Raw genomic sequence first — 53804 nt, 5'->3', positions numbered from 1 at the left:
TACTTTAAAAATGTTATCTCACTTGATGCTCAAGAGAGGTATTGGAGATAGATGTCATTATTATTCATATTTTAGAATCGGGGGAAATAAAGCACACCGCTGTTATCAAAGGCTATATTTGAATTCAGCTTTATCCCAACTTCAATCTACCATTCAGAAGAGGAAATTTGAATACAAATATAGCTATATCTGAATATAAATATAGCTCTATTTTTTCTATAAAGCTTCATTCCCCCTCAACACTCCCTGACAATCCGTCTGACTTGGAAGAGACTCCAGAGACTACATAATCCAATTTCTACTTGAACAAGAAGCCTCTCTCCAAATTTCCAGAAAAGTGGCCATCCACTACTGTATTTGGGTAGCTATAATTGTGAGAAAGTTCTTCCTTACTAATTTGTCTCTGAATTTATTGTCCCCTTAAAGGTTTGCTCAAATGATACCATCCTATTTTCTACTATAGCATGAGTAAAATAAAAATAAGTCCAATTGTGCAGCTGAGTAAAGTGGAGGTAGGATTGCGTCGCCAACTTTCCCGTGGGAAGAGATGCGAGATTAAAACTCGGCTGCGTGAAATCGTAGACCTTTTGTTTGAATTGCATATAGACAGGCCTTAAAAACAAAGTGGCCCGTACGGGGATCGAACCCGCGACCTTGGCGTTATTAGCACCACGCTCTAACCAACTGAGCTAACCGGCCTCTTTGCCATGCTTGCTTTACGTCTTAATATGAGTAGAATCTAACGCTTAAAGTATATTAATTATTGTTTCAGATTAAGTTATTTCTGTATCTAAGAAATGCTCTGAGATTTCTAAGTCTATTCTCAGCTGTCTCCAGACACAACACTTTGCTCACAAATCACGGAGTCAGGAAGTACCAGTAAACAGAACTCTCTCACACTTCAGTGCCAACTGCCTTCTAGATTCATTCAGGGCCTCTTTCAGCTGACAGCTAACAAGTCTGAGTGCAGACAACTGACTCGGAAATGAATTATTTCTTTTTTATTAAAGATGTAGTCAATTTCACGTTTCATGATGTTTATTGCTGGCCATGTTTGGTGTCTTTTAATTCTCCTATAAAAGAAAATACTCAGGAGAGCTTTCAAGAGTAGGATTATAAGAACTGAAAGTAGTCTGGTGCAATTTTCTCAATTTATGTATGTATATATGTATGTATGCATGAATGTGCATATCTATCTGTCTATTTATCTATCTATCTCTCTATCTGTGTCTGTCTGCCTGCCTGTCTGTCTATCTACCACCCTCCCTATCTACTCATTTTTTTTTTAGTGAGGCAATTGGGGTTAAGTGACTTGCCCAGGGTCACACAGCTAGTAAGTGTTAAGTGTCTGAGGCCGGATTTGAACTCAGATACTCCTGACTCCAGGGCTGGTGCTCTATCCACTGCACCACCTAGGTGCCCTAGTCGTTTTTAAAAATAAATATTTTCCTTTTTTTTGCAAGTAACATTTGATTATCAAGCATTTTTTCCTCTCCATTTAAAACACCACCACCATCACCACCTGAAAAAGAAAAAAGAAAAAGAAAAGCATTGTAACAAAAAAGTATGGTCCAGCAAAAAAAATCCCATATTGGCCATTTCAAAACAAAACAAAACAAAAAAAAAAAATATATATATATATATATATATCACTTTGTGTGTTAGTCTATCATTTCTAAGTCATGAAGTAGGGTAGCATTTTTTCATTATTAGTTCTGTGGAATCATGATTGAAAGACTTAAGAACACTGGTCAACAAAATGATCAAAATTGTTGGTTTGTTTAAGGTGCTGCATATGAATGATGCTCCTGGGTTTTTTTACTTCTTTCTGCATCCGTTCATAGAAATCTTTCCAGATTTCTCTGAAACCATTTCTTTCATAATCTCTAGAAGTATAATACTAATAATATAACCTAATAGCACAATAATAATAATACTAGCTAGAATTTATGTGGTACCTACAATGTGCCAAGCACTTTAAAATATTACCTTTTCTTTTCTTTTCTTTTGCAGGGCAATGGGGGTTAAATGACTTGCCCAGGGTCACACAGCTAGTAAGCGTCAAGTGTCTGAGGCCACTGTGCCACGTAGCTGCCCCAAATATTATCTCTGTTGATCCTCACAAAAACAATTGAGTAAACTGAGGCTAACAGTCATATAGATGGTAAATGTCTGAGGGTGGATTTTAATTCAGATCTTCCTGATTTTGGCATAGTACTCTATCAACTAAACCATTTAGCTACTTTATCCACTATATTCATATACCAGAATTTATTCATCCATTTCCCAGTTGATAGGTGTACCACTTTAGTTGCTATAAATATTTTTGTGTTGTTAAGGGCTAAAATTCTAGCTAGTCTGTCTAAAATATCTAATGAGTGGTCGCCAATAAATTATAAGCTTTAGCAAGAGTTAGGCTTTTAAGCATTTGTTAAGGAGAATAAGAATTTGGTAAAGAGAGAAGAAAAGGCCTACATTCATCTATCTATTAAAAGGAGATCACATTTCTAGCTCTGCTCTCCACCAGAGTCCAAAGGAAAGAGAGTGAGTCAGAGCACCGGGCTCTTCCTTCTTCCTCCCACTAGGGAATGTCACTTCCTGACGCCAAAGAAAAGACTCATGTTCTTGCCCTCAAAGACCTTCCTTTCATGGTGGAACCTTTCTACGGTAAATCTCCAGCAGGTGGCGTCATTCCAATCGTTACAGTACATAGAAGACCTTTTTCTCTTTCTTTGATTTCTATGCAAGATGAGTTCAAGTGTATGCATAGTTAAACATCCTTAACTATAACTAACAAATATAGCTGTATTTGTATTCAGATATAGTGCATAGTGACAAATTGCTTTCCAGAATGCCTATTACCGGTTTATAACTTCACCTAGTTTATTAGTGTGGCTGTTTCCCCACAGCCTCTTCAACATTTATCTTTTTATTTTTTTGTCAACTTTGCCAATCACAAAGAGGTTTGAGAAGCATAATTTAATTTGCATTTTTCTAATTATTAATGATCTGGAGCATTTTTTCTTATGACCATAGCTAGCTTGGATTTCTTGCCTTGAGAACTGCCTATTCAGGGGCAGCTAGGTGGCACAGTGAATAGAGCACCAGCCCTGGAGTAAGGAGTACCTAAGTTCAAATCCGGCCTCAGACACCTAACACTTACTAGTTGTGTGACCCTGGGTGAGTCACTTAACCCCAATTGCCTCACCAAAAACAAAATTGATAATCATTTCTCTCATTATACATGCCATACATGAATTTACAAAGAAAAAAAAAACCTGCAGGACTCAATAGGATCACAAGGGAAATCTGTCAAATAATCAAAGAAAAATCAATTATAATATTACATATTTTATTTTATTATTACTTTAAAATTTTTATTCCTTCTATAACACAGATATGGTCATAATACATAAGCCATGGAGAATCAAAGTAGAAAAAGAAAATAATAGACCAATATCCCTTAGAACATATATGCACACATTTTAAATATTATCAGAGAGGATAAAAAATTATGTTAAAAAGATTATCCAAGGGCAGCTACATGGCACAGTGAATAGAGCACCAACTCTGGAGTCAGGAGGACCTGAGTTCAAATCGGACCTTAGACACTTGACAACTTACTAGCTGTGTAATTCTGGGCAAGTCACAACCCTGATTGCCTCACCAAAAAAAAAAAAAAAAAGATTATCCACTATGATTAGGTTGAATTTATACCAGGAATGTAGAATTGGCTTGATATTGTGAAAAATATAAGCTTAATTGACTGTATTCATAACAAACTCAACAAAAATCATATGATTATGTTATGGGGGAAAATGGGTACAGGGTTGGGTTAGGGGTTGGGGTTCTTAGGAATTTCTCTTTAAAGAATTACACACCCTCTTGCACAGAAAAGCAGTTAGAATAAGATGGTAGTTTATTTAGGGGCAAGGGAAGGGAATGGGGGGGAAGAGAAACCATGAAAGAAATTCTTGGACTTCTCGTGGGGAGGGAGATAAGTATGGAACAAAGCACACAGCTCTGAGGTACCAATCTCCTTGAGCAGGAGACTGGTAGGTACTTTTAGAGGGGACTGATGGGGGTGTGACCATCTGCCTGTGGAAAGTTCCTTTAGTGAGGGAGGACCATCCCCCACTGGTGGTGGCTAGAGGAGTTGGGTGAGGAGTGGAGGACCATCCCCCATTGGTAGTGACTAGAGGAATTGGGTGGCTATGGATCTCTCAAGCCATCTCTCTCTTCAGGACACAAAGGCCACAGCCACACCCAGTTATCTCCCCAGGGGTAAGGGAGATCGGAATGAAGGGTGGAGGTTCCAAAGCTAGCTCAGTCTGATTTGGTTCTGCTTATCTCTCTAGGCATATCTGTCCTCTGGTTTAGTTTCTCAAGGAGAAAACACAACAATTTTATCATATGCTTTCAGTAAAAAATAAAACATCCATTTTTGTAAAAACAAATTAGAAAGAATAAAAATAAATGGACCTTTTCTTTTTTTAGTGAGGCCATTGGGGTTAAGTGACTTGCCCAGGGTCACACAGCTAGTAAGTGTTAAGTGTCTGAGGCCGGATTTGAACCCAGGTCCTCCTGACTCCAGGGCCGGTGCTCTATCCACTGTGCCACCTAGCTGCCACCTAGCTACCCCCCCTGGACCTTTTCTTAAAATGATAAAAAGTATATATTGAAAAATCAAGAGCTAGCATTATGCTACTAGAAATATTGTCTAGAGCAATAAGAGAAGAAGAAAAAATTGAGGGACTAATCATAGGCAAAATAGAAACAAGTACACCATCATATTACCTGAAAAAGTGATGATTTTGTTTCTTCCTAAGTATATCATTTTATTATTGTTGTGGGCCCAAAGTCCCCCAGAAGTTCTCTGGGGCACATTGAGGAATCTTTTCCTTGAGAGACTAAACCAGAGGACAGATACACCTAGAGAGATAAGCAGAACCAAATGGGACTGAGCTAGCTTCAGAATCTCCACCTTTCTTTCTGATCTCCCTTACCCCTGGGGAGATAACTTTGGGTGTGGCTGTGGCCTTTGTGTCCTGAAGAGAGAGATGGCTTGAGAGATCCGCAGCCACCCCTCACCCAATTCCTCTAGCCACCACCAGTGGGGGATGGTCCTCCCTCACTAAAGGAACTTTCCACAGGCAGATGGTCACTCCCATCAGTCCCCTCTAAAAGTACCTACCAGTCTCCTGCTCGAAGAGATTGGTACCTCAGAGCCACGTGCTTTATGCCTATCTCCCCATGAGAAGTCCAAGGATTTCTTTCATGGTTTCCCTTCCCCTCCCCACCTTCCCTTCCCTTGCCCCTAAATAAACTACCATCTCATATTAACTGCTTTTGTGTGCAAGAGGGTGTAATTCTTTAAAGAGGAATTCCTAAGAACCCCTACCCCTAACCCAACCCGTACCCCATTTCCCCCAAAACATTATTTACCAAAGAATTGATGATTTTGTTTCCTTTTTGTCTACATTTGTTTCCTCCTCAGAGGGACAACTAAAACTATGAATTAGGAAATTGCTTCTGTGAGATTTGTGGCCACTCCATTGTAGTGTGAACTGAATTCAGTTTAGTTGAGAGGCCTCCTCATAGACTCTTCCTTCCCCTCAGTTCTAAACCTAGGGGGGAAGCTGATTAGCTTCCCTCACCTCCATTATCTATACATAAAGCCCCTCTCTGCTCCCTGAAATTGATGTGGGGGGGTGGGTTTAATTGATCAAATTTAATTGATCGTGAGGCCTCCCAAAGAATTACAAGACTCAATGACTCAGTTTCCCAAGTTTTATTGCAATACTGTGAGTGACCACAGGGAGACCCACCAGGAAGGTGTCTGGAATAGGGGGAAGAAGAATAGTTATATTTATAGTGAGGAAAAAGTAGATTATCTCCTCATTATCTTAATCTCCTTCTTAGGGAGGTACAGGGGAGGGTTTATCCTAATTTGCAGTTCCTGGGGGCTTAAACCAACCCTCGAGGGGGTACCTTTTCCTTGGAAGTGTGTTTTGGCAGTTTACATGTCATAAGGTGAACCTAAGGACACATTTGGTCTTTTCTGCACATGTTCATAAAGACATGCTTAAACTTGTCTGAGCCAGAGGGTCTCTGTGTTTATGATATCTCTACTTAAGATCTGGTTTCTAGGTGTGCTGTCATCTAGGAATATTAATCAATACTAATGGTTAATGAATGGTCCCTAGTTACAGTCTCTGTTGATGTTGAGGGTTAATGGGAACAATCTTTGGTTACTGTGAGAACACAAACCTTAATTTCTCTGTTAACCCTCTTAGGTACTATTAATAAGAACTCAAGCCTCAGTTTATCTGTTAACCCCTTTTTGCCTCCTCTATCAAAATGAGAAAATCACTTGCAGCCTCATTTCCTTTGTCTGTGTTTGTTCTCCAAACTCAACAACCTTGCAGAGCTGGTTGTGAGTACTTTCTAAATTGGAGACCATTGAGGATGATTTATAATCTGAATGTGAATTTTTCTTGACCAATTATTTCTTAATGTGCCAAAAGCCACAGACAAGAGTCAAAGAGAAAAGAGGCATAGGTCTGGATTCTTCTGTTCCCATCCTTCCAAGCAATGCTAGGGGAAGGTCACAGGGAAATTTTGAGGCTAATATCATGAACTGTCTCTGAATTATCTGGTACACTTTTCAAGTTTCATAACTGAGTTGGTTACTTAGCACCCCAACATAATTGCCTCCATAAAAAAACATTTCCGTTATTTCAGTCACCTAGGTTATTGGATAATGGTTTATGAGAGGAATGGTGTGTCCTCCTCAGAAGGCAGGATACATTATTCAAGTCCTGGGGGTTTCTTCCCCCCTACCCCCATCTCCATCATTCCTTCCTTTTTCCTGCTGAGTTAACCAGTAGAGCATGTTCCTCTCAGATAAGAACAAACTACATAATTCAAGCCCTAAAGGCTTATCCCCACTCCCCCAAATTTTCCTTCTTTTCCCTGCTGAGTCAATAGAGGTTTTCTGAAGTTAGATAACAAAGAATCCTAAAATCTCAGGGTCTGGTTGTCCCATGGGGTGGGGGCAGCAGTGGCACCACATTGGGGGGGGGGGTCCTGCATGTTGAGAAGTGTTATGAAGAATGTGAACCTGGATGGGTGAAAGATTCATATATGAATTAGTATAAGATTATCCAGGCATAGGCCTAGTTGAAGTAACCTCCAGTTCACCCTTATGTGACCGGAATTTCATAACCTCCACATAATCTTTAGTGTGACTCAACTGTCATCCACAGGGTATGTTCATGTTGGGAGTAGCCTGAGAAGGAGAAGGATAACAACCTTGATGGACCCTGGCCAGACCCTCAAGGCTGCACTTAGTTAAACTGCCCTTGAATTCCTGGAACTATCCATTCCTGGGAATCAGCATCAATTCTTCTGGGGTCCTTGCAGGGTTGGTCCCCTCCTGGGACTTTACTTAAGAATTGACATTATTCCAATGTTCTTGGCAGTAAGCCTTCTTTGTTCTCAAACTTTTTAAGCTTCCCCAGTGTAGTTGATTTTCACCTGTGGGTCAGACGGCATGCCCCAGGACCTTCCTGGTCAGGACTCTGGAGGGCTTCCAACCGGTACTCCCCAGCTAGAAAAAATCCAGATGCTGGTGCTCTCCTGACTTGGTGATGTTTTTATTTTCTGTTTCTTTTGGGAACCTAACCCATGGGGCATATGCATCATTGCCCAGGACCCTCCTGATTGGGACTCAAAGGCTGTGAATAAGGGGTTCCCACAGCCACTAAATTGAGAGTTGTTTCTTTCCCAATTCGGTGATGTTTTCTTTACTGAATGTTATGGACCTAGCACCCCAGAAGTTTTCTGGGGAACATCAAAAGAATCTTCTCCTTGAGAAACTAAACCAAAGGACAGACATACCTAAAGAGATAAATGGAACCAGATCAGGACTGAGCTACCTCCAAGACCACCACCCTTCATTCCAGTCTCCCTCACCCCAGGGGAGATAAGATTGGGTGTGGCTGCTGCCTTTGTGTAGGGAGGAGAGAGAGATGGCTTGAGTGATCCAAAGCCACCCCCTCACCCAATTCCCTCAGCCACCACCAGTGGGGGATGGTCCTCCCTCAATAAGGGAACTTTCCACAGTCAGATGATCACTCCCATCAGTCCCCTATAAAAGTACCCTCCTGTCTCTTGCTTGAGGAGATAGGTATCTCAAAGACACTCTCTGTGCCATACCTTCTCCCCATGAGAAGTCCAAGGATTTTTCTCTTGGTTTCCCTTCCCCAGCCCCTAAATAAACTATTATGTTATTCTACTGGATTTATGTGCAAGAGAGTGTAAGAGCCCCTATCCCAAACCCTTTCAAACCTCCAACCTATTTTTCCATAACACTTAATTTATACATACATATATTTTTATTTGCAGGATTTGCTTTATGTGTGATCATATTAAGCTGTATTGGATATTTTCTTTATAAAACTTGATATGGGGGAGAAACCGATAGGAGAAAGCATGTGGGTCCTTAGGATTCCTCTGTAAAGAATTACACTCTTGCACAAGACCTAATTAGGAATAAAAGAACAGGTTTATTGGGGTACAAGAGGACCCAGCCAGGAGGAAGGTTTTGCCTGAACAAAATGCTTTTCCTCCCTGACTAGCTCGAGGAGTGCCATTTTATAGGGTTTAGATGGGGTGGGTAAGAGTCTCTTATTGGGTGAGGGGCTGGTGGTCTTCCTGAGTTTTGCTGGAGTAGGAGGAATCCCTCATGAGTGATCTGGTTGTGGGTGTCAACTTTGTCCTGATGAGTGTAAGCAGTCTGCTGATGGGTGTTTCCAGGTGGTCTTCTAGATTACCTCATCCAGGTGCTTAGGAGGACTGGAATGTAGGGTGATGGTCCTGGAGCATGCTCAGTTCGATCTGGTGCCGCTTATCTCCATTGGTGTGTGTGTGTGTGTGTGTGTGTGTGTGTGTGTGTGTGTCCTTGATTGAGTTCAAGGAGAGGCCTACTTGATTTCAAGGGAAAAGCCCTGAGGTTTCAAGGAGAAAGTTCCTTAAACTCTCCAGAGAACTGTTGGGGTAACCGGGGCCCATAATCCTCACATGACAAACTAATCTGCTTTTACCTTTCCTTTAATTATTATATTCTATTAAAATAATTTTTATTTCTATTTGAGAGCATGTCATTTTGTAGGAGCAAATCCTTAACTAAACAATGGGGGAGGAACCTTGCCTTATAAAAAGGAAACTTTGCTGTGGCAAGGTGCACCACTCTTCTAGAGTGCCTACCCTTTCTTGAATGATCGTAATAAAATGGCCTTCCTCCTTTGCACCACCGGATTGGGAGTCATGCCTCAGTTTACCTGTTTCTAACAGTTTATGATGATTTACTTTACCATCTCTATTGACCCACTTTCCCAGCCTACTGTCTTGTATTACACTTTAATTGTCTCATTTGTGTCTTCTTTTATAAATCTTAAAATATAAAGATGAGTTTTGCTTATTACTCCTAATGAAATTAGTTATGTTAGAACCAGTACATTGGAAGTGATTGGAGATTAGAGAGATGGAGTGGACATGGGATGATAAAGGGAGAGATCTCCTGGAGGAAATGGAAGGAGATTGGATCAAGTGGTTTGCCTTTGCAAGCAAGAGAGCCAACTCTTCCTGTAAAACAAGGTGCGAAAGAGATAGTGATGGAAGATGTTAGAGTATTATGAGATGAAAAGGAAACAAGAGGGAGGTGTTAGAGAATAGACACATTTTCAAAATTGAAGTATGTATCAAGGTCCTCAGAATAAAGGGTGAGGGAAGGGGTGCCATGAAAACTTGAAGAAAGATGAAAAGGTTTGAAGTGGCTGCTGTAGTAGGTGAGACAGAAAATCAATTGGGAAGGCATGAAATTGCCTTGATGTACTAAGAACCTAGTTGAAATTATGTAACATAAATTTGTAATAGATTCAATCAGCACAGGTTCATGATTTTTTTTTTTTACAACTTCCTCCAGCAACTATTCCCAAAGGGTTATGGGGCTGTGCATACCTTTTGACCCAGTGGTGCCACTACTAGGTCTGTATCGCCACGTGTACAAATATATTTATAGCAGCTCTCTTTGTGGTGGCAATGAATTGGAAATTGAGGGAATGCCCATCAATTGGGGAATGGCTGAACAAGTTGTGGTATATGAATGTAATGGAATACTATTGTGCTGTGAGAAATGATGAGCAGGCAGATTTCAGAGAAACCTGGAAGGACTTACATGAACTGATGCTGAGTGAGATGAGCAGAGCCAGGAGAACATTGTACACAGTAACAGCAACATTGTGTGATCATCAGCTGTGATAGACTTGGCTCTTCTCAGCCCTAGCAGGCACACATTGTATCTTGACTGACCAGATGAATCGCTAGAAGGAGCCAAGTATTCTAAAACAGTTCCAGGGCACAAAGCTGTGTCATGAGAACAAGGAAACAAAGGAGAGTTCATTTTTGAAAGAGGCATTCCAAGGGCCACTAGCACTCTGCTTTGGGATAGAAAATGGGAAACTTCATTGACCGGGAATTGAACCCAGGTCTCCCTCGTGGGAGGCAAGAATTCTACCACTGAACCACCAATGCTCATTACACTTGTTTGTCTAGGTATTTCTGGACTTTCTTTTGGCAAGGGACCCGAAGAGGGTCATAGAACAATTTTAAATATGCTAGGTATCACATCTCTGATTTATATAACAGGATTGCACTAGTTAGTCCCTCTACCCCTAACAACTCAAAACCTATGAACCTTTAGTTCTATCTGCCCTTTCCTCTTCATACTTGCACGGAGCTCCATCTAATACAAGGATTGCTTTGGACCAACTTCAGAAGAATCACTTTTAGATATAATCATCTCTAGCTCAAATATTTTACACAGTAACAGCAACATTGTGTGATGATCAACTGTGATAGACTTGGCTATCCTCAGCAGTACAATGATCCAAGACAATTCCAAAGAACTCATCATGAAAAATGTTCTCCACATCCAGAAAAAAGAACTGTGGATTCTGGATTGAACCATACTGTTTCTACTTTTCTGTTGTTGTTTTTTTCTTTTTGGAGGTATTTCCCTGTGTTCTGATTCTTCTTTCACAGCATGACTTATGAAGAAATATGTTTAATGTGATTTTACACATATAACCTATATCAGATTGCTTGGGGGGGGGTGAGGAGGGAGGAAGGGAAGGAGGAAGAAAAATTTGAAACAAAATCTTATGAAAACACATGTTGAAAGCTATCTTTACATGTAACTAGAAAATAATAAAATACTTTTATGATAATAAATGAATGAACAAATTAATGAATGAATGAATAAAAAAGGAAAAAGAAAAAAAATTCCTCCAGCAGCAGGAGAAAGGAAGTTCAGTAGTTGGAAAGAGGTCCATTAAAGAAGGCAGATGGAGGAAATAATCTACAGTTAGAAGTTGGCTAGTTGTGATTGGCAATAGGGCAAGGGAGCAAGGAATTTGTCTGTAGAATTTAATAAGTGGTCAAGGTAAGGAGAGTTAGGAAAGTGTAGCCAGTAAAGTGATGATGGCCTAGGAAAGAATAGAGGGATGAAGGCACTAGAAATTACAATGAGGATGAAGAATAGGATTTACAATCATAAAGCACAGGGAAAGAGGGAATGATAAAAGATTATGATCAGATAAAAGAAATTTTAGAATTGTGAACAGACTGTAAAAATCATGGGTCAGTCAGTTAGTAGGCATTTATTAAGTGTCTATTTTGTGCCAGGTACTAGGGATACAAAGAAAGGCAAAAGACAGTTCTTTCCCTCAAGGAGTTCACTATCTAATGGGCAATGGTAAGATAAAGGTTAAGAACATATCTATTTAAGGGGGCAGCTAGGTGACCCAGTGGATAAAGCACTAGCCCCAGATTCAGGAGTACCTGAGTTCTAATCCTACCTCAGAGACTTGACACTTACTACCTGTGTGACCCTAGGCAAGTCACTTAACCCCCATTGCCCCACCAAAAAAAAAAAAAAAAAGAACATATCTATTTGTACTTGAGGTGGTGTGGTATGGAATTGAGTAAATTGAGCAACTAGGAAGTTAGGGCATCTGAGGAAGTGTATATATATATGTGTGTGTGTGTATGTGTGTGTGTGTGTGTGTGTTTGTGTGTGGTAGTCTTCTAATATGAAGGTAGGAGTTGAGGTGGAGAAGAAAGACTGTGATCCAACTGAAATGATTGAGGAAGGAGAATGTTCTAGAGGTGGATAAATAATTGTCCTTTGCAACTGGATTGAACGAGAATTCTGTACTGCATAGCATCAAATTGATGTGGGCAAGAAATTTGGGGTCTAATTGATTGTGAGTGGTCCCAAAAGAATTATAAGACTCAGTGACTCAGTTTACCAAGTTTTATTGCAATGCTGTGAGTGATCACAGGGAGAGAACCAGAAAAGTGGAAAGGTATCTCTCCAATAGTGAAAAGAAAGACAGTTATATTTATAATATAGATAAGTTGATTTATCCGTCTCATTTTAATAATCTCCACCTTGGGAAGGTACAAGGGAGGGTCTGACCTACTCATTATAATATTCTCCACCTTGTGGAGGTTACAGGGGAGGGTTTATCTTAATTTGGAGTTCCTGGGGTCCTAAGCCAACCCCTGAGGGGGGTGCCTTTTTCTGTGGAGGTGTGTTTTTGGGGTTTACATGTCATAAGGTGAATCTGGGGACAAATTTGGCCTTTTCTTCATATGTCTCTTTCTGGTTCCCATTACTAGTTTCAAAACATAATCATTTTTCTTTTATTTCTGATCTGAATTTCGATAGGCTGTCAATTCCTTTATTGTAGTCAGGTCTCCTTGGCCTAGGTCTCTCTGTTCCCATTATGGGTACTGATTTATATGGGCACAAGAACCCAGCATTCTGGCTTGTAAGTTATCCATTAACTGGGGTCTGACTCCCTTTTTGAGCTAATATCTGAGTTAAAGCTTGGGTCTTAGATTTTTCTGTTAACCCTTTTTTCACCTCCTACATCAAAATGAAAAGATGTTTTCTGAGTGATGATGGTAAAGGCAGTTCCTAGAATTGGTCATAGGAAGCAAGTATTCCAATTTCCCTATCATGACCAGTGGGTTTGGGAAAAAGGTATGGGTGAAAATCCAACCAATAGGGGAAAGTGCAGTCTGGGATGCTGTGTCATCAGGAGGGGGCAAAAATTTAAATATTAGGGTTTATTCAAGATCACTGGAATGGGGATAGTATGAAGATATGGGAAGATGTTAACCAATAAGGAATGAATCCAGTAGAGTATCCATGGTTAGAAAAAGGTCTATTGCAAATCCAGCCTCAGACACTTGACACTTACTAGCCATGTGACCCTGGAAAGTCACTTAACCCTCATTGCCCCCCCCAAAAAAGCTATAATAAAATTTGGGTGGTGTAGTGGCATTGGCCCTGGATTCAGGAGGACCTGAGTTCAAATTCTACCTCAGACACTTGACACTAGTTGTGTGACCCTGAGCAAGTCACTTAACCTTCATTGCTCCACCACCACCCCCCCAAAAAAAAAGAAAAAAGAAAAAGAAAAAGGTCTATTGAAGGAGACAGGTATTAAACCATTCAGGTTCCTCCCTTAAGGTTCAATCTTGTAGCAGGTATTGATGTTGTACCCTCTGAGGTTCCATGAGGCTCACCTCACAGCAAGTAGAGGCATTGCAAGGTTGGATGGTTGAAAAAGTCAAGGGGAGGGGAACTGGTTCAGGATATGTCTCTCTGAGCACAGGAGAAAGCCAGAAGGAGATTGCCAAGAAAAATAACTGAAGATTACCTGACTAGTTAATTTATTGGCTCAGTGGCCCTAGTTTTACATTTCTACACTGTGACTCAGAAATGATTAGAAAATCTTTCACTAGGACTCTACTGCCATTTACTTATGATGAACATTTCACATACTTTGTAGAAGATTGCAATATTAAGCTTGAGATATCACCCTCACTTCCTCTTTTAATTAACTAGTTCCCAGCTCTACCCAATATACATTATATACATACCTTCCCCTTCTGCTGTTTCCCGATTAGGACATCCTTATCTTCCCCTTCCTCCATCTCTTTTCTGATATGGAAATTCTTATCTTCCCATACTTATCTCTGTGAAATTCCATTGTGCCTGTCCTGCGGTAGCTGAAACTGGTTCTCTGGACTCATTGACTTATTGGTTAGCCTTCAGTGTAGCCTTTGTCTGTCCCCTGTGCTGGCTTGTTGGTAAGAACACAAAGTCAGTTGGTGATTGGGATATTTACCCTTTCCCTTTTCAATTAAGGGCCACCCACCACTCCTCCCCAAACCCCAACCATACTCACAAGTTGGGTTTAAAGTTATAAAGTTCTCTCTAGGGTCTTGCAATGGGTCTTGCTACCACAGAGGGCATGATATTGTTCCCCTTCTCTCACCCCCCCCACAAGAATCTCTCTCTCTCTCTCTCTCTCTCTCTCTCTCTCTCTCTCTCTCTCTCTCTCTTTTTTGGTGAGGCAATTGGAATTAAGTGACTTGCCCAGGGTTACACAGCTAGTAAGTGTTAAGTGTCTGAGGTCACATTTGAACTCAGGTCCTCCTGAATCCAGTGCTCTATCCACTGCACCACCTAGCTGCCCCAAGAATCTCTAAAACATAAAAGAAATACAACCTATGGCCTGGACAAAATCTCAAGGTGTTCCTCTCCACATAGGGCACACCAAAAATCCTCTGGGTCCTTCAAACAGCACAGAACACTTAAATTGTTTCCAGAGATCCCTGAAACCCAAAGGGAATCCTGCTGAAGGTTCAGATAGGATCTCTAAGTATTCCTTTCTACATAGGGGACACCAAAATTTCTCCAGTGATGATTATGCCTTGGAGCTCCAGGCAAATTTTCTCTTGGTCCTTAAAGTAAAAAGCACCCAAAACTTCCCCAAAGAATGCCTACCACTGCCATTGTAGTCTAAATTCAATGTCAAACTCACCCAACAATAGGGCAAATAGCCTCAGTTTTAGAAGAAATCCAGTTAAGGATTTATCAAGTAAGGATTGACCAAGCCATGGAAATCTGAGAGGTTCCCAGAAGAGATAAAGCAACTGGGCTTTACTATTCTAGACCATGAGAAAAACTTTATTCTTTGGTCACATTTTATTAATTGTATCCTCAGCATTTATCACAGTGCCTGGCACATAGTAGGTATTTAATAAATTTTTATTGGATTGGATTGTTTAGACTTCCAAAGAAACACATTGAAAACTGACTGTAAAATTGTAACTTTAGACAGGTGGGAAAATGGACAGTTTTTCTTTAAGTCATTATAAAAACTAGGGAATCTAATAATAAGAATCTCTCCAGCAGTCCAGATGTAAAATGCCTAAGGTTTCTAGCAGAGGCCCCATATAGCTAGACATAGACTCTGGTGCTCACTGTTATAACCCCACTTGCACTGGTTGATCATCTCCTGACTTTCTCCTCTAAGAGTTCTAAGAGTAACTCTGAGGGGTGCTCTGATATCATAAGTCCCCATTCTGATGTGTTTTTTTCCAGTATCAGTCACCAGTTAATCTCTAATATCATTAACCAATTTATATCAACTAACTTTTACAAAGGGATATTTGCTGAATGTATATCAAAAATAAAATGACTCTCCAAAATCCCCCTCAAACAAAGACACACTCAGTTTTCCCGTGGAGGTCCTTGAAAGAGTGGACATGATTGTAGAATGGAGATTACAAAACATTCCTCCCAAGTCCATTTCTGAGCAGCAGTGAATAAGTCCCTCAATCACTCATGTCTCAGATGACAGATAGCCTTATTGCTGGTCTATGTAAAACCGGTTTGGCTCTTCACTAGGCTCAGCTGCTGTGGCTATTTGAAGATTGTTATGTAATACAGTTGCTGGACATCTAGTGGCAATTCCAACCTTTCAAAGTTAACAAGGTCCTAATTTGATCCATTCCATCTCTGTCATTCTTTCATCTGAAATCAGGAAATAATGCACACACCAGAGACAGAAACAGAGAGGGTATTGTGCATCATAACCATACATTAGATGGATGAGTAGAAGGGACATCTGATTGCTGACAGGCAGCAATCCACTGCCACTTCCACCTTTCTCCATCATCTAGGGGGTGAGGAGGGAAGGGAAGGAGGTAATAATAATTTATTAAATTGTCTACGATGTTCCCAACACCTGTACAAAGTTTACAAACTATCTCCTTTGATCCTCACAGCAGTCCTAGGAGGTAGGTGTTTTTATGATCCACATTATTTTTTCAAGTCAATAAATATTTATTAAGTACCTACTATGCATCAGGCACCATGCTAAAATGAAGATACAAAAGAGGATAATAAATGGTCCCTACTCTCAAGGAGCTCACAGTCCAATGGTAACACTTGGATGGGTTACAATCTGTTCCAGGACGGCAGTGACTATATTGACCATATCTCCCAGAATATAGGTTGATACCTTATACATAGTAGGTACTCAACAAATGATTGTGAATTAATTAATTAGTATATAAATGATTGATCTAAGATGTAAACCCAAATCTTCAGAATGATTTCAGTATTTTTCATGAATATGATCCTCATTTTACAGTTGAGGAAACTGAGGCAAACAAGTTAAATGACTTGCCCAGGGTCACAAAACCCTCCCTCCCTCCCTCTCTCTCTCTCTCTCTGTTTGTCTCTGTCTCTGTGTCTCTTTCCGTCTCTCTGTGTCTCTGTCTCTCTCATATCACCGTGACCTGTCCTCTAAAATCCATATTCTCTCATATTTCCAGGGCTCCCTTTTGATTTCAAGAACCTTACCCTTCCCCATCCCACTTCACCCCAGCTGAGCCAGTGTAGCCTTGAGCTCTCCAGCGGAGGTGACGCTGCTGGTTTACAGTGCTCAAGAGGAAGAGAGTCGGGTGAGGGGGTGGTTCTGGGGAGAGGTCGCATCTGAGTAAGAGTGTGAATGGTCACCGGCCTGGAGATTGGTGGGTGTTTTGCTCTAGTGTGCATGGGGGGCGACACTGTTGGAAGCGCATGAGGTGGGTGCGGAGCCGGGACGACTGGTTTTTTTCGGTCAAGTCCACTGTTCCCCTAAGGCAGGGCAGGGACCGGATCTGGAAAGCAGCTGGAATCGAAGCGGGAGAGGCTTCCGTTTTCAGAGGCGCTTCTTGGAACAGCGGTGCGCCCAGTCGAGCCCTGAAGGGGATGAGTCCCATCCAAAGTGTTCCCCTAGGTGTACTCCGCTGATTCTATAGAGAACGATAACAATACATAATTACACATGTTGGGTTACAAATAAATGTGTATATCCACTTTATATTCAACTTTCAACTACGCCCTCGCGGAGGCCGGTTAGCTCAGTTGGTTAGAGCGTGGTGCTAATAACGCCAAGGTCGCGGGTTCGATCCCCGTACGGGCCAGTTCTTTTGGAGTTGGAAAGAAACTTAAGTTCTTATATTTCAATAAATCTGGATTTCCGTCTTTCTGCTCCTCATGCTCTCTGTCTTGGAGGACAGAGGAGGCAAACTGTGATCTTAACAAACATGAACAAAAATGGGCATTTCCATATAGAGAGTAAAACAGAAAACGAGGGTTGAAAAGAAAACTCTGTTAACGTCTTAAGTATCTATACACAACCTGCACCTTTCAAAGCTGTCCAGCTTTTCTGGACTTCTTTCAGACATTTTGTTCCTTTATGTGCATTTACCCTTCAGTTTAGCTACAGTTTGCTTATCTAGAAAATGGAAACAATAATCCCTGTAATATCTACCCTACGGATATAAAAAGAACCGGACCAATTTGGCAAAGCTTTTTGTAATTTCTACGGGTAGAGAGAATGGGCAAGGAAATGTGAGTGCAGAAAAAGAATGAAAAAGAATAAAAAGAAGTAAGAATAGATTTCAAACCCAGGTCTGCTCATAACTGTGAAGGTAGTAATTCCAAGAGCGACGTAATTTCCAGGGATATTAAAAAAAGGAAGTTTAATGGGGGAAGGGAGGACAAGGAATTTATGAACAACACGCTTTTAACTGTAACTTTCATTATGAACATTTTCTCCACCACTCTCGCAATTTGAGACAATCCACAAAACAATAAATCAAGCCCTCATTTGCTTGTCTCGGAAGTGGAAATATTCACCCTGAAATTTTAAACATCGCCTTGAAAGCCTGTTCTAGCTGGCTCCACAACATGCGTGGCTCATTTCCTTTCCTTCACCTTCAACATTCATTCATTGTTCATGGAGTGACTCACTCAGCGCAAAGTGTCTATACAAATACATACATAAATGCACGCATACATAATCTAGCAGAAACTGGATGCCATTGCTGTATGTTTTAATGGGAATGGAATTTGAAGAATTTACAATTTAATCTCTGAGGAGTCTGTGAAGACACTAGAAGTTTCAATGTTATTCTGTCATGAATGTAAAGGGATTATTTCTCTGGCAACAATGGAGAGGTGGAGGAAAGGAAGGAATAAACATTTATTAAGTGCTGACTATATGCCTGGCTAATCACTACGCTAAGGTAATGGGGGGAAATGGGGTACGGGGTTTGGGTTAGGGTTCTTAGGAATTCCTCTTTAAAGAATTACACCCTCTTGCCCACAAAAAGTAGTTAGAATAAGGAGGCAGTTTATTTAGGGCCAAGGGAAGGGAAGGGTGGGGGGAGGGAAACCATGAAAGAAATCCTTGGACTTCATGGGGAGATTGGCATAAAGCACATGGCTCAGAGGTACCAAATCTCCTCGAACAGGAGACTGGAAGGTACTTTTATAGAGGACTGATGGGGGTGGACCATCTGCCCGTGAAAAGTTCCTTTAGTGAGAGAGGACCATCCCCCACTGGTGGTAGCTGGGGGAATTGGGTGAGGGGTGGCTACAGATCCCTCTTCAGCCACACCCAAATTTATCTCCCCAGGGTAAAGGAGACCAGAAAGAAGAGTAGGAATCCGAAGCTAGCTCAGTCCGATTTGGTTCAGTTTATTTCTCTAGGTGTTATCTGTCCTCTGGTTTAGTTTCTCAAGGAGAAGGTTCCTTGATGTGCCCCAGAGAACTTCTGGGGTGCTCTGCACCCCATGACAAAATCCTTGGACTTCTCATGGGGAGATAGGCATAAAGCACATGGCTCAGAGGTACGAAATCTCCTTGAACAGGAGACTGGAAGGTACTTTTATAGAGGACTGATGGGGGTGGACCATCTGCCTGTGGAAAGTTCCTTTAGTGAGGGAGGACCATCCCCCACTGGTGGTAGCTGGGGGAATTGGGTGAGGAGTGGAGGACCATCCCCCACTGGTAGTGACTAGAGGAATTGGGTGAGGGGTGGCTACAGATCCCTCTTCAGAACACAAAGGCCGCAGCCACACCCAAATTTATCTCCCCCAGGTAAGGGAGACCAGAATGAAGGGTGGGAATCCCTAGCTAGCTCAGTTCGATTTGGTTCCTATCTGTCCCCTGGTTTAGTTTCTCCAGGAGAAGGTTCCTTGATGTGCCCAGAGAACTTCTGGGGTGCTCTGCTCCCCATGACATTTAGGACTCTAAAAATATTTCAGTGATCAATGAGAGATGCAAAGTGGTGTGAGTAGACTGAAACATATATCAAATAGGGAACTGTGAAGAACTGGAGTAAAGAGTGTCATAAGAAAAAAATGTGTTAGTGAAAAAGAAAGTGAGATGATCATTTGGGGAGAATGAAGGGTATCAGGTGGAAAGGCCAACTGTTCCATTGGTATGAGGAAACAAAGAAGGACTTCAGTTTCTCAATTGTTTAATGGTGTCAACTATGTTAATCTTTATAGTATTTAGTCCTTTACCACTGAGGAGATGCACTGATAATTAAAATAATATTCCACAAGAACTATGTTAGTGTTCTTTCATTGACAAAGCACTCTATTTCTTTCAGGGAAGCAGCTTTTGACTCAATGTAAATAAATATTTCCTGATATTTTAATTTATTCTCAAATAGATTTCTAAGAAACCTGATCTACTGGGGCAGCTAGATGGCGCAGTGGATAGAGTACCGGCCCTGGAGTCAGGAGTTCAAATTTGGCCTCAGACACTTAACACTTACTAGCTGTGTGACCCTGGGCAAGTCACTTAACCCCAATTGCCTCACAAAAAAAAGAAAGAAACCTGATCTATTGACATACTTCATAGCTTAATTTCTTAGAACCAATGTGAATGCATGTGAGTTAGGAATGGGGGAAATTGTCAGAAATTTATTTCCAGGTGCTTTTCATGATTGTCTCACCATCATCAGTCATCACCTGCTGCCAACTACCAGAAGATAATATTTTAAAGGAGACAAAGCTCAAAATATTTTTTATAGAGCATAGAGGATAGTGAGATATTTGTGAGGCATAAGGCTCTTATCACCTTGCTGTATAGCTACCCAGTAAGATCTCAGAGAAAATCACCTGTTATCTTTCTATTTGATATTCCCAGGGAGAAGAGCCAGATGAAGAGGGAGGACAAAGGAGGATGCAAATGAACTTGGAGGGGTTTTTGTTTTCCTTTTGTTTTTCCTGGAGGGCTTCTCAAAGACATCTGTTGGCTGAGGTTACTGTCTGTACTGGGTGCAATTAGGACATTAGCAAAGGTCTGCTAATTACTGATGGTTCAAACCTGCTAGACTAGAAAATAAGGTAAGGAAGTGTCATGAGAAGAGACCTTTAGCAGTCTTTAAAATTGGTGGCACCTGACTCCAGGGCCGAAATGAATAACCATGGCAAAATAGTATTGTAGATCATTGCTGTACAAGTGAATCTCTAGGAAATGCTCTATGTAAGAAGAAATAAAGGAAGAATTCTATGGATCAGCAGATATTTTGCTGGGTTTCTGTTTCTGCCACAGGCAAAGTAACTGTGAGCTCCTTGACAACAGGGACTGTTTTTAGCATCCCCAGAGCTTAGCAAAGGGCCTTTCACATAGTAGGTGAGTAATAAATGTTTGTCACTGAAGTGATTGAACAGCAAAACAGCACAGTTACTAGCACATAGCTTTTGTTATTTGTTCATCATTCTCAAGAAAGACCATGACATCAGGGTGACTTGCACTAAATTGGATTTAAGTGAGGGAGGCTGTGCAAAGTTACCAACTTCCCTCTCTCCTCCAGGGCCATCTGGGTAGAGTGATAAGCTATATATCTGGATGACTGGAGATGGCCCCAGATGTTTAAGGCAATTGAGGTTAAATGACTTGCCCAGGGTCACAAAGCCAGTAAGTGTCTGAGGTGAGATTTGAACTCAGGTCTCCCAACTTCAGGGCCAGTCCCTTATCCATTGTGCCACTAGCTGCCCACTGGCACATAGTAGGCAGTATATACATGATAACTATGATAATGATGCACTGTTTTAAGGGCTTTATAGATGATATAGTGGAAATTGGGTACGGGTTGGGGTTGGGGTTCTTAGGAATTCCTCTTTAAAGAATTACACCCTCTTGCACACAAAACTTAGTTAGAACAAGGTGATAGTTTATTTAGGAGCAAGGGAAGGGAAGGGTGGGGGGAGGGAAACCATGAAAGAAATCCTTAGACTTTTCATGGGGAGATTTGGCATAAAGCACATGGCTCAGAGGTACCAAATCCCCCCGAACAGGAGACCGGAAGGTACTTTTATAGAGGACTGATGGGGGTGGACCATCTGCCCATGAAAAGTTCCTTTAGTGAGAGAGGACCATCCCCCACTGGTGGTAGCTGGGGGAATTGGGTGAGCAGTGGAGGACCATCCCCCACTGGTAGTGACTAAAGGAATTGGGTGAGGGGTGGCTACGGATCCCTCTTCAGGACACAAAGGCCGAAGCCACACCCAAACTTATCTCCCCAGGATAAGGGAGACCGGAATGAAGGGTAGGAATCCCAAGCTAGCTCAGTCCGATTTGGTTCCTCTAGGCCTTATCGGTCCTCTGGTTTAGTTTCTCAAGGAGAAGATTCCTCGGTGTGCCCCAGAGAAATTCTGGGGTGCTCTGCGCCCCATGACATAAATATTACCCTATTTCATCTTAATGTCAGTTCTGGAAGGTAGATTCTATTATTTTCTCCATTTTAAAGTTTAAGAAACTGAGGTAAACAAAGGTTAAGTAACTTGCTTAGAATCACACAGCTAACAAAATCTGATCTGAGGCCAGATAGATCTATCCACTGTGGCTTCAGAAGGTACAAAGAGATCAAAGAAAATTATGAAAAATTATAAAATTTTTAAAATAAAAAAAGTCACTGGATTTAGCTGTTAAGTGATCATTGGTGATTTATATTTGGGAAATTTCAGTAGAATGGTCAGCACAGACACCAGACTAGAGGCTTGGGAAATGAACATGCTTTAGAAGAGTTTTACAGGTAGGGTTTATTTAGGGGAAATTGTGAAGGTTTGGCCAAGAAAACAGTATACAAGGGCTGGTTTGTCTTGGCCAATTTAACAAGTAAGCTCTTTCCTGTGGATATTTTGTCTCTTGAATACTAAGCATTTGTTTGGCAACTGGCATTTCATGACTACATACGACTGATACAACAGGTTAAGGGAAAGGCAATGGTAAGAAGCAATCATTAACATTCACTATCATAAATATAATATTCTGACATCACTAACTAGCAAATGTCCTTTTACTAGCAAGACAAATACCATGGAACATGTTTTTTTGTTTGTTTGGTTTTGGTTTTCCATTAAGCCATGAAGTAGTTCAACAATGATCACCCTTTGTGGAAGAAAAATGTTGTAGAAATAGAATATTCTTGGGGGCAGTTAGGTGGTGCAGCGGATAAAGCATCAACCCTAGATTCAGGAGGATCTGAGTTCAAATTCTACCTCAGACACTTGACACTTACTACCTGTGTGACCCTGGACAACGCACTTAACCCTATTTTCCCCACAAAAAAAAAGAAATGGAATATTCTCTACTGACCCCAGCTGCTGCTTTCTCTTTCCTGAGTCATTTTAATCCCTTCAGGACATTTAGAAAGAAGCTAGTACTTTTAGGTGGATCAATTAAAGGAATCCTCACATACCCCCCCCCCAACCCCATCCCACACACCCTCTCCTGCTCCCTTTCCCACCATTTCCTCATAGTCATTACCATTAGTATCTGCCTGAGGCCAAACAGACAATACCCAACTTCTTTCAATTATGCTCTTGACCTTGGACAGACTTCCAAAAAAACCTCCAAAACCTAGAGGGACACTGCCATGCTGGGTGCACACTATTCTGTCAGTGAAGGAAGTAGAGGGAAGTTGAGAAGGGAGCAGCAGCCATGGTGGGAAAACTAAGGACTAGGATGGAGCCTAGGCCAGGAGTGGGCCACGTGGAACCAAGGGAAGAAAGTCAGAAGAACAGAGTGGCACTGAGCAGACAAAATCATAAGCACAAAGGACAAGGCTGTGATCAGGTACATTCCAAGAAGACCAACAGGCCATGGGACTGATGAACAACAATAGAGTTAATGGCACATTTGACATCTTTTCCCATCTCTCCAGAACAGAATATTACTAATGTAGGAAGCAAAGAAGGGATTAACAGACAAACCTAAGACCCAAACTCTAATTCAGATCTGAGTTCTGAAAGGGATTAATGGATAACCTATGATTTGGACCCTCATCAAAGTCAGGGCCTAGGTTCTTGTTAACTGGTACCTGGAAGTCTGGCTCCTATTAATTACCCCCATTAATCACCACTCATAACAAAAACATAAAAGGCAGGTTATAGAGATGTTAACTACAACAAAAAAACATAAAGAGACAGGTTATAGAAATCCTAACCGATAAATGTTAATACCCAGAAACTAGACCTAAGAATGAAAAACACAGGGACACTCTGACCCTGGCAAATTGAGGTAACATGCGCAGAAAAGGCCAAATTTGTCCCCAGTTCACCTTATGACATGTAAACCCCAAAAACACACCTCCACAGAAAAAGGTACCTGCCTAGGGGGTTGGCTTAGGACCCCAGGAATCCCAACAGGATAGGCTTTCCCCTGTACCTCTCTAAGGTGGAGATTATTATAATGAGACTGATAATCAATTTCTAAATATAACTGTCTTCTCTTTCCCTATTCAAGAGATACTTTTCCATTTTTCTGGAGCTCTCCCTGTGGTCAACAGTCTTTCAATAAAACTTTGGGAAACTGAGTCACTGTGTCTTGTAATTCCTTTGGGATGACTCAGGATCAATCTGATCAATTAAACCCACCCCCCACATCATTACTACATCTGTCAGTCTTTCACTTCCTGCTTTTCCCCTTCCAATTCAAAGAACTGGGGGGGGGGCAGGGAGGGCAGGGGAAGGTCTCCTCTCTTTGGGGCAAATTATTCTCTAGTTGCTTGTTTTCAATTTCTTTTATACTTTATTGTTATGAGCACTCTTAGCCATCAACTAGATCAGTGTACTTATTGAAATCAATGGGGGAGGGACATGCAAGAAAAACCCTTAAAGAACAAAGCATTTTCACCTGAATGCAATCTGGGAGCAATAAACTCGAGTTTGTTTGAACATTAGATGTAGCTAAAAGAACCTATATAAACAGGAAGCTGGAAATTTCCTAAGTGTATATTGGGGCTGTGGGTTCCCTTGGAGCTGTTTAACCTGATCAGCTCTCTCTCTCTCTCTCTCTCTCTCTCTCTCTCTGAGACAGAGACAAGTTGTGTTGGTTGTAGTACTGCTTCTGACGCCTGGTGGCTACATGACCTTGAGTAAGTTACAATTTTTCAGCACTCAGTAGACAACTCTGTAAGACTTTAACTTGCAGAGAAGGTGCTGACCTGTGTTGGTAGAATTTCATAATTGCAGTTCTCTCTGTCAGTGAAATCACAGATACAGGTCTATTCCTTACAAATGTTTCACCTTGAACATAAATTTCCTCTCTCTCTATCGACCTAATCTGACTGTTTTCCCTTTCTTCCCATCTTTGTTCTCTTTATTGCCACAGAGGGTATGGACAGATTATTTAGGCAAGGATGACCTACTATGACTGCAGGGCTCTAGACCCCCAACAAGCTCTTGGGGTAGATCCCAGGGGTCCTCGATCTGTACTTTGAGAAACTTTGTTCTGTATACTCATATACTCCCCCAGCTTTTTTTTTTTTTTTTTAGTGAGGCAATTGGGGTTAAGTGACTTGCCCAGGATCACACAGCTAGTAAGTGTTAAGTGTCTGATGCCGGATTTGAACTCAGGTACTCCTGAATCCAGGGCCAGCGCTTTAACCACTGCGACATCTAGCTGCCCCCTGCCCCTCTCTTTTTATCCCCTTCCCCTCCTATTTTCCTGCAGGGTTAGAGAGATTACTCCACCCATTTGAGTGTGTATGTTATTCCCTCCTAGACCCAATTCTGATGAGATTGTCCCTCTGATGGTGGTTGAAACTGTGATTTCATCAGGGTAGAGAATTAATTCAATTAAACAAGAACTTGAGGGTCCATGTTGGCATGAAGTTATAAATAACAATTGATTGAAATTTTTTAATGTTAGAAACTTGTTTGTTTTTAAAAGTGCAAGAATAACCTCGTAGTCGGCAGGATTCGAACCTGCGCGGGGAGACCCCAATGGATTTCTAGTCCATCGCCTTAACCACTCGGCCACGACTACCTTCCTCCTTTTCCTCTTGCTTGAAAGTGTCTTCTCTAATCCACTTCAACAATTTGTGACCGTCTTGGGCAATTATTTGGGATATAAAGAGTCAATGAATTGGTTTTTTTATCACGTACAGTTAATGTGTCAGCTAATCTGTTATACTTTCCACTTGGTTGAAATCTAGGACTCTTCATTGAGCTGAGTTATCGTGCTCCCAATTGAAAAGCTCGTTCATTCTGTCTTGCCTAAGACATTCTCATTTGTGGAACTTTGTCTTTGGTGGAAGGTTGATGCCTTAGAGATATATGGATATACGTGGTGGGGGTTGGGGAGAAAGCCAGACAGACGGATTTGCACCCGTCTGTTGTGTTGTCTGATTGTGAGTTAATCAAGTACAGGGACTGTCTTTTTTCTTTCTCTGTATCCTTAGCATTTAGCACAATTGCTGGTAGGCGCTTAAAAAATGTTTATTGACTATCAAAGCCTGCCGTAGAGGAAAAACCCAACTCTTCACCTCTTGGGGTGGGGTGGGGTGCACCAAGAGGGAAAAGAAGGGAATATGGATTTTCTTTTCTCCTCCTCTTCAGATATGAACCCTAGCAATGGAGCTACTTGCCCAGAAGGCACCCCATCTACCAGTCTGAGAGCTTAGAAGGCTCCAGGCAGGAGAGATCCCAGCAGAGACATATTCTCCAGACAAAAACAAGTACAGAGACAGTTACAGGAAGCTAGAATCTCCTTCAAGGAGCATGACCTACAGCAGCTGAGGGGAGAATCAGTCATATATACTCGAGAGCTAATCCTGATGCTCAAGAGTAAGGCTACACGGAGGCCAGAATTAGGAGAGAAAGATCTTCAAGGCCTTGCCAGTACAAGGGGAATGAATAACCCTGGTCATAGGTATGCTTCATTACTATTGTGCTATGAGTTTGTGCCCATTCTTCCCAGAGACGTAGTGTGTATTGATAGGAGAGTGCACCCTAAAGTCTATGGGAAAGAATATCTTAGTTTTTATTGTCCCATTTTAGAAAATGCTCTTGTCCTAAGCTGATTATTTCTCCTGATTGTTCATATGAAACACACTGGCCAGTACTCATGAGCCATAAGAGTATGACTCTTACTCTTACAGGAGTAAGAGGAAAGGTTGACAACGCCGCCCAGTGGCCATAGTTTACTATGGGTTTATTGCAGAGACCCCACCCCCCACCCCTCATCTTCCCTGTCCTTAGCCTGCTCTCACAAAACTCCTTTCTCTGAGAGCGCTTGCAGCTGTTTTTTTGTTTTTAGTGAGGCAATTGGGGTCAAGTGACTTGCCCAGGGTCACACAGCTAGTAAGTGTTATGTGTATGGGGCCGGACTTGAACTCAGGTACTCCCGACTCCAGAGCCAGTGCTCCATCCACTGCGCCACCCAGCTGCCCCTGAGTGCTTACATCTTAAGCCGATGGCGAAACACAGAAGCTTCCCTTCCTGTCGTACGAGACTGCTTTAATTTTCCAAGCTGATGTCGCCCAGTAACTACAAAAAGAGAAAAACTGCCCGTCAGCAAAAATCTTTCTTCAAGGCTCGGTCTAAGTGCACGTTCTCAGCTACGTCTTCCTTTTCTACAGGTATATAAATGCTGTCTCTTTCCCCATCCCCAGGGCTAATAGAAACTATTTAATGGCAGGGTCTGATTTGTCTTTATATACCCAGAGCCTTCGCAGCCTCGCAAGTACGAGAAAAAGCCCCCACTCTCCAGCACTGGGCGGTTTTACGGGCGCGCCGAAACAAAGGGCGCACAAAACGAGAGGACAGAGATGACCTGAGATCTCAATCATTGGGGTGGGTATCCATATCAAGGGGCCCACAGACCCTTCGCAATATCCTCGGAAGCCACCACAATGCACTGCGCTGGTAGACGCTTAAGTTGAATTCAATTGGTGCAGACACCAAAGAAAACTTTAAAATACGAAAAATAACTCTTCTGCGCCCAACGTGGGGCTCGAACCCACGACCCTGAGATTAAGAGTCTCATGCTCTACCGACTGAGCTAGCCGGGCGACGAGTTACAAAAACTTCTACTTTACAGTTCATGAAGAAAAAAAGAAAAGGAAAGGAAAGGGAAAAAAAGCATGGGGCAGCGCATTCGTTTGATGGAAAATTTTAAAACCATTTGAATGAAATCGAACATAAGATGAAAATGCCGGTCCGTACAGTCTTTCGTGGTAAAGTTTCAGGCATATGGAAGATCCCAGGAGGATTTCCTGCTCCTTCGCACTTTAATGAGTCAGTCTCAGGAGGAAGAGGAGGAGAGAGGGAGGAAAGGGGAAGCCAGGGAGGAGGAAGCGCTGAATCTGGGGGGAAGGACGGTTCTGCACCCCGTGTTTACGAATTCTCTCTAAATGGGTTCGGTTTGCCTTATTATTTTTCTTGCCAGTCCACCAACCTCCTCGCTTCCTCTCTCCGCGTATTCTCGGGCACTAGAATGGGGCGTAAGAACCGTGCACCGGCTGTCTCGCGAGAAGGGAGAGTCGGAGAAGGGCTGAATGAGGGGGGTGCCGTTACCGCGACGCGGGTCACTCACCGCACCCCTTACTCCTGAGCTAGCTAGCATACTTCTGCCAGATCGCTAGCCAGACGCGGGAAGGAGGAGCCAAGGGCTCGGAGGAAACTGACCCGCGTCCGGACAAGCTCTGAGTCCTCACATACTTCACTCTCGCTAAAGACCTTCAAAGACATTCGTTCTTCTCCAGGGGTCCCTGTCTGGCGTCAAGCACCCGTTGCAAAAGGCCTAATGGGACAGGACAAAGCAACACAGAGCCTTGGGACCTGTCTCCCCAATAATTCTGCTTCCCCTGGTCTGGGCTCACCTATCAGTGAATGTTTTAGTTACTATTTAACAAGGACTTGGGAGCTAAGAAGGAGCCACTGCTTCCGAGGGCTAAAAGAGTTGAGAAGCCTGGGAGAAGAATGTCGTGGAAATTTCTGACCACAATCACAAGCGAAGTTTCTAATTTACCTAAGGAAAATGGAGTTTCTCACTGGTGAGGATTCTCCCTCGTGGTGTTAATGATCATAAAAATAACCTAAAGTTTTGTAATATTTTTAAGTGTTATTTCATTGAAGCAGTTCCCAGAGCAGTCAGGTAACCAAGAAATAAGCTTACCACGTACTAGGCATCACGCTCAGTGCTTCGATACAAAAACAAGCAAAAAAGAAAGACGGGGAATTCAGAAAGCTAAAAAAGTATCTATAAAAACCAACTCCTCTTGACACTCATTAGCTGTGTGACCCTGTGTAACCCCAATTGCCTCAAAAAAAAAAAAAAGTAATTCCAAAACCCAACGTCGTCATTTCAGCCACCCCGGATATACTTGTAGTATATTAGTTTAAAGTAGCTAAAGAGCTCTGAATCCTCCACCCGCTTCCTCTCCCCGGACCCAAAACAGCTGCAGCCTTGTATTTTTCTTTACTTTTTTTTCCCAGTGTGTTGGTCTTGTAACAAACCTTAAGACAGTATAAAAGTGAGTCCTTACTTACTATTCCCAAGCACATCTTGGGGCTGAGAGGGACAGTTTACTCTTTACTCTAAGATACGTGTACCCAATGTATCTATGAAGTCGACAAAAATTTGAGTCCACATTGGGAAAAGATTAGGATTATGGGTCACCGACCGTTTACACTTTCAATTATATAAAATAAATTATTTCAACCACGTAAAAGAAGCTAGAACTCCTCTTGCCGTGACTCGGATTCGAACCGAGGTTGCTGCGGCCACAACGCAGAGTACTAACCACTATACGATCACGGCTCGCCACAGAGGAGACGGCCCTAAACTCCAGAAAGATAGTCTTTCACCACGATTTAAATCAGCCCCCCCCCTCCCCCCCTCTCCCCCTCCCCCCCCTCCCCCCCGTCCCCCCCCCCCAGTTTTCCTTTCTTCTCCGATTTTCTAAAAAAAAAAAATGAACAAATGCTATTTTGTAAAAATGACTTTTCTTTCTACGGTCCCCAAAAGGCTACGAAAATCGCACACACTATACTGACTGGCTTCCAGGCCACAACCAAGAGGGAGCAACTAGATCAGTGACCTGCCTGCCTGTGAACTAAAATCTAAAACCTTCTCACCAGCAGTCCAAGGGAATTCCCTTCTGCTTCACCCGGCAGTTCCTCTCTGGGTTCAGACCTTGGCTCCCTTCTTAATTCCACACCACGGCTCTCATCTTGGCCCGAAGAGTCAGTACTTTGGAATTTTAATCTCATGTTAAATTTATAATTCTTTCGCTGAAGACTAACAAGGTTCATGTGTCAGTTTCTCTCTTTTCCCTCTTCCGGTACATAGCAATAGTTCATTTTCTATTTTCTCTTGATCTGGGACAAACTGAGAAGAAATAAGGTTCCTCGAGAGACGTTATGATTCAACACGAATTAGAGAATCCAACTTTCCCCAATTAAATAAGCAGGAATCTTTCTCCTTCACTCCGTTCTCCCATAATGAATAAATGAATGAATGGTTTCCACTTGAGGAGAGAACAGTTTGTCAAATGTTCTCATGCCTTGTTTTGTTTTGGTTTTTTGTTCTCATGCCTTTTGACTCCCATATTTTCCCTTCCTAAATAGCTAAAAATCTCCTGAAGGGAAAAGACTGAGTTTTCTAAACTCCTATTCCAACGTTTCATAGCAGAGTTTAAATATCCCTAAATTCTATAAATCTATAGCCACCTGAGCTATCCAATGGCAGATCCTACCAAACTGGAATGGTATTGGCAACGGAAGACAGCCTAGCTAAATTCAGAGAGATTCATGACCAAATTAGCTACAAGGTGATTAATTTTTCAGCCAGAGATTCTGGAAGAGAGGGGTTGCGATCTGCACGCGTGGAGGGAGCAGTTCGCTGGATGAAATAGACGCTTGAATACTAGCCTAGCGTTCTGCAGTGTTGTCTCAGTACTTTCCTTTTCTTGGGCTCTCAATCTTAGTTTAAACTGTATCAACGAATTTCCGCTCACTTGAACAAATACATTTCATCTGTTTCTTTTGCAGGCGGCTGGGTAGGGCCTTCTTCTACAGACCAACTCGTTCTGCTCCATTTATTAGTGGTAACTATATGCGGAGATATCACCAGACTGTTCTTTGGCTGGGAACACGGAACTGGCACTTCTTTCCCAAATTCTGTCTTAAGCCCTACAATCACTCAAAACTAAAACACCATCTCTTCCTCTGCGGGACCAACTCAGCTGAAAGGTAGAACAAAAACCTATTTTCATTTGCGTTGGCCGGGAATCGAACCCGGGTCAACTGCTTGGAAGGCAGCTATGCTCACCACTATACCACCAACGCTCTAATGGAGATTGCTTTTCCAAGTCCTATTCAGTAACATAGAAGCTCTTGAGGCCTGGGTTCTGTAAGATGTTTTCGGTTTTAAATCAGTTTTCATTTTGCAGGTTTCAGGAAAACGATCCAAGAAAAAAAAAGTGGAATCTTGGGCCAATTCACTAGAAGCTTATTCCTCCTCCCTTGTGATCAAAGTTATGTATGTATGTACACCCAAAGAGCATTGGGCCTGGTATGAGAGGTAGAGGTCCATTACTCCTCTTAACTTTGTCTGAAATAACATCATTTATTTCATTCATTTATTTATCCACAAAACCTCCCAAGTTCAGAACTTTAGGGTTTCCTTTCATTCATCACATTTCTTCACCTTTTTTTAAAATAAGCTAGTTCTATTGTGTAATGATCAACTGTGGTAGACTTAACTTTTCTCAATAATACAATGATCCAAGACAACTCCAAAGGACTCATGATGGAAGATGTTCTCCACATCCAGAAAAAAGAACTGTGGATTGTGAATGCAGATTGAATCATACTGTTTCTACTTTTGTCTTTGTCTTTTCTTTTTTGGGGTTTTTCCCTTTTGTTCTGATTCTTCTTTCACAACATGACTAATGCAGAAATATGTTTAATGTGATTGTACATATATAACCTATATCAGATTGCTTTCTGTCTTGGGGAGGGGGGAGGGAAGGGAGGGAAGGAGGAAGAAAAATTTGGAATTAAAAATCTTATGGAAACAAATGTTGAAAACTATCTTTACATGTAACTGGAAAATAATAAAATACTTTTATGATTTAAAAAACAAAAAACAAAAAAAATAAGCCATTTCTGTGATTTCACTGAAATAAGGAACTTCCTCTAATCTTAGTGTTTCTTGGCGGGGAGGGGAGGAGGAATAAAGGGCCACTAAGAGATTAACCGGCAACTAGATGACACAGTGGACAGAGCACTGGCCCTGAAGTTGGGAGGACCACAGTTCAAATCTCACCTCAGATGCTTACTAGCTGTGTGACCCAGGGCAAGTCATTTAACCCCAATTGCCTTAAACTTCCAGGGCCCTTTCCAGTTGTCCTGATGTATATATCTTGCATCTGGAGACTTGCACAGCCCTGCCTCACTTAAATCCAATTCACTGCAAGTCCTGATGTCACCCTGATGTCAAAGTCCTCTTTGAGAATGAATGACAAGAGGTTAAGTGACTTGCCCAGGGTCCCACAGCTAATATGCATGTGTTAGAGGCTGCATTGAAACCCAGATCTTCTTGACTTCAGAGGCAAAGCCACTTTGCCTCTCCTCTTCAATCCAATCAATTATCAAGTTCTGCCTTGGCAACATTTCTTCCATATGTCCCTCCTTTCTATCATCATCACAGCCACTACTCTGAGATCCCTAGGGTTACAGATTGGGAATATTGCAAGTCTTTCAATAGATTTTCCTGACTCTACTCTCACCCACATTCAATCCATCATGTGTAAGAACCTCAGACCATCACCACAACTACTTCCACTCCTTCCTTCAAGAAGCTGGGTGTGGGTAACATGGATTATGTGTAGCCCAAGCAATTACTTGTAAAGACATGAGCTGCCCCTTGGGCAAGCGGCTTTGCTTCTGACATGGGTCTCTTTCAGGAATGCTATTATTGCCTCAGCTACTGTTTCTTGTGTTGGGAAAGACCATTCTCAGGAAATCTCTTTCACACAGTGGATAAAAAAGCTGTGAGAAAGAAAATGTATTTAACTCCAATGTGCTTCTGCCCTAAGACAGGAATTTCTATTTCTTAGGGGGAGGATTCTGGGTGCATGCAGAGACTTCCCCACCCTGCCTCCTTGCCCCCATTCAGGTCCTCTTTGCTGCACAGCTTAGTCATCTAAAAACAGAAAGGTTGAAAATAAATGGTCTGTTTGCTCCCTTTTATGGGCTGCCCAAGATGGGAGGTTCCTCCAATCCAAATCTGTCCTCCTGTGTGCAAATCAAACAATCATCTTGGCTGCAGCTCCAGTCACTAGAGATTAGGGGCTAAATGATCCCTGTCCTCAACCAGACTCTCATGGGCATGCCCACACTATGTCTTTATGGGAACATGGCTATGACAGTTCATGGGGGGAACTCATCAATTTCATCAAGGAATTACCCTGACCAATCCCACTTACACATTCATGAGGTCACATCACTTATCCATCTGTTCAAAAGTCATCTGTGACTGAAGCTTCTCTCAGCTTGTTTCCTCATCTGTAAAATGAGGTTGTCAGATTATGTGACTTCTAAAGTCCTTTCAAGCTCTAAATTTTGGATCTCATGATTCTTTAACTCTCTAGTCTATCTAGTACTGCCCTGGGGTCAGGCCTCACTCAGACACCACACCTACAAGCCAAAAACCTGGGAATTCAGAGAAAGGCCTAGAGCTATTCTGACATGGCCTCAGATACTTCTGAAGAACTTACCTCAGTGGGGAGCCAGGGTCCCCTGGAGACCATAATCTGATCTCAAGAGTTGTGTAATCAACCAATTAGAGAGTGGAAATAGGGGTCATATTCCACCTCCCCCAGGATAGCTAACTATGGGGTTTATCTATGACACAACCACCTGTTATCTCCCAACATCCCCCACTTTTTCCCCTCTGTTTAAGCTACCAACTCCTCCTCCCTTCCCCTGGCCCATTCCCACACAAGCTTTCTAAGGAGCAGGAAACTCCAAAAAGGTAAAATATTGGAGTATTCAAGACACTGATGAAGGCAGAAGGGAAGAAGAGAAAGTGGAAAGTGAATAAACTCACCGGGCAGATTCAGGCTAAAATGAACTTCTGTACAGGCAAATTACTCCTTAAGCAGATCAGCAATCCAAACACGATTCCAAATGCTCACGATTACATTAGTATTTATTATATTATTATTGAATATAAATATTATACACATTATTTAATTTTATAAGGTAGCAGTGCCTTACACTTGCAATTGGTTCCCACCACTGACAGTGCTCCTCCCCGTAGAGCTAGAAAGTTCCTGGGTTCCCCTCTAACCTCTTTGGAGTCTTCAGTATCTCCTTCCAGTTGGAAAAAATTGCTTTCCAGAAGCTCTCACAGCCAGTAAGAGGCCATATTTTGTGTGTGTTTGAGTTTTACAGACAAAACCCATAATTATCAGTACACTACCATATGTATATATTATAAATAAGTAAATATACATGCAGGACCCCTTTCAGGGCTTGTTCTCCATGTCCAATTCACATTGTCAGCTAAGTCCCCAGATGCAGCTCATTCATTACTACTCTCAAAGTTCCAGGGGGTTTCTAATACTGTCATTCACAGGTCAACATAGATATAATTTCCATTGATAATCATCCAGTAAACTTAATTAGCTTTTAGCAAAGACATTTACTAAGAAGGTAAGAACACTACTTAAGAAAATATTCTCTTCCCTCCAAAATCTAACCTTCTCAAACCAATACATACACAGTCTGTGGAGCGAGTGGGTTTAATTACAGAGTACAAAGGTAGTAGAGTAGAACATATGTAGTCAAAGTGGTAACTCACAACTTCTAATTATTGAAATTTTCTCCATTCTTAGAATCCTCAGGAAGTTCCCCTTTAGGTTGAGATCTCTGTTGGACTCTGTGGATCATGTATGTCTTTATTAAGTATTTAGCCACCACTTCTCTCTGACATGAGGGACACTTTCCCTTCAGCTGTCTTTCCTCAGGTGACTATTACTGACAGCAGGATGTGTTGTCCCTAGCTGTCCCTTTCTCCTTGCTCCCAAATGGATGCACTGTCTGCTGCTGGTCCAAATTCTGATATAAATGAGTGATGGAAAAAGATAGTTGAGTAAAATACAGCAAGAGGAAGGGATGCCCCTGTCTTCTACTGATATCTTCAAGGTCTTAAGAAAACAAGAGAAAGTCTCTTAAAGTGTTGGGTTAAATCCCTATGGGGAAATTTTGGGAGGACACAGAGGAGAGTTTCACAGATTAGGTAAGCATGGGTGATTTGGAATATTCATCTTTAGAGTGTACTCACATTAACATGATCGCAATTTCATTTCAGCACTGGGGTATGGCGCCATCTGCTGTCTCAGACTTGTTCTGTCACCAAATAGCAATGAAATATTTTCCATCTACTTTATACAAATATTGAATGTACCTGTTTATTTACATGTTGTCTTTCCTCATTAGAATGTTATTCTCTATTTCTTTAAGGAATATTTAGTAATTGAATATATACAAGTCTTTTGCGTACTTTGATAGTTCCATCTTCTGATATTTTATACACTGTAGTTATTTAGAATAAAGTTTCCTAATACTGCATCTTGGGTTTTGTTATTATTTTATAGACATGCTGTTGGGGTTTTTTTTGAAGGTTTGTTTTGTACCCTGCAATTCTGCCAAAGCTAGTAGATGTCTGAATTAGTACCATTGCTGATTCCCTTCAATTTTCCAAATATACCAGCATATCATCAGCAAATAAGGATAATTTTAACTCCTCTTCATTTTCCTCATTAGCATGTAAACTCTTAGCAAGGAAGAAATTATCTTTCAGATCTATGGATAGGGAAAGAGTTCATGGCTACCCAAAGGATGGAGAGGACCACAGAAGGTTAAATGGACAATTTTTACTATATAAAATTTAAAAGGTTTTGCACAAGCAAAACCAATGCAGCAATGATGAGAAGGGAAACAGTTAACTGGGAGAAATTTTGCTGCAAGTTTCTCAAATTAAAGTCTCATTTCCAAGATACATGGAATTGAATCAGATTTTTTTTTAAAGCCATTTCCCAAATGACAAATAGTCAAAGGATGTGAACAGGAACTTCTCAAGTGAAGATATATCCAGGCTATCAAAGTCTATATGAAAAAAATAATGCTCCAAATCACTAGTAATTAAAGGAAGTCCAAATTAAAGGAACTGTGAAATTACCCCTCACACCTATCAGATTAGCAAAAATGAAGAAAAAGGAAAATTACATGTTAAAGGGGCTGCAGGAAACCAGGCACACTAATGCACTGTTGGTAGAACTGTGGTCCAGTCATCTGCAAAGCAATTTGGAACTATGGGGTTTTTTTTAAGTTACTAAACTGTGGGGATACTGTGATCCAGCAAATACCACCACTAAGCCTATATCACAAAGAGATCAAAGAGGAAAAAGATAATTCTGTACAAAAATATTTATTACAATTCTTTTTGTAGTGCCAAAGAACTGGAAACTAAGGGAGCTCCCATCAATTGGGCAATGGCTAAATAAAGTATGGTATATTAATATAATGGAATACTATTTTGTTTGAAGAAACAGTGAAAAGTATGGTTTCAGAGAAACCTGGGAAGACTTGGGTGAATTGATACAGAGTAAAGTAAAATGAACTAGGAGAACAATGTATATCCTATAATAACAATGTTGTAAAAATGAACGACTTAAAAAAATGAACAACTTACGACTTAAGAACTCTGATCAAAGCAATGGTCAACCATGATTTCACAGAACTAATAATGAAAAATGCTATCCATCTCATTTCTCAATAGAGTAAATAGGCGGAAAGAGATATAGGGCAATGTGGGGATTTGTTTTACTTGTAAATGCTTATGTGTTTCAAAAGTTTCATTTTCTTCCCCATCCCCTCATCCCATGGAAGTGGATAAGAGAAAAAATAAAATCTTAGTTAAAAAAATTTTAATTTAAAAAAAAGTATGCCTCCTGAAGGGGGGCATTGAGTTTTGCCTTACTTTGTAACGTCAGTGCTTACAGCACCGTACCTAGACTAAAGGGTTAATAAATCCTTTGACTGACTGGACATTTATTGAGCACTTCTTGCGTTCTGGGAAGGAAGCCAAAGGCAAAACCAAAACAAACCCCAAGCTTAACCCTCAAATAATTTATATTCTAGTAGTAGAATAATATTTACGTAAACCATTAAATAAATACAAGATAATTTGAGGAGGAAAGTGCTAACAACTAGGGCTATCCGCAAAGGATTCTCATAAAAGGGAGCCCCTGTGAGTTTAATTATGAAGGAAGCTAAGAATCCCAGGAGAAGCGACGTGCAGTTCCACTCAGCCCAAGGCACAGAAATGGAAGGTGCAGATTTAGGAGAGCTAAACTAGTTTGATTGAAATGTGAAGTGTATTGAGGGGGCTGTCCAACAGGACAGGCTGGCGCCTAACTGTTAAGGGATTGAAATGTCAAGCTGAGAAGTTTGTATTTGATTTTAGAGACTATAGAGAACCACTGATGGCTGCCTCTCGTTTCAAATTGAGTGTGGATCTGACTCTCGTAGCTGTGGCTAGAGGATCGGATTAGATGACGTAATACTGAAGCGTACTATTCAACTGGGTTTTTTTCATCTCCTCCATGGTTTACGCTACCCCCTTTTCTAGGTGGGATGTTATTAGGTATGAAATAGCTTCTTCAGTTTACTTCAGCATCCTCTTTCTCCGGCTTCTCTTAAGACCCTTTCTTCCTCGAGCTAGAACTGGTCCCGCAGGGGCTTCTCTTCCGGCCCCGTTTGCTTTCGTAACTCCAGAAAGAATTTTTAAAAAATTTTCATTGTACGTAATTTGCTTGCTCCTCTGGTATCCAAATTGCCTGGTGAGTTATGGTTTGGGGTTCACCCCAAGCTTTAAGACTGAAGTAGCAGGGTTCACTAAAGCCGTAATCTGAGTTGCCGGAAACTGGAACTACTCATTTCTCCGGCAGAGTTTATTGAAACTAACTTCTTGGAAACTTTGTTGCTGGTCTCCCGTGTTTAGCAGGTTGAAGAAAAGACTGAGAATCCTTGTACTTAGTTAATCTTTTCTGGTGCTAAAAGGTCTCCAAATTAGAAATATTACTTTAAAAAAAAACTTCCCTGACCGGGAATCGAACCCGGGCCGCGGCGGTGAGAGCGCCGAATCCTAACCACTAGACCACCAGGGAAGACAATAGCTGCTCGTCTGATATCATTCTGGTAGCACGAACACAGCAGGATTTCCTTGTTTTACTCTATATGTGTTAGATCTGTATTTTCCGACTCAGAGAGTTACACCAAAGTGCAGCTTTCACTCCAGAACTCGGAGCTCTGCCGTCAAGCTCTCTTCTGCCTGGAGCTGCGTGGCTTCCAGAGAAAACCTGAGGAAATTCTCTGCCCCTCCAGTGACTCCTGACGCTGAAACCTGCCTGGAACTCAGGCTACAGTAGTCCCTGGGTGTACAGAAGGGGAGATGGAGGTGGGGGAGAGGCGGGGGCCACTGCTGGGTGGACGAGAGAGGAATGAGAAAAACTCGGCTGGAGATTACGAGAGAAAGTGTGGGTTCTTGGTGAACTTAATCACTGAAGAAGCAGAGCAAGGCATTCGCTTTGCATTTCAGTTCCTTAGAGCTAAAATTCCTTCCTCATTCCATAAGGGTGATGTTGCCACGGTGCAACCTTCTTCTTTCCTCCCAGAGTCCCAGGGAAAATCTCTAGGTTTGGCTCATCTCTAGCACCTTCCCAAAAGGGACTGATAATTCCTTCAAGAAGGGTACTCGATGTACAAAGTATTATTTATTTCTTCTACCACAAAAGAAATGCTTAAAACCAAAAGACTCATAAGGTCATGTTGAAAAACATTTAAAACATGACACTGATCCATGATGGCTCATCGTCTCCCATGAGGTTAATACACTTTATAGTATTTTACCTTCACCTCAAAGCTACATTGTCTGACCAACTCACCCCCAAATCCCTATCTCCTGTTCTGCCAGTTGTGTGACCCAACCTCCTGTCAGCGATCACCTTCGCCTCTGAGAAGTAGTAGCAGGACATAGCTCCTACTGTCACTTTTCACCCAGGAATTTTCTCTTCCTTGAACTCTTAAGCTAAATAACATGACTAGAACAAATATTTATATTTGTTCACCTGTGTTCAGGGAAAGAAACGTGCTAAATCAGTGTCCCATCCAACATTTTGATTCATGTGAAATTCTAACAAGAAGAATTCGGTGCTTTCTGGTGTGCTTTTTTACTTTATTTATGTTTTAAGTGAGGCAATTAGGGTTAAGTGACTTGCCCAAAGTCACACAGCTAGTAAGTGTTAGGTGTCTGAGGTCGGATTTGAACTCAGGTCCTCCTGACTCCAGGGCCGGTGTTCTATCCACTGCGCCATCTAGCTACCCCTCTAGTGTTCTTTTTATCCCTATGCCCTGGCTGTGGATATTTTCATTACCACTAGGTAATGAAGATGAGTAAGGTAAATTCTCAACTTATTCTGAAAATTCAAATTGGAAGAAAATTAAGGCCAACTTGTTCTCTCTCTTTCCCTCTATCAAGAAAGTGGACTTCTTCAGACTTCCCAAGGGACGATTCTCTCCCCACCTGGTAGCCATTTGTACACCGCAGCAAAAGCTGGTGTTTGCACAGATGAGACTGCGCCTGAACCTTGGGTTCTACCTGGGGGCTCTGGAATAGAGGCAGATGATTCAAGAAGGAACAAAGCCTAATTCTTCTCTTTGGGGGTCTGGCTCCCCCTCCTTTAGTCCTTAGTCGGTCTGTGTGAACCCAGAACTGAAGCCCCTACCTCTGGGGCTTGAGAGTTCTACATAAGGATCATTTTTGAAGGCACTGAGGGGCTGTTTAACCTTGAGAAGAGACTTGGAGGTGAGATATGAGTCTTTAAGTGTTCAAAAGCTTTTCTTGTGGAAGAAATTAGACTTGTTCTGCTTAACCCAAAGGCAGAAGTAGAGTGGAAGTGGGAGTAGGGCAGTTTGGGGCTTGATGTAAAGAAAAACTTCCTAACAAGAGGCAGTTTGTTCCCTTCAGTGGAGGTCCTCAGGCAGAGGCTAGATGCCTACTTGTCACTGACACCATTAGGCTTGAGGTCCTTTTTAACTGAGATTCTGTGATTTTTCTCAAGAGTTCCTTTCAAGTTGCTGGTTTCTCAATCAATCATTTCTCTCACTTTCTGCACCATCTACACTCCACTGGACACAAACTAGAATCTACAATCCCAAGGATAAGTACCAGAAGTTCCTTTCTTTCCTCTAACTTGCTGACTTTGGAGCCTGAGATGGATGAGCTATTCTTTGTTCTGTTCTGTTTTGTTGGAAGAAGATATGAGAAGGAAGGTGACCATTTATGAGAACTAATGAGACTATTACCCAGAACCTCCATCTTTGGTCATCACTGTGACAGATTCTCTCTCCATTTTTACTCTCTTCGAGCTATTTCTTTCACCATAGAAATCTGTGGCTTCATCTTGAATGACCATGACCTTCCTGTGACCCCAAAGTAAGAAACTGAGATCAAAGGACACTGTTCCCCCCCCAAACTCCTAATACTGAGGAGGGTTCTTGTGGGACCACACAGGTGGACATCATTCCCTTTCCCTTTCATTTGCCCAAGAAGTCTCAGAACAGTTCAGTTGATCTAAACTTGGCCAGCAGAGTGAGCCCCCATTACTCAAGTAGATGGTGCTTTTAGATGTAATATATGTAATGAAAAACTCCTGAAGATCATCATTTCTTCATTATTTATACAAATATTTGCCATATCTCCATCCCACTATTCAATCAAGCAATGAAAAAGCAAAGTAAAATCCTGATAACGAGTATGCATAATCCATCAAAACAAAGTTTCCCATTGGCCATGTTCAAAAATGTATACTTGTTCTAATTTTAAGTCTATCACCTCTCTGGCAGGAGGTGGGTAGAATGTTTCATATCGAATCCTCTGTACCTGTATTTTATCACTGCATTGATCACAGTCCTAGTCATTCAAAGTTGTTTTCCTTTGTAACATTGTTGTCACTGTATAAAAACTTCTTAGTTTTACTCAGTTCACTCTGCAGCAGTTCATACAAATCTTTCCAGCTTCTTCCAAAACTGTCTGTTTCATCATTTCTTATAATATAATAGAATTATAATACATTTCCTTAATAGGTGGACACTTCCTTAATTTCCGATTTGGAAATAGAGCTGCTATAAATATTTTCATACGTATGGGTCCTTTTCCTTTTTCTTTCATCTCTTTGGGGTATAGGCCTAGTAATGGTCAAAGGAGATGCAACTTGGTGACGTGGAGGCATAGTTCCAAATGATTGTCTTTTTTATAAAAATAAGTTTTTATTGATTTTTTTGGTAATTATATCTCCTACATTTCCCATCCTTTCAAATGATTGGTAATACTTTTTTCTTTTCTTTTCTTCGGTAATACTTTTCAATTTCTCTTTTGAAAACTATTTGTTTATATTCCTTTAGACGAATTATCTAAAGGGGTTGGCTATTGCTCTTATAGAATTCTGTTAGTTGCCTATAGTTTGGCTATAATTAATAGATATTTGTGATATAAAGAATCTTTCCCAATTGATGGTTTCCTTTCTTATATACTAATTACATTAATTTTATTCTTGCAAATGCTTTTCAATATCATGTTTTATCTTTTGTTATGTGAGAATCAGGGTGCCACCCCCTGAAAAGAAAGCATGTTACTAGCATCCAGAAGCTGCCTGGTGGCCTAGCTTGGAGCTGTGTTTGGGGACCACCCCTCTTCCGGTCCCACAGGAAGCTTCCACTGGAACTGATGATTGCTTTCTTTCCTTCGGGAATAAGCATGTAGTGGTAGGGGCAGGTAGGTAGACAGATCTCCTAACTTTCAGAACTTCACATGTTCTCTTTGGAACAGAGGTCATTGACTTCTTCCTCTATGGGTTTTTATGACATTACCCTTATCTGGTTCTCTTGTTACCTGCTGGATTATTACTTCCATTTCCTTTTTCAGTTCAGCATCCCTATCATGCCTCCTAACTGTGGGTGTTCACCAAGACTATCAAAGGCCCCCTATTCTCTCTACACTCCTTGTCTTGGTGACATTATCAGTACCCACAGATTTTTTTTTCATCTCTATGCCAGTGACTTACAGATCCATATTTTGCATTTAAGTTGGTCTTCTAAGCTTCAATTAAAAATCATTAATTGCTTATTAGACATTTCAAAATGAATATCAGAAAGATATTTTAAACTTAACATATTCTGACTAATATGGAAATATGTTTTGCATGACTTAATGGTTTTTCATGTAATCAAGGGAAATAAATATAAAATAAATATATTAAACTTAGCCCACTCCTCTTCCACTGTCCCTTACTTCTACAGAAAACACCACCATTCTTTCAGTCTCCCATGTTTATAACCTTAGTGTTATCTTAACTCTTCACTTCTCCCTCATCCTACATAACCAAATCTTGCCATTTCTACATCTTTATCTCTTGCATCTGACCCTTTCTTTGTATTCACAAAACTACTACCTTAGTTCAGGCCCTTAGCACTGTGGTAAAAATTATTTGTGGTAAAGATTAATATCGAAAGTTTTAGCTGAATCATTTGAGAGGGGGCACACCTGGCCCACCCTGAGACTGCACATGCTTTTGGTTTTGGTTTTTTTTTTTGTGGGGCAAGTGTCTGAGGCCAGATTTGAACTCAGGTCCTCCTGAATCCAGGCTGGTGCTTTATTCACTGTGCCACCTATCTGCCCCTTTTTGGATCTTTTTTGAGGCAATTGGGGTTGATTTGCCCAGGGTCACACAGCTAGTAAGTGTTAAGTGTCTGACGCCTGATTTAAACTCAGGTCCCTCTGATTCGAGGGCCGGTGCTCTATCCACTATGCCACCTAGCTGCTCCCTACTGCACATGCTATTGAAGGACCTCCCCTTTGGGGGAGGAAAATGCGAGGAAATTCCAGAATGCCAACTTTAAAGTGATGGCAGGAATGGAAGTTCTCTCTCTCTGGTGGTTGACTTCAGGCTGGTGGTGTTCAGGGACCTGGCGGAGCACATGTTTTGTACTCTGTTTTGGGCGACTGCTGAGTTGGTGAGTTAATGATGGAAAACCCTAAGTTTAGTGTTAAGACTATCTATCTGCATTTCTACTTCCTTATTTCCTTAATTGGTTTCACCTTTGTGGTCTAATTAATTCCCAAGCAATAAAACCTGATCCTTTATGAACTAAAGTTCAGAGGCTCTTTTTCTTATTGGCCTGGGAGGTGTATATATACATACATACATACATACATACATACATACATACATACATACATATATATATGAAAGTGTAAAAGTATAAAAGGGGGAGGTTAATGCTCCATATATCCAATTTTGACTCTCACAGCACCTCTCCTAGATTGTTGCAACAACCTCATAATCTATCTCCCTAGTTTGTCTCTCCCCACTTTGGTACATACTCCACATTGCTGCTAAACTCCTGCAGTTCCTAATTGCCTACTGGATCAAATATAAACTTCTCTGTTTAGCTTTTAAAATCTTTCACAATCTGGACCCAACCTCTATTTCCAGATTCATTGTGCACTACTTCCTCTTGTTGCAAAAATTTCTAAGTCGCAGTGTTAGATGAAGAAAAAACTGAAGTCTCCAAGCCAAAAGAAAATGGGTTTATTGAGAGAGGGGTCCTGTCTCACAATAAAGCCATTCTCAGGTCTAGGACCCAAAGGCTCCTGAGCCTTAGGATTGTAACGATTGGAATGACACCACCTGCTGGGGAGTTACTGTAGGAAAGCTCCGCCATAAAGAGAAGGCGTCTGAAGGCAAGCCATGAGGTCAGGTCCTTGGCGTCAGGAAGTGACATTTGTTCGTGGGTACTGTCAATCAAGCTTGGAGATGTGTGTGCATGTGGATGGGATGTAGTGAGTTTCACAGGAGGCTTGTGGGATGAAGGAGGTGTGGCTCACTCTCTTTCGTCTGGACTGTCATGGAAAGTGGAGCTAAAATGCACTCTCCCTTTGATAGATAGATGAATCTAGGCCTCTTTCTCTCTCTCTCTTCACCAAATTCTTATTCTCCTTAATAAATGCTTAAAAGTCTAAACTCTTGCTAAAGCTTCTAATTTATTGGTGACCATTCATTAGATAGTTTAGACAGATTAGCTAGAATTTTACCCCCTTACAGGATCCACAGTGTTAGGGCCAAAATTTAGTATGGGGAGAGTTAATTGGGCAGCTTGCCATAATATTGGGGTAAGAAAGATTAACAGCCTCTTTTCAATAAACAAAACAGTGTTTATTAATGGGAACAAATTTAAACACAAGTAAGGTTAATAGAACTAGGGACAATGAAAAAGGGAATGGGGAAGGAAAAAATACAACCTGCAAACTCACCACCACCCAGAAAAGCAGTTTCAAAGAGATCCAGCTGTGCAGGATCCCTCTCCTTCTCTCTCGAGTGTGCTGAAGTGAGCTCTTCTCCCTTCTCTCTCCCAGAAGCCCCCTCTCCCACAGGAAACAGGGCCAACCACACACACACACACACACACACACACACATATACACACACCCCCAAGCTAATTGGCTGGCAGCCCTGATTGACAGAACTAATAAGCGTCTCTACAAAGATGAGTTCCAGATGCTGAAGACCACCTGACTTGTCCTCACCAGGCTTCTCAGCATGGCGCGGCTTCACTCATTATAATTTGGCCAGGCCCATGCAGGTGTGCTGGTGTCTGACGTGAGGCCAGCATGCCCGGGCGCGTAGGGACCTCCAATCCCAGCCAAAGATGGGGTCACAGAAACCCCAAATAATAATTAATTCCTTACAATGGATATTTATACATGACTCCTCCCACAATCTAACATAATCAAAGTTGTACAAATACAATAATTATAAGATAGGAAGAAAGAAACTATCAGTCAAATACCAACATAGTCACTTACCATTCTATGTACCCTACTTAAAATAGCCCTGCTACTAAGTAGCATCTATTGGAATGCCTCTTTGCCATCTCTGATGAAGCCTCTCTTGCCTGTATTCCTCTGAGTTGTTTTCTGCTATAAAGAATTTCCACCATATTGGTTAAGCATGGCTTTCCAACTTTTTGCCAAAATAAAATACTGTCTGCCCTCAAGGAGCTTACATTCTATTGGGGAGGGGGAATAGAATGAACACAAATAAGTTATAGATGGGGAGAGGGATAGGGACTGCACCTATGAGCTCACTGGTATAGGGAACCCTCAATAGGATATTCACTGTGCCAATGTAGCTTGGCACCTTTTCTGTAACTTTCATAAACATATATATGCATATATTTACATATATATGTTTATGTGTGTGGACACATAAAAATTTACATGATACCATATCTTTTATATAATATGTATAACATATGTGTGTATATATGTGTTTGTATATACACTATATACACACTATATATATATATATATAGAGAGAGAGAGAGAGAGAGAGAGAGTGTGTGTGTGTGTGTGTGTGTGTGTGTGTGTGTGTGTGTGTGTGTGTGTAGTCAACCACATGAAACCCATCTCTAACCTGTGGATGGCCAGAGATGAACAGAGCAGGTTAGAGACAGGAAAGTCAGGAATCAAACTGAAGTTTAATTTCAGAGTGAGAGAAATGGCTTGCAAGCAAAGAGCCAGGGCCCTGCCCCTAGTGGGGAAACAAAGGCAGTGTAGGAAGATCTCAATACTTATGCCAATTGCTACGCAGTGAGTTGTAGCTCTGACAATAAGGGGTAATAGCAACAATGTGACAAATTTGATTCATAGCAGGGCTTCATGACTGGAACATGAATACAGCAGGTACCTGTCTGAGGTCAGAGAACACCTGATGCTGGTCAAAGCAATACAATAATTATATGATGTTGCCAGAGGGTGAGATCATCCAGAGGGTCAGTGCAGAGGATTATTGTTATGCCAAGCTCAGAGCACAGCCTGCTTGCTGGGCCTTAGCTCTGGAAAACAAGGAGTCTCCTAATAATATCTTGACAATATGTAGCAAGATGTGGGCTCATGTATAGCAAGGGGCTATCTGTAATAGACAGAGGGCTGTCATTGTGTGAGTCAAAGAGAGACAGAATAGACATATCTAACCATTTCCCCTCACCCCTCCTTCTACAAGGGAGACTTTCATTCCTGCCCCAAGCAGAAGCAAAAGGTTAAAGTCAGAGGACCCTCTGCTTTACTCAGAGAAGAGATACTGGGCTAGAAATATATTTGTTTGCTCCCTGGAATATTATTAGTCGTGGGGATCTGATCAATTTCCATCTAACTTCTGATCACTTTGTCATTTTGGGGGAAGGAGTACCCTAAACTCTATACCTAAGGCTTGACCCTTTCCCACCAAATACCGGTTCCATAGTGAACACACACAGAGAACAACAGATAGCCATTTACCCAAATTGGTGGCAAACCAGGAATCAGAGAAAGAATATAGGAGACAATATCCAAAATACTAAAGAATGAAGGAACTCTCCCACTGGACTCAGCTCAACTAAGAGTATCTTAGATCTCACCCAAGGTGAAACTCTCCAAAGATTCTACTGTAGTAGTTGGGAATAGGGACATGATGGAGTCTATCCATTCCTCCCATGTCTTCCCAGTACTCTTTCCTTCAGTAACCTGAAATGAGGTTGGTCTCGTCCATCTTCCCTCTCAAAGCTGGAAGCCAGAAGCACCCAAAGTGGCTCACTGCTTGAAGAATCCTGACGAAGACCCCCAAGGGGGCTGGCTAAGGCTGAAGCTCTCTCACCTTTCTCCAACTCTGTTCTGCCCTCAGAAAAGGTGGGACATTCATCTCCAGGAGAAGGTCCCACATAAGTGGGCTTTGGGACAAGGATTATAAATACACACACATATACATATATACATACACACATATTTGTATACATATGTATATGTACACACTGTCAATCAATCAACATTTATCAAGAGCCTACTATGTGTGAGGTATACTGTTAAGCACCAGAGATATGAAAAAGAGGCAAAAGACAGTCCTTGCCCTCAAAGATCTTATAATCTAATGGGGGAGACAACATGTGGACAAATACAGGTAGGCCAAAAGTCATGAAGTCAAGAAGGGGTTTCAATATTTAATAACTCCTTTTTGTTTTTCATTTACAATACCATAGTATCATATGTGGTATATATAGGAAACATATATACACACACATATATGTATGTATATATATGAAAAAAAGAAAAATAATTTTCAAAAAGTTATTAAAACATCAGACTCCTTCGTGATTTTTGGCCCACCATGTATTTATAAAAGCAAGTTATATACAGAATAGATAGGAAGTAATTAACAAAGAAAAGTCACTAGACTTAAGAAGGGTTGGGGATTATAGTTGGGTTTAAAAGGAACCTAGGGAGGGGCAGCTAGGTGGCACAGTGGATAAAACACCGGCCTTGGATTCAGGAGGACCTGAGTTCAAATCTGGCCTCAGACACTTGACACTTACCAGCTGTGTGACCCTGGGAAAGTCACTTAACCCCAATTGCCTCACCAAAAAAAAAAAAAAAAAGGAACCTAGGGATATCAGTAGGCAGAGTGGAGGAGGCATGCTTGGAGCTAAGAGATAAAGTATCTTGTTTATGGGACAGTTAGGAGGCCAGTGTCACAGGATTGAAAAGTAGGTATCTGTTGCTAGGTTTATATTCCAAAGACATCAAAAAAAAGATAAAAAGACTTATCTGTACAAAAATATTTATAGCAGCTCTTTTTGTGGTGGCCAAGAATTAGAAATCAAAGGAATGCCCATGAATTAGGGAATGGCTAAGCAAGCTGTGGTATATGATGGTGGTGGGATATTATTGTACTATAAGAAATGACAAGCAGGATGATTCCAGAAAGGCCTGGAAAGACTTGAATGAACTGATGTATAGTGAAGTGTGCAGAACCAGGAGACCATTGTGCACAGTGACAGCAATATTGTTTGATGAAGAACTGTGAATGACTTAACTATTTTCAGCAATACAATGATCCAAGACAATCCCAAAGAACTAATGATGAAGCATACTCTCCACCTCCAAACTGATATTGATTGAACACAGAATGAAGCATGCTATTTTCACTTTCTTTCTTTCATTTTTTCTTTTACTCGTCTTCTTAAACAAAATAACTTATTTAGTAATGTTCTACATAACTGTACATGTATAACCTATATCTGATTGCTTAGTGCCTCAGGGAGGAACAAGGGAAAAGAGGGATAAAATTTGGAACTGAAAACTTTAAATAAAAATATTTTAAAAGAAAAGTAGATGTCTGGGTAGGAGGGAGCTAAGTTATAAAGGGCTTTGAATGCCCAACAAAGCATTTTGTATTTGATCCTGGGGGCAACTGAGAGTCACTGGTGTTTATTGAGAAAGAGGGTGACATGTTTGTACCTGAGGGAAACTACTTTAGTGGTTGAATAAAGGATAGACCGGAGTAAGGCGAGACTTGGGGAGGCAGACCATCAAGCTACATAATGATCTAGTTGTGCCATAATGAGGATCGGCAATGTAGCCGGGGCAGTGTCAGAGGAAAGAGGGGGTTGTATTCAAGAGATGCTGCAAAGGTAAAATCAACAGGCCTTGGCAACAGATTAGAAAAGCAGGGGTGGGGGGAGGGGGGTCGGGGAGTGAGAGACAGGAAAAAGTCCAAGATAACTCCTAGGTCATGAGCCTGAGGAAATAAGAGAATGGTGTTGCCCTTAACAGTAATAGGGGAGGTGGGGCAAGGGGGAGAGGGGAGGGTTTAGGGAGAAAGATGATGAGTTCTATTTTGGACAAATTGAGTTTAAGGTGGCTAGTAGACATCCAGTTGTAGATGTCTGCATTTAGATTTGCAAAATTAGAAGTCAACAGAGTGGTTGGGGCAAGATAGGCAGATCTGAGAATTGTCATCACAATGATGGTAACTGGGGAGCTAATGAGATCACCAAGTAAAGTAGTGTAGAGGGAGAGGAAAGAGGGCCCAGGAAAGAACCCTGAGGTATATCTAAGATTAAAAGGTGTGATCCAGATGAAGATCTAGCAAAGGAGACTGAGAAAGAATGAGCAGATAAATAATAGAAGAATCAGGAGTGAGTAGTATCTGGAAAACCTAGAGAGAAGAGTATCAAGAGTATCAAAAGTATCAAAGGCTGGGCGGCTAGGTGGCGCAGTGGATAAAGCACTGGATTTTTATTCAGGAGGACCTGAGTTCAAATCTGACCACAGACACTTAACACTTACTAGCTGTGTGACCTTGGGCAAGTCCCTTAACCCTCACTGCCCTGCAAAAACAAAACAAATGAAAAAAAAGTGTTCTAAATCACTATTGATTAGAGAAATGTGAATTAAAGCAACTCTGAGGTACTGCCTCATATGACATTAAAGGAAAATTATAAATGGATGTAGGATAATTAGATTATTAATGCATTGTTGGTGGAGTTGTGAACTGATCCAACCATTCTGGACAGCAATTTGGAACTATGATCAAAGGGCTATAAAACTGTGCATACTCTTTGACCCAGCAATACCACTACTCGCTTTGTATCCCAAAGATATCATAAAAAGGGAAAAGGATCCACATGTACAAAAATATTTATAGCAGCTCTTTTCGTAGTGGCAAAGAATTGGAAATTGAGAGGATGCCCATCAATTAGGGAATGGCTGAACAAGTTGTGGTATATGAATGTAATGGAATACTATAAGAAATGATGAGCATGCAGATTTCAGAAAAACCTGGAAAGATTTAAGTGAACTGATGCTCAGTGAAGCCAGGGTCAGCACTTTATCCACTGTGCCACCTAGCTGCCCCCAACCCAATTTCTTTCTTTTGGGGGGGGGCAATGAGGGTTAAGTGACTTGCCCAGGGTCACATAGCTAGTAAGTGTCAAGTGTCTGAGGTCAGATTTGAACTCAGGTCCTCCTGAATCCAGGGCCATACTTTATCCACTGAGCCACCTAAACTGCCCCTTCTGCTTGTACTCTTGATGCCATCCCTACCCACCTGTTCTCATAGATTGCCCCTCTCTGTAATTTTCCAGTCTTCCCTAGCTACTTCCTCCTTCTCCCCTGTCTAAAAATATGCTCAGGTCTCCCTGATCCTTGATAAATCCTCACTTAACCCTACCGACCTTTTTATAAGCTATCATCCTATACCTCTTCCTTTACCAGCCAAACTCCTAAATACCTGTTTATACTCATTGTTCCCACATCCTCTCTTCTCATTTAACTTCTCAGCCCCTTGGAGTCTGGCTTCTGAATTTATCACTCACTTGAAACTTTTCAATGTTACCAATGATCTCTTTTTTTTTTTTTTTAGTGAGGCAATTGGGGTTAAGTGACTTGCCCAGGGTCACACAGCTAGTAAGTGTTAAGTGTCTGAGGCCAGATTTGAACTCAGGTACTCCTGAATCCAGGGCTGGTGCTCTATCCACTGCGCCACCTAGCTGCCCCCAACCAATGATCTCTTAATTGCCAAATCCAATGGTCTTTCCTCAGTCTTCATCCTTTTTTGAATTCTCTGCAGCATTCCATGATGTTGAAAACCTTTTCATCCTGGATACTCTCTCATCTATAGAAGTAGAAACACCTATTAGATGACTTCCTCAAGGATTTTAGTGAAAAAAAGAGAGGTATAAAGTGATATCTGAAGGGTATGGCTGGATCATCTAAGGATTTGTTAAGAATGGAGGCACCCATGGCTATATTGTAGGCATCAAGGAAGCAGTCAGTGAATAGGAAGAAAACCCCAAAAATTAAGAGTGTAAGAATGAGAAAGAGGTCAGTTTGCTGGAGAAGATGGCACAAAAGTCCAATCAATGGTAGGTGTAGATGGATTAGCTTTGACAAGGAGAAGGGGGGCAGCTATATGGCACAGCGGATAGAGCACTGGCCCTGGATTCAAGAGAACAAGGAGAAATACTACTTCATATGAGACAAGGATGAAATGAAGGTGGAGGTAGTTAAGGAAGACATACCAGTAATGCAAGCTGAGGAGGACATAAGAAGGAATTCTTGACAAACAGACTGGACTTTTTTGGTGAATGAGATTGAGATAGTAGAGGGAGACTTGAAAAAGTTTATAATAGTCACTGTGGTGAGTGTGATAATGAATCAGTGAGGAAGATTTAAAAACATTGCCCTTCTGTTACAGGTTCACCACTTTGCTGCTCAATTTGGTACATCTAGCCAATCAGTTTAGCCTCCTGCTGCTCAGAAATCACCAACTTGATGGATCCACAAGCCTCATCATGCCCAACAGCAGGGATTATTGACATTGGCCACCATGCCTAAACCAATCATCTGTGTTAAGGGTTGGAAATCTTGGGCTATAGGGCAGATTTAGTCCCTGACTTTATTTCTGACCACCAGGGGAAATACAAAGATAAGCTGTTGGATGTGAAAACATGACCTTAAAAGTATTGAGCTGCAATATGCTAAAAGGCCACTAGATGGAGCTAGTACTCCACGAAATTGTTTTTGTTTTTACTTTTTTGTCTTCTACCCAATTCATTTCCCTTTCCCTCTCTTCTCTCTCCATTAACTGTCAGTGACAAAAAACAACTCATATTTTTTTTCTACTGAATGTAATCCTATGTTCTCAACTCTTAATTTCTTTAACTAAGTAAATAGAATGTTTTATGGAGTAGAGTTCAAATCAGAGCTTTGCCCTTTTACTATCTATGTGACTTTGTTTTGTTTTGTTTTTGCAGGGCAATGGGGGTTAAGTGACTTGCCCAGGGTCACACAGCTAGTAAGTGTCAAGTGTCTGAGGTCAGATTTGAACTCAGGTACTCCTGAATCCAGGGCCGGTGCTTTATCCACTGCGCCACCTAGCCACCCCCCTATGTGACTTTGTAAAACAGATCTCTGATTTTGTTTCTTCACCTGTAATCTGAGGCAAAAAACCTGGATGACTTATTAGGTCTCTTCCAGCTTCAAATATATGACCTATGATACATTTTCCTCTTAGAAGGAAAAACAATCTTTAATTTTTCCTTGTGTGGTACTATAATGATTTTTATCCGTGTGATTTGGTGTCAGAGGAAGATTCCCAGTCCTACACATGCACACTTTCTAGTACCTTCCCCTAGCAATTTAGTTATATTCTTTGTTTTATTTTATTTTATTTTATTGGAAGGGAGGGAATGGATAATAGCGAGAGCAATAGGAGGGAAAGTGGGGAGGGAGAGCAGACAGCAGCTGCACAGATCAGAGCTAAATGTGGATTTAGGGTGGGGGGGATATATTTTAACAGCCCCAGCTTCTCACCAACTCTAGGCTCAGATTTCTCTGGGCAGCTGGTTTCTTTGGCCCTACTTTGAAAGCCTAGGGGGGGGGGTGAAGAATTTTGGGGAGGGATTTATCTCCTGCTGGAGTTTTTATTTAATGATATCTGCTTTCCACCCCCAAATGGCATCTGTAGAGAGTTGGTGGCAATATTCAAAGGGCCTGGGAAGTGGGGACATATCCAAATACTTGCCCCAATTCCTCAAGGGCAGGACCTTGTTTTAGCAATCCCTAAGGACTGCCTTGATGAGACAGTGACTGGAGTTTCATACAGGATGGAACTGGATATCTGACCCCTTTCCCTATCACAGCCACTACCCTGATCTCTCTAAACACACACACACACACACACACACACACACACACACTCAAAGATACAAGTCTCTTTCTGCTCCCCTGCTCCCTCCCCCCAGAATTATGGTCCTGGCTATTTTTAAAACTCTCAACTCAGTGGTCAGGCCTCCTTCCACCTCAACTCAGCCTCTCTCCCCCATCCCCAGCTGTCCATCCCTTTGGTTGTATGTTCACTCCTCAACCCCCAAATCTTTTCTAGCTCCTTGGCCTCAGACAGATTGTAGCTAGGGCTCAGTACTGGAGTTGAGAGAAAAGGGACATGGAAAAGGAGACATGGGACCCTTGGATAAAGCTGACAGACAGTAGACAACACTGGATATCAGACTGACACTTGACCTCTAGACACAGCGGTAAGTCACCATGAAGTTAAAGTTTCTTTTAAAAGGTTTTGATTTAGGATTTGGGTTGGCAGTTTTCTTAAAGCTGGGAATCACAGACACCAAACTCAGTTCCTCTAGACTACATAGGCTTCTTGTCCCGATCTCTTCATACTGACATGAGAACTGCATGTTGACATGCAGACTACATGGGGTATAATCTAGAACATGTAGTACTCTGTGCCAAGGGGAGAAGGGGCAGAGAAATTGGTAAAATGACTTAGCTGACAGGAATGTTTCTCTAGAAGAAAGATTAAGGGGCTATACCCAGTCTCTCTCTCTCTCTCTCTCTCTCTCTCTCTCTCTCTCTCTCTCTCTCTCTCTCACACACACACACACACACACACACACACACACACACACCCTCACCCTCCTAGTACATTGTCACCATTTGTCTCAGACCTTCTGGTGGGATTTAGGGGGTGTACTCTAAGCCTCCACCTTTTTGGTTCTCTCTGCCAAAGCTAATTATAGACTCCGATGTTTGAACAGTGATACCCCTCCACCCTACTCCCACCTCCCACTTCCAGCCATACTAGAAGAGCTTCTCAATTATGCATATGACAGGCAACTTTCAACTATAGATCTCCCTTTACAATATCGGCCCCTCTCCAGTCTAGGATTCACCTCCACAACCTCTTCCTTGATCCACCCCAATTTGAGGCCTAGCCTCTCTACCAGGAGATTAGTGGTAGATGATTTCCCACTTCTTTCCATTTGGAAAGAGAGGTATTGTATGTATGTGGGGGGTGTAGAGTATTCTATATTTGTAGGGATGAAGAAGTTAATGGTTGAAAGTAGCATTACTGGAATATTTTTTTTAAAGCCAAGGAGCTGTTTTGCAACTGTTATTCAATTGAGAAAGAATAGCAGGTGACTAACATCTATCTAGTACTCTCTAGGTTCCAAAAGAAATTGATCTGTATGTCACTGTTCAAGATAGGTATTGAATATTCCTAGCTCTATCCTTTCTTTTTCATTCTCCTGATCCAGGTGTGGAAGGATGGCAAATCACCTGTCTTCAGTAGACTCACAAGCAAATGAATTGTGTTTCTGAAATGTTTCCAGATTGTATTCCCACTGAGGAGCCCCTGGGGGTAACAGAGTAGCTCTGTCCCCTTGGTCATTAGTTTTTTGACCCCACTACTGTTTGGTCAGCTCAGGATGGGTCAGTCCAGTGGACTCTGCTCCCCTCCCCAAGGCTCCCATCCTCCCCCCACCTCTAGCTA

The 53804-nt window shown here is 41.6% G+C and overlaps 1 protein-coding gene and 7 non-coding genes across 8 annotated transcripts in view; 2 read left to right on the top strand and 6 right to left on the bottom strand.

Moving 5' to 3' along the window:
* Positions 1 to 625: 625 nt before the first annotated feature.
* TRNAI-AAU lies at positions 626 to 699 on the bottom strand. Its single transcript has one exon. It is a non-coding gene; the product is annotated as a tRNA-Ile (tRNA).
* A 16627-nt stretch (positions 700 to 17326) lies between these two features.
* Positions 17327 to 17400, top strand: TRNAI-AAU. The gene has a single exon. It is a non-coding gene; the product is annotated as a tRNA-Ile (tRNA).
* Positions 17401 to 25467: 8067 nt separating this feature from the next.
* TRNAS-AGA lies at positions 25468 to 25549 on the bottom strand. The gene has a single exon. It is a non-coding gene; the product is annotated as a tRNA-Ser (tRNA).
* Positions 25550 to 27502: 1953 nt separating this feature from the next.
* TRNAK-CUU lies at positions 27503 to 27575 on the bottom strand. Its single transcript has one exon. It is a non-coding gene; the product is annotated as a tRNA-Lys (tRNA).
* Positions 27576 to 29254: 1679 nt separating this feature from the next.
* TRNAH-GUG lies at positions 29255 to 29326 on the bottom strand. Its single transcript has one exon. It is a non-coding gene; the product is annotated as a tRNA-His (tRNA).
* Positions 29327 to 30783: 1457 nt separating this feature from the next.
* TRNAG-UCC lies at positions 30784 to 30855 on the bottom strand. Its single transcript has one exon. It is a non-coding gene; the product is annotated as a tRNA-Gly (tRNA).
* A 6821-nt stretch (positions 30856 to 37676) lies between these two features.
* On the bottom strand, positions 37677 to 37748 carry TRNAE-CUC. Its single transcript has one exon. It is a non-coding gene; the product is annotated as a tRNA-Glu (tRNA).
* A 14644-nt stretch (positions 37749 to 52392) lies between these two features.
* The window catches only part of HJV (hemojuvelin BMP co-receptor), a 19783-nt gene continuing 18371 nt past the window's right edge, over positions 52393 to 53804 (top strand). Inside the window, exon 1 of the mRNA XM_044005552.1 lies at positions 52393 to 52548. The gene's annotated coding sequence lies outside the window, so the exon portion shown is untranslated. The remainder of the gene's footprint in view (positions 52549 to 53804) is intronic.

The sequence above is a fragment of the Dromiciops gliroides genome, chromosome 4 (genome assembly GCF_019393635.1).
Source record: "Dromiciops gliroides isolate mDroGli1 chromosome 4, mDroGli1.pri, whole genome shotgun sequence".
In the NCBI taxonomy this organism is placed as follows: domain Eukaryota; kingdom Metazoa; phylum Chordata; class Mammalia; order Microbiotheria; family Microbiotheriidae; genus Dromiciops; species Dromiciops gliroides.
This window is presented reverse-complemented; position numbering and strand designations above follow the sequence as displayed.